Below are 60,948 nucleotides of genomic sequence, written 5' to 3'. Positions count from 1 at the left end.
AGGATCCGGTGATCGGATCACAGAAGCGTTCCCGCCCCCCGGGCGCCCGCGATTCGGGTCCCGCAGCGGGACTGCGCGCGGAGCAACCTGGCGGCCGAGGCGCGCGGAGGGCGGGGCGGGGCGGGGCGGGGCGGGGCGCGGCGCCGCGGGCGGGCGGGGGGCGTGGGAAAGCCGGCGGGCGGGGAGGGGGGCGGGGGCTGGGAGCGCTTTCTCGCGAGCCAGCGCTCGGCGCGGCCGCCGGGGAGCGGAGGGCAGGCTCGGGCAGCTCCCCGGCTCCCCGCGTGATAAAACTTGGGCAATAAGCAGGAGGGGCGGCTCGGCGTCTCCCGGGTCCAATCCCGTCCGGGGAGCGCACACGCTCCCGGGCAGGCGAGCGCGACAGAGGCCCAGGGAGACTTAAAGAGGAGTGGCGGCGAGGCACCCCGCACCCGCGCGCCGCCGCACCCCGTGGGCTCCCGCCTCCCGCCTCCCGCCTCCCGCCTCCCGCGCGGCGCCCCGATGGCCACGGCCGAGCCCCGGGTCCCCGGGCGCCGAGCGCTGCGCGCGCTGCTGCTGACCGTCGCGGTGAGTGGGCGCCCGCGGGGCGGACCCACAGCTGGGGGCCGCGGCTCCGCTCAGTCCTCCGGGCGGGACCAGCCACATTCGGGCCCGGGCGGGTGAGGGCGGAAAACCAGCCTTGGAGGGACGACTCGGGACTGCGGTTTGCGTTTGGGACGCCGCGTCCGAGTGCTGGAGGCACGGGGGGCGCCGCGGCGTGGCTGCGCCCTCTGAGCCTCCGCGGGCGCCCGGGGCCGTGATGGCATCTGGGGCGCGGCGGGGTGGAGGGGGACGAGCTGTACCGGGGCAGGTATTTCGGGATCCCCGAGTGAGAGTGAGCAAAACAGACGTGAGATGAGGTTCTAGAGGCTGCTCCACCCCAGGGTCGCCTGGGATGGGGACCTTACTTAGTGCGTGGAGGGGCTGGAGCGGTGCCCCAGGGTCCCCGCGTGGAATTCACTCTGAAAACCGGCTTCCAGATTTTGCCTCTGCTGAAGGTTATTCAGAGCCCCCCGCGCGAGCCTCCTGGCCCCGGGGCGACGTGGGCCTCGAGCACGAGGGCGTGCGAAGGCTGGATCGGGGCTGGGGTTGGGGTTACCGGTGTGATGCGGCGAGGGGGGCTGCAGGGGTGGGGCACCCTGTGGGTGGAGGGGGGTAGGCGTGGGTTTGGGGGGTAGATTGTCCGGCCCCGGGAAGGACCACGCGAGCCCGGGGCCCAGGGAAACCCGCGATTCAGGACGAGATTCTCCTGGAGAGGAGACTGGGGACAGTTCTCCGAGAATTTGGGGAGACATTCGGCGAAAAATCCGGAACTCTGATGGCGCGATTAGGCGCGGAGCTTCAGACTGCATCAGGGTTGCTCTCGGAAGAGGAGAGGAGCCGCAGACCGCGTGCCCGCAGCCAGGCATGGGCGTGGGGTCGGCCGGGGCCCAGCGGACCCAAGTCGGGAGGAGCTTGGCTCTGGCCGCCCGGGTCCCTGCTCCTCCTCTGCCCCAGCAGGACGAGCCGATCAAAACTTTGCCTTGTCCTTGAATCAGCGAGTTATACGTATTGGGTGGGTATTTATGGACGGTGAATGGTACGGAGGAGCGCGGTGATCTGCAGGGCAGCTGTTCCAATCCAGCTGATGAAACGACTCTTGACTAGTGGGAACTGCCCTCAAAGTGTGCCCTTTTGTGATGAATTTGGAAGAGTTTCCAGTTTTTATGTTTAAAAGCGTGGCTTTCCTGTTTTGTGTCGTCTCTGCGAAAGGGATTGGGGAATGGGGGGAAGAAACTGCAGAGGGCCTGTGTTCCCAAGACTTCCTGTGCATTCGCTGGAGGGGAGGGTGTGGAATTCAAGGAGCTGTCTGGGGGACGGGAATGGTGCAGGTGTTAGGGTGTGGCAAGGCAAGAAAGTGCGTGTTAATCTAAATGGAGATCGCGTCACCTCTACTATTTGACATATTCATTTAGGATTATTTTAAAAAGGAATTGCCTAAAGGTTAGACCAACTGGGATATCTGGAGACTTGAGTACTGGAGAGTGTACGTAGAATAATTACTTTCATCCAAAATCCCCAGTCTACAAATACCTTCAGTTTTCTGCCTCCGTAGACCTCTATTGACCATCTTCTGTTTGCATTTCCTTTTGACTCATAGGGCTCTCGGCTTTCTCAGCATAGTATTAATGGCATAACACTTTAGAGACACTTTTCTCATTTTATAGATACTTTCATGGATCTCTGAAAAACAATTCCTTGTTTGAAGTGAGACCTCTTCAAAGCAGGTCTTTAACACAAAATTGAGGCTTTTAACAGGTTAGCCTTCCCATTCGGATGTCCCATAAGCTGAGGAATCTTCTCATTCGTACCCTCCTCCTGCATCTCCTGCATCCCTCTCTATCCTTACACTCTAAACTACTGCTACAAAATACATTCCTAATGACTGCTCCCACCATACACACAAGAAGAAAAAAAAAAAAAAAAAGGAAGAAAAAAAGAAGAGGTGTGGGGCCAGGACTAGAAAATAAACATGTCAGTCTGTCCCACAACAGTTGAAAATACTGAATATCTCTTAAAATGTTTATCCTCTGAATGTAACAAAAATTGAAATGAATTTCCATTAGCTCAGTTGTTCAGCTGTCCTGCCACACTACAGATACCGAGTTCCTTTCAAATATGTGTCTAATATTGTTCACTGTATCAAATCCACTTTGGGAATTGTTATTTATTATGTATTTTAAATGGTACATTCTTGGGCATAGTGAACCTTTCATTTTGCTATAAGGACTCTTGAAAAAGAATGAAAAATGTTTTCCTTTCTAGCATAGCATAGTTTTCCCTACCTGCCACCTATGCTGACAAATAGGCATCCTATCTTTTCAGATTTTATAGCATTAATTAACAAGAATAACGTGCCTCCTTTAGCAGACTTCTTTGTTGTTGTTCTTGATAACATTTGACATATTCGTCTTCTAAAATAAGAGTACAAGAATTTCTATTAACTTTTGCATTAGTGACAAAAAGGCTAAGGCCAACAAAGGGAATAAATGAGAACTAGTTTATTTTAAAACCACGATTCTAAGAGAGTCAGAGTTTTGATATATATTTGATGGGTGCATTGACACCTAGCTTTTTAAAAGGAAATCGTTGATGTTCATATTGAGATACAGCTAGATCCTGAAACACTTTCTGAATCACTAAATATATGTAAGCCTATGCACATTTTTTGGTCCTATTGTAATCCCCTTGGCAGCTAGCATTCCATATATGGAATCTGTGGTCACCTGCAGTTAATCATGCTTTCTATTTAACTAGAATTCCTGTCTTACAAAGAGGTTAGAAAGAAATTTATTAGTGTGATCTAAGTACTGAGAGTACAGAGAAGTCAATCTTTTGATTTACCTTTGAGCTGGTAAGAATTTTCAATTCTTTGATTAACACAAAAATCAGCCATTAACGATTATCTGTGTTATAGGGGTAGTGGGAAGGAAGAAAATGCACCTGAGGAGAAGTGTATAGAAACTTTGAAAATAGTGGTAATTTTTTATTTCTTAACTTTGAAGGTGAGCATGTTAGTGTTCATTTTATTATTTTTAAAACATGCTTATATGCTATATATATAGCCTTTTGTATTTATATCTTACAAAGAACGTTAAAAGAAACAAGCAACACAGAGGATCAACAAACCAAAAGCTATTCTTTGAAACAATACATAAACTCTGCTGTGGTTGAACAAGTAAAAAATAGAGAAGGCAAAGATAAAGCAATATTAGGAATAAAAGGAGGCATAGTCAGAGAGGGGACAGATGTTTTAGATAAATAATTTAAATGTGTTATTTCAATTAATTTGAACAGACAGAATGAGAAATTTCCTGCAAAAAAGAAATTACTAACTGACTCAAGGAGATATACAAAACCTAAATAGACTCAAAACCGTTAAAGACAATTGAACTGAAAGTTCAATATCTTGAAACACAGACACCTTCATATCCATCAAGCTCAGTACTGTGATAGGTAAATTCTTCCATAATTATATGGAACAGATCATCTCTACCGTATATAAATTGTTTCCAAGAACAGAAAAAAGTAGAATTGTCTTTAACATTTTACAGGGATTGTATGATATTGAAAAGTAGTAGCCTGATTTCACTTATGGACATATATTTGAAATAATAAAATAAATAGCAAACCAAACCAATAGTGTATTTAAAAAGCTATCGTGTCCATGTAAGATTTGTCTCAGGAATGGGAAGATGGTTTCATATTACAAAATCTATTATTGATTTTTTTGTTTTTTGTTTATTTTTGAGAGAGAGAGAGAGAGAGAGAGAGACCAATCATGTGTGTGTGTGCACGTATGAGTGGGAGGAGGGGTAGAGAGGGAGAGAGAGAATCCTAAGCAGGTGACATGCCCAGCATAGAGCCCAGTGCATCTCGATCTCGCCACCCTGAGATCATGAGCTGAGTGGAAATCGAGTCGGTCACTTAACTGACTGATCCACCAGGTGCCTTAGAAAACCATTGTTGTATTTTAACATAACATATTCAGAGAGAAAAACTATGTTTCAAAAAAGTGGGAAACTATATTAATTGCTATAAAATATTCTTAGCAGACTGGGAATGTAAGGGAATGAACTTTTTTTTAACACATTAAAGTATGCCTAACAAAAATTAATTAATGAAAAAAGACAGGAAGAAAGAATGGAAAAGAAGAGGAAAGGGAAGGAAGGTTAGAAGGAAGGAAGTCATAATGAATAGTGAAATGGTAAAAGCATTATCTTTAATGTTAGAAAAAAATCCACAATGCCCATTATAGCGGTTCCTATTCAGTATTCTACTGGAGGTCCTGATAAGCACATATATCAGATAAAATATGTAATAGTAATAATGAAAGAGGTTAAGGATTTAAAGAAAGAAATCTGATTGCCATCTTGCCAGCTATAGGATTGGCTACATGGGAGATTCTACACTATCTTGACAGACTACTGGAATTAGTAAAAGTAAACAAGTTTCCTGGATAAAAAACATAGAAAGATTTTTTATGGAATTAGCTGATCATAAGAAATTTTTTAAAGAGTAGGAGGCTAACAAAAGCAAACATAATTTAAAGGAGATAATAGGGATTGGGGTCACCATAACAAACACTAAAGTTTGTAATAAAGCTATATTAATGAAAACTATATAGATAGTTGATGTAGAGATAAACATATATATTGATGAAATAATTCAGAGGGTACAGAAAAAGATTCTGTAATTGATGTCCATGCATATGATGTATGCAGCATTATTATTGTGAGTTAAGAACGAAAGAATTGCTCAGTGATGGTTCTAGATAGTTGTCTTCCATATGGCAAAAGAGAAGATTAGATATCTACAGTGCATCACACTCTTGATGAGTAAAAGATTAAAATGTTGGAAGTAACTTTAAAAATTTTTAAAGAAAATACTAAAAAAAAAAAAAGAAAATACTAGATAATATATTTATGACAGGGTAGGGGGGAGATATTAATACAAAAAGTATAAGCTAGGAGAAGTGTTTAATAAAATTGACTACTTTAAAAAACTAAAGGAGGGGTGCTGGGTGTCTCAGTGGGTTGAGTGTCCAACTCTTGGTTTTGGCACAGATGATGATCTCATGGGTTTTGAGCTCAAGCTCCAAGTTGGGCTCAGTGGGGCTCAGCAGGGAGGTGGGGATGGGGGGCATGTATGTGTCTGCTTGAAGATTCTCTCCCTCTACCCCTCGTGCTCTCTCTCTTTCTCTGTTTCTCAAATAAATAAATAAAATCTTAAAAAAAACTGAAGGAAATACTTTATAAATTTGACTACCTTAAAAGTGAAGCACTGTTTATCAGAAAGATACCACTAAAAGAATAAAAAAGCAACCTACATATCTTACAAGTAAAGTGTAATAAAAATAGATGAATAATACATGAAATGATTAAATGAGAGGAATGGATAATTTACAGAAGGTAAAAGGCAAATTAACACAGGAAATTATAATCTCACTAGAAATTAAGAAAATGCACATTAAATTGATACCTATAGAATGGGCAAAAAATAGAAAAGCCAAGTATAATTAATTGTAGTGGAGGATGTGAGAAATAGAAGGGTCTAATATTCTGGGGGATAGCAATATAAATTGATGTTAGTGATTTGGACAGCAATTTGGCAATAGTTAATGGAATTGTAGTAATATATTTCTAATTTAATATTCTGTACCTGCAAAGCTGTTTATTGCAGTGTCATTTGTAATAGAGAAAATGGAAAATAAGAATGCAATCTAAATGAGTATCATAGGGGAATGAGCAAAATAAACTGTGGTATAGTCACAGAAAAATCTTAAATACATTGTTGAGTGAGTATTCATTGTTGAGTTAACAAATTCATTGTTGAGTGAAAAATGCAAGTTGCAAAAGGATGCATAAAGACACTTATCAGCTTATATTTTATAAGCACATACATATATAATAATAAGTACAAAAACTTACAGAGGAAGTATAAATGCCAAATTAGAAAAAACTCTTCCTTAAGAGAGAGAAATGGAAATGGAGTAGAACATAGCCATATGTGTACATTTTAATTTAAAAAATGAAGCAAAAAGGCACCTGGATAGCTCTGTTGGAAGAGCATGAAACACTTGATCTCGGGGTCATGAGTTTGAGCCCCATGTTGGATGTAGAGTTTACTAAAAACAACAAACAAAAACAAAAAAAAATGAAGCAAAAGTTGCAAAATATTAATTAAAAAATCTAAATAAATACATGCACATTTATTATAGTATGTTCTATTTGACTTAAATATTTCATATTTAACTTCAAATTCCTTTTTTTAAAAGATTTTATTTTATTTATTCATGAGAGACACAGAGAAGAGAGGCAGAGAGATAGGCAGAGGGAGAAGCAGGCTTCCCATGGGGAGCCTGATGCAGGACTCAATCCCAGGACCCCGGGATCATGACCTGAGCCTAAGGCAGACGCTCAACCACTGAGCCACCCAGGTGTCCCTCAAATACTTTTTAAAGAGTTGTGATTAAAATATATTGAACATGGCTTTCTTTTGATAGTCTGAAATACCAACTATAGAGTTCACACATAGTTGGATCAATAGGTGCATTATTAAATAAAACCATTTTTCACCTATGGTGACAACTATATTCTTAGGGATAATATTCAATTGAACATTTATAATATGTTTGAGTTATTTTTAACAGCATATAACTTACTGCTTTATTTTCCCAGCAATCTGATTATGACTCTGTGAAGGTGACTTTTTTGTTATATTTAAATTAAATGACACTGTTATATGTTGAATCTATTTTTGAGTTGTTTTCCTTAACTAATTCAAGCAGGAATAAGATAGATCTTACATTGCAGTAACATTTAGAGCACATATTAGTAAAGATTTGGTTATGCGTATGTATATGCATATATATTTACAGTTTGTTACCACCATGACTTAAAGTCTTTTAATTTTGAAAAGGAATTTGTTTTATATTTGATTATATCAGAAATGAAATAATTTGTAGTTATTATCCAATTTTGTCTTGCTGAAATTATGCAAATTTGTAAATTTGAAAGTGCTTCTCACTGCCAATTTGTAGAGGTGGGCGTGCAAAGAATGCTTTTTATATCAATGACAATGTAATCCATTTTTTAAAACTGTTTTTGATGCTATACTTTATATTCCAAAGGACTTACCTATATTGTAAACAGTTTAATAGCTTTTCACAAATTTACAAACTGTGCAATCATTACCACAATCTAATTTTAGAATATTTCTATCACCTTAAAAAGAAACTTCATGCTCATGTACAGTCACTTGCCAGTCCTACCCCAGCGCTATGCAACTACTCTAGTCTGTTTCTATATATTTGCTTTTTTTGGACATTTAATATAAACAAAATCATACAATATGTACTCGTTTGTGTCATTTCTTTCAATGAGCACGTTTTTAAGGTTTATTTGTGTTGTAGCATTGCATCAGTTCCTTTTCTCTTTTTATGGCTAAATAATATTGCATTTGAATGTGCACATTCTATCTATTTGTAAAAAGATAGCCCCGTGCATTGTTTTCACTTTTTTGCTACTGTAAATAATGTTACTGTGAATATTCATGTCTTAGTTTTTGTGTAGATGTAGGTTTTCATTTCCTGTGAGTAGGAGTGAAATTTCTGGATTATATGTTAATTATGTGATTAGCTTTTTAAGAAACTGCCCAACTATGTTCCAAATTTGCTGCACCATTTTATGTTTCCACTAGTAGTGCATGAAGGTTCCAGTTTTCTTACATCCTTGGCAACACTTGTTATTTTTCTATCTTGTTTATTTTGGCCATCCTAGTGGGTATCTCATTGTGATTTAAGTTTGCATGACTATAGTGCTTAATGATGTTTGGCATCTTTTCATCCACTTATTGACTATTTATGTATTTTCTTTGGATAACATCTATTCAAATCCTTTGCCCCCTTTTTTTTCTGGTGTTTGTCTTTTTATTATTGAGTTTTAAATGTTTTTAATTTTTTTTGGTATAAGTCCTTATTATGTGATTAGAAAATATTTTCTCTCATTATGTAGGCTGTAATTTCATTTTCTGTATGGTATTTTTTAAAGAGCAAAAGTTTTAAATTTGATTAGTAAGTTATATTAATTTTTCTTTCATCATTTATGCTTTTGGTGTTAGAAGACATCATTGCCTGACCCAAGATCATGAAGATTTATTCTACAGTTTTCCTATAAATAGTTTTAGTTCCTTAGGTCTGTGATCCACTTTGAATTAATCTTATATAATATGAGGTATGAGGTAAGGGTACAAATTCATTTTTTATTGAGGATATTTAATTGTCTCAGTACCCTTGAAAAGACTATTTATTTCTCTTGGAACTTTCTGAAGTCTGCTCAAAATTGGCTAGCCACAAATGTAAAGGCTAATTTATGGGATTTCAGTCCTATATATGTTTATCCTTATGCCAGTCCACTCTGTCTTGATTGTTGTATCTTTGGTAAATTTTGAAATTGGGAAATGTAAGTCCTACAACTTTGTTGCTTTTCAAGTTTATGTGGGTCTTTAGGTCCCTTGCATTTCTATAAGGATTAGTTTTTAATTTCTGAGAAAAAGCTTTTTGGGATTTTAATAGAGATTACATTGACTCTGGTGAATTTTGGAAATTTATCTTCTGATCCATGAAGATGGTACATCTATTATGAATGGAAATAGTTGCTTACTGTTGTTTTCAGATTTTTTTTTTTTATTACTGGTATATAGAGATGCATTTGGCTTTTGTATGTTGATCTTGTATCTTGGAACCTTACTGAATTCATTTATTTTTGATAGTTCTCTTTGTGGATTCCTTAGGATTTTCTATGTACAAGATCAAATCATCTACAAATAGAGACTCTTGCTCCTTCCTTCCCAATCTAGAAACCTTTAGTTTGTGTGTGCACATGTGCAATTGCCCTGTCTAGAAGCCCCTGTATAATGTTGAATTGAACTGGTGAGAGAGGGCATCATTGTTTTGTTCCTGATGTCCAAGGAAAGCATTCAGTCTTTCTCCATTAAGTATGATGTTGCTTGTAAGTTTTTCATAGATGCCCTTTATCATGTTGACCAAGTTCCTTTCTATTCCTAGCTTGTTGATGGCTTTTAATTGTAAATAGAGGTTAGATTTTGTTAATTGCTTGCATCTATTGAGATAATCATGTGTTTTGTTCTTTATTATTATTTTTTTAAAAACCACTTTATTGAAGTAAGATTGACATACAAAAAGCTGTACATATTTAACATATACAACTTGATGAGTATGAGTAAGTATACATCTGTGAAATCATCACCACGATCTATGACAAATCTATCCATCATGTCTAAAAGTTTCCTTTCATCCTTTTTATTTATTTGTATTATTTTCTTATGATAAGAGCACCTAACATAGGATCTACCCTGTTAGCAAAAATTTTAAGTATATAATATAGTATTGTTAACTATAGGCAGTATGCTACATAGATCTCTAGGACTTATTTTTCTTGTTTATTTTATACTATATTAATGTGACTTTTTTTTTTTTTAATTCTAGGTCTTCAGTTTTGCTTGTGATGCCTGCAAAAAGGTGATATTTAATGTACCTCCCAAGCTAGAGGCAGACAAAATAGTTGGCAGAGGTGAGAAATTTCAAAATAAGTGTTTTTAAAACAGAAGTTTAGTTTACTTATGCAGAAGAGTGCATGTTATCCAATTTTTGCCTTTTGGTTTTACCCTTAATCTATTTATTCTTAAATACAATTCAAGATAGTTTTAAATTCTATCCTGTTCTTTATAAGTCCATTGAATCCTGCTCCAAATGTTCTAATCTACATTTTTGTAGTTGTTTATGTTTTAATAGCTTAAGGATTACATAAAGAGTTACATGTAGGGGGCACCTGGGTGGCTCAGGTCGTGATCCTGGGGTCCTGAGATCTAGCCCCACATTGGTCTCTGTGCTGGCTGTAGGATCTGCTTGGGATTCCCTCTCTTCCTCTGCCCCTCCCTCCACTCACCCATGCTGTAAATAAGTAAGTAAATAAATAAATAAATAAATAAAATCTATAAAAAAAAATAAAATGTAGAACATAACCCTTTCATTATCCTAGTATTCTAAGCATTAGAGAAGTAGAGATAAGTTGCTGAGAAAATCAGCAGGTTTTGTTTACTTTTTTTTTTTTATCAGTACTAATGCTGCATTGAGGAATGTCACAAGATGAGCCATTCCATTCAAAACTGAACTTAATCAACCATTTCAACATGGAGAAATTAGAGAACTTTATAAACTTTCCCAACAGCTGGGAAACTCTACCTGGGTGGACTTTACATGTGATGTAGGGAATGTAAGAGGAAAGCATCTTGTTTTGTTTTATTTAAAAGGATATAGCTTATCCCAGACATACCAAATTCACCTTTTCAGCAAAGTGTCCCATTTTCTGGTTAAGTGTCTCATTTGATTTTTATTAAGCAAAGGTCACTTTAATTCCTATGGGAAGGAAGAAAAAAGAGGATGTAAAAAAGAGGACAGGGAGAGACCAAGAGGTTCACATTATGCTAAACATGGGAAGATGAGAGAAATATGTCATCATTCCTAAAGATGTTCACTTCTTTTTGATCCAATGTTTCCATCTGTGACAGATTGGGATTAAAGTGACAAGGCTTTACATGGGTAACCATAATCCCTTGAGAGGTTATTAAGTGAGCATTCATGTATCAGTTTGGTTGTTGTTAAAACTGAATGTTGAAGAATGAGATGAATTTGATACTCTTGATAGGAGTTTTGAACTGCTTAAATTGATATTTATGTTGTATTATTTTTGCTAGGGAAAACTCCAAGGAGAGAAGACACACGCTAGAGTTTGAGTGAGGGGTCCTGGAAGGTCAGGAATAGGAACACACAGAACTGTGGGTGGAAGGGGAGCTGATGACTGGCAGGAGGCCTGTAACAGAAAAGTGCCAGTGGGAAGATTTCAGTGATAGACTTTTCTTATTGGACTATTTGCCAAATTCATACCCTCTGTTCCTCTTTGGGCTCATGTCTGTAACTTCTGGTTGAGTCCTAAAGGACTCAGACTATAGTGTTAAGGAAAACTACCCTGTTTGTTTATTCAGCTGTGCGTGGGGGGTAGCACAGCTTTGTCATGATTGCAACACACACGCCTTTGTGATAGGGACATCATTTCATTAACTTTTAGAAGCATATAAAGGTATAAAAACACCTTACTCAATACTCTTGACTTTGTATAAAGTCAAGAATTATTTTTTAACTGAAAGACAATTATCATTTATTTATTTCTTTATTTTATTTTTTTTAATTTTTATTTATTTATGATAGTCAGAGAGAGAGAGAGAGAGAGAGGCAGAGACATAGGCAGAGGGAGAAGCGGGCTCCATGCACCGGGAGCCTGACGTGGAATTCGATCCCGGGTCTCCAGGATCGCGCCCTGGGCCAAAGGCAGGCGCCAAACTGCTGCCCCACCCAGGGATCTCTATTTTATTATTTTTTAAAGATTTTATTATTTATTCATGAGAAACACACAGAGCGGAGACATAGGCAGAGGGAGAAGCAGGCTCCCCAAAGGGAGCTCAATGTGGGACTCGATCCCAGGACCTTGGAATCACACCCTGAGCCAAAGGCAGATGCTCTCAACCACTGAGCTACTCAGATGTCCCAGTTAATCATTTTTTTATACATGTAAAGAAATGGGTTCAGATATTTGGTGAATGCAGAGGACTTGGTTTATTTTATTCTACTTCATGATTTTGAAGAAAATGTATACATTGTTTTCACACTTCTTTTTTCTTTTTTGCTTGTGTTTCTACTTTACTGCTTGGAAACTTTTGCTTGCAGTGAATTTGAAAGAGTGTCTCAGGTCTGCAGACCTCATCCAGTCGGGTGACCCTGATTTCAGAGTTCTAGATGATGGATCAGTCTACACAGCCAGCCCTGTGGTGTTGTCTGATGAGAAAAGATCCTTCACCATATGGCTTTCTGACACTAAGACACAGACACAGAAAGAGATTAAGGTGCTCCTGGAACATCAGAAGAAGGTATTCAAAATACAGTGATATTTCTAGGCATGTTTTTCTTTTCATTTAAATACTTTTAAAAAAAGATTTTATTTATGTATTCATGAGAGACACACAGAGAGAGGCAGAGACATAGGCAGAGGGAGAAGCAGGCTCCATGCGGGAACCCAATGTGGGACTCGATCCTGGGACCCCAGATCACTACCTGAGCTAAAGGCAGATGCTCAACCACTGAACCATCCAGGTGCCCCTCATTTTAAATACTTTCATTAAAAATTGCCAAGAGGACAGAGGGATAAATCAGTTTTTATCCTCTTCTTTTCCTTCCCGTTCAGTTTGCTTTCCCTTCCTCCGTCTCCCCCATCTACCCCACCAACACTGGCTAAACATTGGCTGTGGGTTTTGCTTTGTTAAATCTAAATGGCACCTTCTTTGGGTCTTCAACCCCCCGAGTCTAACTAATTGCTTTTGTGTGTCATTGTCAGTTTGGTTACCCCTCTTTTATAAGCATTTGGATTTTTTAAATTTGTGCAAACAATTTATCTATTGTTATGTCAGGGCATGAATTGATTGATCCCTTTTGTGCTTATAGCCCCAGTAATACCTAACTCAAGTCAGTAGGTATATGTTAATGTTAAGAACAGGGTTTCCAGTGCCTAAGAGGTTGATTTCAAGTGTCACAGTGACTGTGATGTTAAAATCCTGAAGTGTGGATAAGTATGAATGAACGTATATTTGGCATAGTATTGGCTGTCATTCATGGCAGTTCTAGATTCTACATCTTGAGTCCATAAGGAATGCCATTAGGAAAGTAGTCACAAAAATGATTAAATATTTAGGCTGGATTACAATGAATGGATGCTAAGTGAATTCATGACAAAATTAATTTAAATGACTATTTAGCCCATTAATAAATATTCAAGAAAATTATTTATTGATTAATTGTCAGGAAATAAAGCGGCTTTCTTGCAACACCATGAAATAAGATGGAAATCGCTGAAAAGTCCAATGGGACTTTTTTGTGGGAATGGAAGTGTTCTGTAATCTGCACTACCTGATATGATAGCCTAATATTAATGGTTAATAAGCACTAGACATGCGGCTACTACAAACGAAGGGTGGTACTTTATATTTTATTTAATTATAATCATTTTAAGTTTAAATAGTCACATATGTCTAGAGCTACCATGTTGGAGAGCACAGATGCGAGTGTTAAGGGAATGAAGAACATGCCTTTTCTTGCTCTGGTTCTCCTGAGAGCATGAGGTTTTAGTAGAAAGAACAGGCTGTCTTTAGAGTGTTCTAAAGAGGACGTGTTCCCTATCTCTATGAAGGAAAGAAGAAAATCTAAGAGTGCAGTGATGATTTTCCTCACCTGAAATTTTGGTCAGGTTAGAAAGGTATACAAAATGAAATTCTTCAGTATGAAACCTTTAAAATGTGACTACATTCTTTCTTCCCCATCTAATCAAAAAGACCTTATTATTTGGCCTGTAGCTTCAGTGTGGAAACTCCCCAGACTGAGCCTCCAGGGAGGCATGAGCTTTATGGACTGTCCACTTCTTTTCAGATAAAGTCTGCTGGGGTGCTTTTATTTATTTAATTTTCTTTCTCTAAATTCAGGTGCTGAGGAAAAGACATACTAAAGAAGCTGTTCTCAGGCGTTCCAAGAGGAGATGGGCTCCTATTCCCTGCTCAATGCTAGAGAATTCATTGGGCCCATTCCCATTATTTCTTCAACAAGTAGGTTTTACAATCTTTCTTTTGATTGGGTGTGTTTTAATTCCTAGATTTTGTTTTTGTCCAGGTTTCATAACTCTTTAGACATTTAAAAAGAAAGAGATTTGATTGAAGATATTCAGGAAGTATAATAAAAGTGAGTAAAATGAGAAAATCACTAAAAAACTACTACTAATAATTTGAGAAGGAAATTATCCTTTAAATTATCTTTATGACTTTATTCATTCATTTAGCAGCTGGCTATTGAGCACCTACTATGTCCCATCAGAGGCACTGCTCAAAGTACAACACTAGAAATAAATTTAGCCATACCCTGACTCTCATGTACGTCATCAGCCTAGTAAGGAAGACAGAGGTAGGCACACGGTTCTGATACTGAGAGATAGGTGCTGTATTAGAGATGATTTGGGTGATCTGAGAATTCATGGGATCAGCACCAAGTTCTGGGATGAAGTGTGGTACAAATCAAGAAAAGACTTTGAGGAGGAGACATCTGAGCTAGGACCTAAAGGTTGGCGAAGTGTTGTTCATGTAGATAATTGTAGAAGAAGAAGAGGGAGGTACAGAGGTGAAGGCGAACACCTTAGCAGCCCCCCTGGGTAGCTTAGTCCTCCTGGGTATGATGGGGGTTGGGGCAGGGAGATGAGGCACAAGAGGCAAGTAGAGGTCAAACCATAATGGGCCATGTGTGTCCTGTTAGAGAATTTAACTGTTTCCTAAAAACCAGGAGAAATTTTTAACCAGGTCAGGTTTACTTTGCATAAAGATCTAAATGGAACATAGACACTGAAAGCAGTTGTTGAGGTAGGGCTCTGGTTGCTTGCTTGCCTTTTTCTATCACTGTACTTGAGGTTTCATTCCAGTGATGTGACTGACCCCTTCTTGTTAATGTTTTTAACTATCCTTTCAGTTTCTTTCATATTTCATACTTTCATACTTCAGTGGTATACCTTTTTTCTTCTTTTCAAATTTTGTACTTTAACCACTCTGGAGGCATATTAAGAAACGATTCCCGATTTCCGGAGTTGTATGGATCATAACTAATTTTAGCCTGTGCCTTGCTAAGCCAGTCACTATATCTCAGTCCTTACTTCCTTGACATGTGTACATTTGACATAGCTGACCCTTCCCTCCTTCTCCCAATACTTTCTTCACTGGCTTGTAAGACGCCACTCACCTAGTTTTCTGCTTACCTCACTGGCCACTTGTAGGCTGTTTTGCTGGCTCTTCCTCATTGCTATGTGCCTACCCCCTCCAAACTTTGGACAGAGTTCTGGGCTCAGCCCATGAATCTTTCTCTTGTTTATTTATATTCACTCTAGTGGTAATTGCATCCAGTCTCATAGCTTTAAGTACTGTTGTCTGTTGGAGACTTAAGACCTCATATTTCTGGAACAGACTTCCTAATTAATATTTCTACTTGGAAACTTAATGGACATTTCAAACTTGACATACGCAGCACCAAAAGTTTGTGGATTTTCTCTTAAACACATCCTCCTGTCCCAGTTAATGACACCTCCATTCTTTCAGTTGTGGAGTATTAGAGTTTGTTAGGTAAGGTTTTGCTTGTGGAGAACATACTTGTAAGTAGTTAACAGATGGAGATTTATTACAGTGTATAAGTAGTTTACAGAATTGTTGGAGGGACTGAAGAAACAAACTTTAGTTGAACTTTCAAGAGTGAATCCAGGCTACGCTCCAGAATCCATAACCAAGGGACATGTTTTCTCCATGATGGGGTAGCCACTAATTCATTAGTAACCAAAGTGCCACTGAGTGGCTTAAGCATGACAAGAGATTTATTTATGTTCTGTGAAAGTAGGAGCTGGTAAAGAGATTCTAATTTGAAAAATCACCAAGGACCTAGACTTCTTTCTTTTTTAGCTTAGCCATCTCTGCAGGTTTAAGATGGCTCATTGTTGTGTCCAAATGGAGGAACACATTCCTTCACTTTCCAGGGTACAGTCTAGATCTTGCATATATAATTTTTGCTCATATCCCATTGACCCGGTCTTTTCATGTGCCATACCTAATTGTAAAGGAACCTGAGAAATGTCTTTCTTTTGGGCAATCATGCACTCAGCTATAAATTCTAATACAAAGGAACATGGGAAGAGTAGATATTAGGAGATACTCGCACTCTCTGACATAATGTCATCTTCATAGCACACATCCAACCCATCAGCAAATCCTGTTGGCTGTACCTTCAAATTATATTCAGAATCTAAGCATTTCTCAGCACCTCTACTGCTGCCATGAATTCTTGCAGTAACTAATGGTCTTCTGCATTTTGCTTACCCATCCACCCATTTTTAGTCTTAACAAAACACCAAGTATTATCATTTTAAAATATCAGTTACATATATTACTCTTGTCTCAATTTTCCAATGGATTCCCACCTGACTACAGGGAATAGTCAACACCATTGGAATCACTTACATGATGTGGCCTCATCTCCTACTTCTTGCCTGCTAGCTTTCTCTGCTCCAACCACAGTGGCCTCTTTACTGCTCCTTGAACACTCCAGGCAAAACTTTGTTTCCTAGGCCAGGAAGAGCCTTCCTTGTTTATTCTTCTGTGTCATTCTTTTAATTTTTGCCAGTTTTCCTCCCTAAGGAACATTCAAATTAGTATTTCCTTTACCAGTATATGAGAGTCCCACATGACATGGGTCCTGCTAACAATGGGTATTATTGTTCTTTTGTATCTTTGCCAAATCTCTAGATGGGAAATTATGGTTTATTGTTTTTAATTACATTTCCTTTGGTTACTCTTTCTGTTGAACATATTTTCTTTAAATCTGAGCAGTTTAAAAAAATCTTTTGCCAAATGCTCCTTATTGTTTTGGGTGTTGATGAAGTGATAAATGTGATTGTAATTTTACTAAAGGCTCTTTAGTAAAATTAAAAAAAAACTATAAATGCATAAGCTACATTTTAAAAAAATAGCATTTTAACAGATTTTAACTTAAAATTTTTACATATATATTCTTTTCCTTTTAGGTTCAATCTGATGCAGCACAGAACTATACTATCTTCTACTCAATAAGTGGGCGTGGAGTTGACCAAGAACCTTTAAATTTATTTTTCATAGAAAGAGACACTGGAAATCTGTATTGTACCCGGCCTGTGGACCGTGAAGAATATGATGTTTTTGATGTAGGAGCTTTATTGATATACATGATTTTAAATGATTAAGCTATGTTTCCTTTGCTACTCCATGTACTCTTTCCTATATTCTTACATTCTTTTCTTAGACTCAAAAGAAATAGATTGTGCTATTTTGGAATATTTGATCTGCTCTTTATCTTAACTTCTGTTAGATACGCCTAAAATGAAGCAGAGAGGTTTATTTGCATTTGTATGTAAATTCTAGTACATTTCCAGGAGTTAGTTTTGTTTATGAGGTACTTTCTCTCTCTGGTCATGCTATATTTTTTTCCAGGATGTAGCCACCATTGATTAGATGGGTCTTCTTCCCTCTTCTGCTCTGGGTTTTTTCTTTAATTTTTGTTGTTTTTGTTGTTGTTCTTCCTTCCATTTGTGTGATCCTCTGATCATGTCTGAGAACTAAATAAGGAAACAAAAGTGGGAGACCAAACCCAAACAAGGTCAATAAGCCAGCCTTCTGAAAGGATAAGCTAGCTTATGGTCAATGAGGAGTAACTCAGTTTTCAGTGTAATATGGTAGATTCTCTGGGGTCATGTGGTCATCCCAGTGGTTCAGGGGGGTGATGTTTCTCCATAAGAAAGAGGGATTCTCTTCTTAGAAGAAGGAAAAAATGCTGGTCAGCAAATGTGACTGATGTTTACCACATGACATTTCATTGATTTTGAGTGGAAAATTTTCAACTTGGTGTTGTAATCACATGCTGAATAGAAGTACATTCTATTTGCCATTACATTGCCCTTTGATTAATTGGCAATGCAGAAACTGGTAAACGTGTTTTGTTAGAAAAATCTCTTACAAATATGTGATCTATGAGGTAAAACAATTAAAAGGGCTTGTTAGTTACAGGATGGAGAATCATGGCTCTAAGTAGATGATGTAGTAGGGATCTTTCCAATTGCAGTGAGTTTAATTATTCTCCCCAATATAGCTTTCTGATTATGGAGAGAATAAGTCTATAATCTGAGTCTAATGGACAGAGTTGTCTCTGACTTTACTGTACTCTGGAGTTTTATTTGAAGTGTAGCCATTTCTACCAAATGCTGGATGCCTCTTACTGTGTTTTCAGTATTTTTCAATTTGATGCTTTGATGATTAAAAATAATTGAATAGAAATTTTAAGTGGTCGATTACTGAAAAGATTTTCAAAGAGGGTAGCAGATGAAACACAGAGTTCCCTCTTGCTAAAATCTAATATCAATCGACTACTGGTCTTGCTTTTTCCTGTTTTCCAGTTGATTGCTTATGCCTCAACTGCAGATGGGTATTCAGCAGACTTACCTCTTCCACTGCCCATCAGAGTGGAGGATGAAAATGACAACCACCCTATTTTCACAGAAGCTATTTATAATTTTGAAGTTCCAGAAAGTAGCAAACTTGGTAAGACCATTTTTTTAAATTGAACTTTTTTGCATGTGTTTTCCTTTTTTTTGTTATTTGTATTTTTTTCTTCTAGGAAATGTATATTCATTTCCTTTGTTTTCACTTTCCTTGGTGTTTATCTTGCTCTTAACCGGTTTTTTTAAAATCTACTTAAAAAATGCTTTTTACATATTAAGGATACTAACTTGTTGTCACACTGCAAATATTTTCACAGTGTATTGTCACTTTTCAGTTTTCTTAAAGCTACTTTTTGAGGTAAAGAAGCTCAGAACTTCCATTTAGTTAAATCTATCCTTACTAGACTCATAGAGGCCTTTTCCTTTCATACTTTATGGTAAGGAAACTTTCAAAAATAAAATGTATTATGGTAAGTATGTTTATGTACATTTTTTGAGACATTGGATTTTTTATGCCTAAGACCAGATTATCCTGATGATATTGAACCAGTCAGTATTTATTTACCAGAATACACTTATCCTATCATGTCCAAACAGAATATAACCTACAGATTATTACAGGAATTTGGTGTTGTCAATATGATACCAATTAATTATACAAGCAGGTAACAGGTTTTCAAGCTTTGAATTATATTTAGTTTATATACTCTATCATTTTGTGGGTTTGTCACTGTTCTCATCTCTTAGAGAGGACATACAGAATAGAATTACAATAAAATTAAAATCAATACTGATATTTTTATTAGGTTTTCTTTAGAGAGGTGTTAAACAAAATTACTGAAAACATAATTTTTTTAAAGCTCTTATTTGTATTATTTTTTTTTTCTTAAAACTACCACTTTACTGCTTCCAATTTAGAATGAATACAGGGATAAATTTAGGAACATCACACTTGTTCAGACACTTGGAAAACCAAGTGTTCAGGTTAGTTGGCCCTTAAAATGGTGGCATACATGATGTCTTCTAAGACTTAAAAAAATGGAAAATAACCATTCACATAAAGTTGAAAGAATGTGAACTCATTCATAAAGGATGGTTTTGGTCACTTGCTTATTAAAGTTTCTAGTAGTTACTTAGATCTTCACTAGATTTTAATATCTGCTATTCCCCTTTATATTTGACATTGATGATTTGATGTGAGAGATGTTAGCCTCTTTATTACTCATATGGTACAATTAAAAAAATAAAAGTTGTGCATTTGGAGTTTAAGAAACCTAGTTTTTGATTCGGGGTCTGTTATTAATTCACTGTGGGAAATGGTGGCAGTCCCTTTGAGTTCCCTGGCCTGTAAAAGGAGTTAATTGCATTAGATGACCTATAATATTTTTAGCTTCACAGCGACTATGACTCTTGTACAACTTTTCTTTTTTTCAAAGAGAGATCATTGGTTTTAAAGTCTTTCTTGAGGATTCTGTTCTCTGTGATCGTGACAGACAATAATCCAGGGCAAATACTTTGATGGCCTGACTAACCGGAGGCACGGGAAGCATCCCATGTAAGAAGGTTCAGACCAGTTTGGGCTGTGATACTCTGGACTACTAGGTGTGCTTGAATTTGCCATAACTCACACACAGAAGTTTGGACAAAGGGTGCTCAACTAACATTTAAGTATAGCACTCATAAAAGGTTCTGAAGTCAAGATTTTAGGAAGATTTTCTGTGATAAGTAAAGCCGTTCTTATCCAGAGAATTAAAATAATGTTTGTGTCCTGTTGGTAAAATTTCAGAAAGAAGATACTCTGCCTTACAAAGATCGGTAACTTTTTTTATGCGAACATAGATGAATATCATTTGTTTTCTTACCATTACATGATTACTTCATGTCTTCATATTGATCCACTGCAAAAATCTTGTCATTAGTTATAAATATCTAATTGGACATTCTCTCTTTCTTTTTATATATATGTGTGTACATATATTCATTTATTTACGCACATACATATATACATATATTAAAGACATGTTATGGTGAAAAATTATTTAAAACTAATATTTTCTTGCATTAATTGGTTTTTATTTCCTTTAAATACAGTATTTCAACAAATATATAAACATATGTGTGTGTGAGTTTGTATATGTGTTGCTTCTCAGGCTGGCCTTACAGGGCCATAGGCAAAGTGGATCTATGGATGACATTTTCATGGGCACTGGAACATTGTCCTTACACTATATAATACCACCTATTTGTACTCTTTGATACCTATAATCCTTTACCAGAGCAATGATCTTATATTCCATACAGATGACAAATATTAATAGTTTCACCTGAAGAAACAGCTGACTTAAATTCTCCCTGGAGGGTGAATCGTCTGAAAACTTTTCTTGAGGATTAAGTGGGGCTGAGAGCAGTGGGGTATGGATACTAAGTGGGTGAAAGAGAGACTAGCAAAAACCATTAGAGAGTGGAGACTAGACTACGAAAGGTCAACTTGATCATTTATTCAGTTATACCCCAACTCAGTCTTGATTTACCTATTAATCAGAAATTAAGTTAAAAAATCTGATTTACTTAGGAACCAGCTAGGTTTGTTATTGCAGTTTGTGTCTGGAAATATGTATTGTAATTATTCTTGATTGCCATTTAAATAAGTTTTTAGGATTTACTATCAAACATTTTTTTAAGGACTTATTTATTTGTTTATCTATTTATTTGACAGAGAGATAGAGAGAGAGAGAGAGAGAGAGAGAGTGCTTACATGAGCAGAGAGGGGCAGAGGGAGAGGGAGAAGCAGGCTCCCTGCTAAGCAGGGAGCCTGACAAAGGGCTCCATCCCAGGACCCTAGGATTAGGACCTGAGCTGAAGGCAGATGCTTAGCCAACTAAGCCACCCAGGTGCCCCAGTATCAGACATTCTTAACAGTGAGCAAAGTAAAGGTGTACCTTGATTCCCAGTATCATAGTGTTTTAAATTATAAATTTGAAGTCTTCTTCATTGATGCTATCTAAAGATGGAACACCTCTGAGAAGAAATAACATTTAAAATTATATTGCCACTGTCATTGTTAAAATTTGAAAAATAGGGGTGCCTGGGAGGCTCAGTGGTTGAGTGTCTACCTTTGGCTCAGGTTGTGACCCTGAGGTTCTGGGATCAAGTCTCACATCAGGCTCTCTGCAGGGAGCCTACTTCTCTCTCTGCCTATGTCTCTGCTTCTCTCTATGTGTCTCTCATGAATAAATAAATAAAATCTTTTAAAATTTGTAAAATGTAATACTCCTAACTGTGTTTTGCACTTCTGGAAATTAAAGACTCTTTTTTTTTTTTTTTTTAAACATGTAGGTACTACAGTGGGAGTGGTTTGTGCCACAGACAGAGATGAACCGGACACGATGCATACACGCCTGAAGTACAGCATTTTGGAGCAGACCCCTAGATCCCCTGGGCTCTTCTCTGTGCATCCCAGCACAGGTGTCATCACCACAGTCACTCATTATTTGGACAGAGAGGTAGCTTTCCATTCCATAGAACATCATTTTTCTGGAGCTGAGACCCATACCCCATTTACTGTAGTTTGCTCTCCTTTAATCTTAGGCATTTCTATTTTACTTTATTTTATTTAGATGTAAGACAATAAGACTTCTGGTAATATTACCTATTGTTTTTTTAAAAAAAATTAATTTATTTTTTATTTTATTATTATTTTTTAAAGATTGGTGTTTAGAAGGAATGGGAACAATATATATTTCTTATGAAAGTTGCTATTGTTAAATATTATTCTATTCTTACATGTGGCTAGTTGATTCTAGTTCAGTAAAGGCTTCAGTTCTCATGTAGGACAATTAATTTCCTTGTTTCAGAGTTCAGATCATACACTGATCCCTATTTAGTTATTATTGATATGTGTTTTTTATCAGGAATGAATGAGTTGATGAATTATTACAAAATCTATAACACTGTTTGGATGATAGTACTAGAATATTGTCAGGTATGTTCAAATTCTTTATGCATAATTGTATTTGGTCTATATAATTTCCTCGTTTGACTAGATGGGTATTCCATCCAATCTATAGAGGACAAACATGACAGAAAGATTGATTGACTCACCTAAGTCAAATTAATGCACTGAATCTCCTAATTTTTATTATTGTTGCTCTTTTTTGTCAGCCTATGTTTAACTCAGAGCCCTGAACTATTGACTGAGGCAGATTAATCAATTTCATGTGTACAAAATAGCTCTTTTAGAACACTTCAGTGGTTCCCACTGCAACTAGAATAACACAAATAAAGGGATCAATATGACTTGGAGAAATAATGTACAGAAGAAATCCATGGAATTTGATGCCAAAGAAAAGGAAAAGATGATGAGAACCCATAAAAAGGGATAAAAATTTGTACAAAGGTTTTATTTGTCATTTTTTTTATTTGTGTGGTCAGGATATTTTAGGTGAGAAAGCACATGATGGTAATAATAAATGGCAGAGGTTGAGGGAGGGCCTGTATGAGCATGTTTTTGTATATGTGCAATAGGTAGAGTATGTAGTTAATCAAATGAAAACAAGCATTTTCCCTCATTTTTTACACACTGACAAATGAGGCTTAGAAAAATTAAATACTTTGAGAATACACAACTTGTACAGATTTGTGGTCAGACCCACATCTCTTTTCCTTTTTTTATTATTTTTTTTTAAGATTTTATTCCTTTTATTCATGAGAGATGCAGAGAGAGAGGGGCAGAGACACAAGCAGAGGGAGAAGCTCCCCATCCGCATGGGGAGCACGATATGGGACTTGATCCCAGGACTCCAGGATCATGCCCTGAGCAGAAAGCAGATGCTCAACCACTGAGCCACTCAGGTGTCCCCATGTCTGTTTTCCTGATCAAAAAAAGTCAACAGGATTTTTCAAGGAACAACCACAAAATGTGTTGTGGGGACAACACAGGAAATAAATGAACAAGGGAGATAAAAAAGCAAAACAAAACACTCAGTGTATTTAGAGGAAGAGAAAGAAAGATATCAGTGAGTGAGCCTAAAAGAGGAGCATTTCAGGGTGGGAATATTTGTTGCCAATGTGGAAGGGGGATGGGGAAAATGAACGCTGGAGGAAGAAATAGGAAGTTGAAAATGGAGAAAAGTAAAAAAAGCAAAAACAAAAGGAGTGGCTTAAAAAAATAGAAGAGAAGGGCAACACAGGTAATTGTGTCATAACATAATGAGTTCATTTCATCATCACTCTACCATTTGCAAAAACTCTCTTCACTGAAGTCAATAGTGACCTCTTAATTGCCACATTCACCTGTTGCCTGAAGCCTCTGTCTATTGTTGGCACTTAACTAAAACTCATCTCTTCCTTGGTTCTGTTCCTGTTTCTCTGGTCTTTCTTTTTTTTTGTGTCGTTTCCTAGTCTTACTTCCCCATGCTTGAAATGCTGCTGTTCTTAAATCTTCAGCTCTCCTCATCCTTTAACCTCTTCTAGATAATCTGATTCCTGCTGTAATTTCAACCACCATCTACATACTAATGACCCCCAGATTGGTATTTCTGGCTATGAACTCTCTTGTAGTATGGGGCCAAACATCCAAGTGCCTTCTGAACCTTTCTCCTTAGATTTGCCATGGGCACATACAATCCAGTATATCCAAAACACAAGTCATTCCTTTTGGCCCTGCTTCCTAATTTTGCTAGTGTTCACTTCCTCAGAGAACTAGCTCTCCTTCTGCATTTGCTGCAATGATTGATAATACATCCTCTGCCTATTCAAATAGGATGGCTAAGCATCATTCTCAGCTCTGTCTTTTCTCTTACATTTTATATAGAATCTACCATCATATCTTATTAAATGTTAACGCCCAGGGAACTTGCCTGTTACCCTTTCTCTGTGTCCTCATGGCCATTGTGTCAGATTTGCATCACCTGTCTCACACCATTTCAAGAGTTCTTTAACTGATTTCTTTGACTTTCAGCTCAGTTTACTGCAAATTATGGTAAATCTTCTTTAAGAAACTTCTTTTTAGGGATCCCTGGGTGGCGCAGCGGTTTGGCGCCTGCCTTTGGCCCAGGGCGCGATCCTGGAGACCCGGGATGGAATCCCACGTCGGGCTCCTGGTGCATGGAGCCTGCTTCTCCCTCTGTCTCTCTCTCTCTCTCTCTCTGTGACTATCATAAATAAATAAAATTTAAAAAAAAAAAAAAAAGAAACTTCTTTTTAACACTTAGGTGTTCTTATTTTCTGCCCCCCCCCCCATGACTCCCATAAAACTTTTCCTTATTACCTGCTACTTAACATATAAATCTAAATTCTTAGTATGGTTCTTTGTAACTTAACCTGTTTACCCTTTTGGCTTCTCCCTGTCTACCAAATTCTTAAAATAGTATGCAAATATAGAATCAAATAAAAGCATGGATACACATAAATAGAAGAGGGTACAATTGAAATTTCATTTGTGGAGATCCCTGGGTGGCTCAGCGGTTTAGCGCCTGCCATTGGCTCAGGGCGTGATCCTGGAGTCAAGGATTGAGTCTCGCATCAGGCTCCCTGCATGGAGCCTGCTTCTCTCTCAGCCTGTGTCTGTGCTTCTCTCTCTCTCTCTCTCTCTCTGTGCCTTTCATTAATAGATAAATAAAATCTTAAAAAAATTCATTTGTGAGTCAAAGCAAATGTTTTTGAGACTAATTAAATACTTGTTTTGTTTTCAGACTGTAGATAAGTACTCACTGATAATGAAAGTACAAGACATGGATGGTCAGAATTTTGGATTGGTGGGTACATCAACTTGCATCATAACGGTAAAAGATTCAAATGACAACGCACCTACTTTCAAACAAAATACTGTAAGTGCACAGTTTCAAAATCTATCTCTTGTTAACCAGGATTGGTTATTTAATATGAATTAATAAAATACATCCCATACTTTGAGGTATGTATGTTTATTTTATAAATAAAATTAAATGGCTGACATAGAAATTTCTTTTACTTATTCATTGTAGTATTTATATTATCTCCTTCTTGTTAAAGACAAACAACATTTGCCCTCATTTATAATGAAGTTCTTTAATTTCAAAGATAACCCTTAATGAGACAGTACTTGTGATTTATGGCTTTAAAATAAACTAGATAAAAAGTGTAAGAACCAATACTCTTGGAGTGGAAAAAATATTTTGCTTTCTTTGTAGAGGTTCTCTTTATAAAGTAAGTTTTTAATGAGTTCTTTCTGTTTCAGTATGAAGCATCAGTAGAGGAAAATGCGTACAATGTGGAGATCTTACGAATACCTATAGAAGATAAGGATTTAATTAACACTGCCAATTGGAGAGCCAATTTTACCATTTTGAAGGGCAATGAAAATGAACATTTCAAAATCAGCACAGACAAAGAGACTAATGAAGGTGTCTTGTATGTTGTAAAGGTATAGTAATAATGAATAATTGACAACTTGGCAAGCTAACAAGTTCTGTTCACCTAATGGTTTAATCAACTAAATAGTTTCAGATCAAAGACTCCACAAGTTGGAATAGAGCTTTGTTTAGTCCAATTGTTCCCATCTAATGCAGTCTTTCTTCTATAATTTTGCTGCCAGTCATTAGTCACCTAGCTTATGCTTGAACATTCTTAGTTCTAAGGATCTCTATATCTCCATTGGCAGCTGATTCCATATTTGGAGAGCTCTCATTCTCACAAGTCCTTATTTCTACCGTGCCCAAATTATTCTCCATATATATATATATTCCCCAAATTATTTTCCATATATATATTCCATGGCTGGATTCTGCCTTTAATGGTCTAGGTTCCATCGCTAATGGAAGAACTAGAATTCGTTTGAAAAGATTGCTATTTTCATTTGAAACTTATCTTCTCTAGGATAAATATTCCTAATTCCTTTATTCCTTGCATGACATAATTTAGAAGCCCATAATCTTCTCTCTCTTTCTCTCTCTCTCTTTCTCTGGAATATATGCCTGGTTGTATCTGATCTTTTATAGGTGATAATTGAGGGTGAAATATAGTGTTATATCAGACAGCACTGAAGGAGCTGACTCTTTATCCCGTATATTATATTTTTGGTTGCATTGTTTTATTCTAGGGTCCAGGTTATGAGGGCAGAAAAGGCCCTATTTGGGAAGGACCCTTGGTTTTACTACGTAACCCAGAATAAGAGAGGAAATGTCCTATGGACAGGTGAAGCAGTCATCCATTGAATAAAGGAAGTTTTCCTGCCAACAACAATGTGGAGACTTTGATACATAAATATCTAGTTATAATTATTTGCTCTGTAAAAATTTCCAGAGATTACATAATAAGACTTGGCAAGTTCTACTTGGATGTGAATAGTCAAATGTATTTGTTCCAATTACTCTCAACATTAAACTTCTATTTCAGTTTTCTCTAATATGATATGCTCAAATTGAATACTAAAACCAACTACTTAAGAAAAATGAAACTTTTAACTGATAATAGTAGGAAAAGAAATAAGCAGATGATACTGATCATTGTTCCTCTTCATTGGTACACCTCAATCCAGTCTTATTTGGACTCTCCAGAAAGCAGAACCCAAGACAAGTACCTCAATGAAAGGAATTATTTAGGAAGTGGATTCCAGGAAGCCAGAGTAAAAATGGAAAAGTAAGATAGGAAAGAATGAAAAGCCAATCAAGTCTGCATTATTGACCTAGTCCCCTCTGGTGTTCAGTCATACAATAAACCACGTAGAATGTACTTCGGAATTATCTCCTCCAAAAGTGGTACCTGGAACATTTATCCATCAACTCCATTGATACCCATGCCCCATTGGTGGAAGGCTGCCTTTAGGGAACCTCAGCTCTTCCTGCACTTCTGGGCTTGGCTGTGTCTGCTAGGGGGAGAGCACTCTGGCTTTGGAGAGACTTTGAATGTGGAGAGCTGAATCTTTGTGTGCTTGAGATGTGAGTCTATCAGCATAAATGGGGGAGTGTCCACCAAGCTGCAGCTGAAGTTGGGTAGGCTAAAGGTCTGTGGTGTATAATTCTTATGAAAAGTGCAGCTATGCATCAATTTGCAAAGTTAGGCATACCTATGTAGTCAGGCATCAATTTTGATGTGTTTGGCAACAGATACTCTGTAAAAGATTTCTCCTGGACACCTCTTTTGCCCCCCTCACCGCCATCTTAACTTCTTTCTAGAAGGAAGTCAAAGGAGTAGTTTGAATTCTAAGATGGAAAGATTATGCCAACTGCAGTAGCTCAAGTCAAAGACCCAAGCTCAGACCTTTTAGAGCGTTCTGTATCTGCTGCTTGATTAGAAGACTAATCCTCACTTCTCTCTCATTCAAGTCCATTATTAAAGTCCTATTATTATTATTTTTTAAATCTCAGTGATTTCATCTTGCTTTGGAAGGCAAAATTTAAGTAACACTGGGAATTAAATTTTTTGAGTTTTTTTTTAAAGCAATACAAAATGAATTTTAATAAACTTTCTCAAAAGAATATATTCTAAAAAAATGTAGTACATTCCATTTTTTCATATTCAGAGTGGATTTTTTTCCCTCAAAGAATGTTGATCACATTAAGAAAAATGTTTCCAAATATTTTCAGAAATTATAGCCTATAATATCCTAGAATATTTCCCACTCTGGGTGACTAATAAACATGTTTTATTTTTATTATTATTTTTTAAAGATTTTATTTATTTATTCATGAGAGACACAGAGAGAGGAGAGAGAGGCAGAGACACAGGCAGAGGAAGAAGCAGGCCCCATGCAGGGAACCTGACTTAGGACTCGATCCTGGGTCTCCAGGATCAGGCCCTGGGCCAAAGGTGGCACTAAACTGCTGAGCCACCTGGGCTGCCCCTCCCCCCCGCAATCTGTTTTATTTTTGATGAACAACTTCTGGTTACCATCTCAGGATTCCCCAGTAGGGAGAGCAATTATATGGTGATACTTTACTTTTTTGTCTTTGGTTCAGCTTAAGTTAATTTCACATATGAAGAATAAAGAAAATCCCCACCATAAAATTTATGTACATTTATTCCCATTATCTTTAAACAGAAGATAGTTGCACTTATATTTTATAATTACATCCTAGTTCTTATATCTAGGAAATTTTTTCAGAATTTTAAAAGCAATTATCAAGTACTGATCACCTTTCATGTCAAGGGAATGACATAAGTACCTTATGTAGTTTATAACTAATTGTTGCATCCTCTTTAGGATAAGATATTATTATTATCCCCATTTTACAACTTATAAAGATACTTATAATTTTCTTCTTTTGCACAATTCCTATTAAGTTTTTATATTGGTATTTGACTTGGCTTATAAAAATAATTTATTTTGTTTCTTTTCCCACATTCTGAAATTGTAAACAAAACAAAAAATGCTAGATTCAAAAGATTTATTTTTAACCTTTCTAACAACCCTGTGGTTGTTCCTCTCATTCTTCCCATTTCCAGATGAGGAGGCTAAGTCAAAAGAAGTGAAGTCACCTGCCCCAGTTCACATAGATAGAAATGATAGAACCAAGATGCCAACTCAGACATTCCTGAAGCAGAACCCTTCTTCACAACCACTGTACTGCTCTTCCAGCTGGAGACTCTTGGGTCACATTCCCTTTCTCTCTCCTCTTTTCCATATGTGGGTTACTTAGCTTGATAAAACCATGACTTGCACAAGGGGGTCTTTTTTTTTAAACTTGAATTAATTTCTATTTCTATGTATTTATTTCTTGTTATCTCCTTCCTCTCTTCATCTCTCCTTATTAGCTCCTCTCAGAATTTTACCATCTCTCTTTCTATGAGCCATTCATAATAGTCTCTACCATGTTGGTCAATAAAATGTGCATTTTCCATGGTATACTTTCTTTTCTATATTTTATGCAAACCCTGAGAAAACTTGAATTCATCACATAGCTCCTTTGGTAGCCACACTGGTCTTTAAAGATATCTTAATCCTTTTCCGTGCTCAAGATTTGTGTTTGTGTACCTAAGTTCTATCTTTAAGTACTTTCTAACCTTGATGAGGCATCTTTTATTTTAAAATCAAACACTGTATAATCAAGGCATTTTGAAATCCATCATTCTTTCAGTAGGCTACTTACATAATGATGTCTGGGAATGAACTTTTTTTATTCCTTTATACCAAAAAGAGTTAAAGAATCAGAAGTTAAACCAAAGATTGCTTATATGTACTTCTTTTATCTGAACAAAGCTTCCAAACATTGCCTTGCTAGTTGATGTCTCCTATTATTGCATTAAATTGGCTGTTAACAAAAAATGTCACTGTTTTCTTTCAATTGTTTATGTGGCAGCCTGAGAGATTATTATATCCTATAGTATAAAACACTCACTATGGGCTTACAATATTAAATCTTGTTCTTGTAACAGTTGTGCAGAAGACAAAACTGAATTTCAGAGAGATTAAGACACTTACCCAAAGTGATGCAGCTAGGATGCAGTAGGACAGGATCTGAACCTAGATCTCTTTTATTCCAAGTACCACGCTCTTAAGCACCATGTTAAATTGCTTTGCATAGTTATGTGATGGAAAGTTAGCCTCTGTATTATCTATAAATCATAAATACTTCTCTCTGTCTCCCTAATAGCTATTCAATTATAACAATGAAAATGAAAACACTTGGTAAACTATAGGATATTATTATTATATTTTTAGAAGTCTTACATGTGTGTGGGGCTAGTGTTACACCTTTCTATATTGGATAGATTTTCTGGAACTGTAGAGCATGAGCTGATACAGTCTTTAGTAGCTCAATCCTGAGTGATCTTTCCATCCCTACATTTCATTTCCATTTGAGCAGCAGCAGTAGTGCACATTGGTTTGAGTGAAGAAGATATTGTTGTTGATCATTCTCAATGTAGAAGGTCCACCACAAAGCAGCACTTCATCTTCTAGGGAGTTCATAGCATCTCAGTGCAGATATAGGATATTTTTGCACTTTTAAAAAAAATAATTAAAACATAAAGCTTACCCTATGGTGGAAGAGAATTCTTGTTTTTTCATTAATCATTCATTTCACATCCCACCAGATTTTCAGTCTTGTGGAGTTTTAAGCCTCTAAAACAATATCCAGTATAAGCCTTGAAAAATTACATAAAGAAATTCTAAGGCTTTTTAGCAAGTGGTCCTGGATGGAATAACTGCACCTCCTCCAGAGCAGCAGCTGTTTTGTGAATTTCCATCCATGGCTCATTGCCAGTGGATACTCTCATTCTCTACATGTTCATACCAACACATGTAATTTGTGAGGTAGTGTTCATTAGCAATAGATAAACAGATATTAATTCATTTACCCCCTTGACCCTCCATTTTCAGGAATATTTATATAAACTAAAAAAGAATTTCACAGACATTTTGTGGATTCTATGATTCACTCCTTAATGGACTCATGATACTATATCTCAGCTTGATAATAGCTAGGTATGGGGAAAGGTTTAAAGTAAAAATTTTACTCATCTGTTTTCATTTCGTTCAATGGTCAGCCAATGATGATTTTGATAAGCAGGAAGAGAATCAAGGAAAAAAATGCTTCCAATTTGCAGTACAGTGTGAAATAATGTCTTTATGGGTTTTGCTTGATTTGTTGTCTGAAAATCAATTACAATCAAAGGATTCACTTAAATATTTTTGGAGGCTGATGAATCATTTAAGTAGAATTGTGTAGCAGAGGGATTATAGTACAGTGGTTGAGGAAATGGACATAGTCAATAGGAAGTAGTAAGTCAAACAAAGTTGGATTCATTTGGAGTTAGATGCCCCTCAGGCTGGTCCTTCAGTGCTATAAGACAGGGCCGTAAAAACACTGTTATCTTTTTGCATTATCTCCAGATTCAGAATAATTTTCCTCAGTAAGAATGAACTATAGAAATATTTTAGGAATTGTTTTCTGCAACTCCATAAAACCACCTGCAGAAACTTTCAGATCACTCTTGCTAAAGGCTTAGTGAAGAATCATCTCTCTGTTGAAGTCAGTACTGATTGAAAAGGAAGAGAGAACTCATGAAGCACTGTTCTTATTTAAAGAAGGTCCCCCCCCCCATAAAAAAGAAGGTCCCTTGCTATTTGAAATGCCAAATGTATTTTACACTGATACTGTTATACATGTGCTTCTTTAAAAAGCCACTGAATTATGAAGAAAACCATCAGGTGATTCTGGAAATTGGAGTAGGCAACGAAGCTCCATTTACCAGAGATGTCGCACTCAGAATGACAACCATGAATAGAGCCTTGGTGACAGTTCACGTGAGAGATCAGGATGAAGGACCTGAATGCAGCCCTGCAGCCCAATACATACGGATTACAGAAAATGCAGCAGTGGGGTCAAAGATCAATGGCTATAAGGCGTATGACCCTGAAACTAAAAGTAGCAACCACTTAAGGTACGGAGAAGTCTGTAACCACATACAGATAATGTATTTGTGATAGTTGAGATAGTAATTTATTTTTATACATTTTGTATCGCTAAAGACTTTTCATTTTATATTAATAGGTACAAAAAATTGAATGATCCTAAAGGATGGATCACCATTGATGAGATTTCAGGGTCGATCATAACTTCCAAAATCCTGGACCGGGAGGCCATGGCTCCAAGAAATGAGTTATATAATATTACAGTCCTAGCAATAGACCAAGGTAAAAAGAAAAAAACAACTTTTTTTTTAAGTTTTAATATGATATTTTAGAAAGGAATTGGAAAATAAACTGCATTTATTATTGTGAAGAATTTTTTATGATAAGTATTTGGAATTGTTAGGAATTATTTTGGAGACTACCTATTTCTCTTGATTGTCTAACAAGGTGAACTTTCACAGCAACAAGAAGCCATGTCATATTTATCTTTATATCCGCAGTATGGGGGAACGTCAAATGCCTATAGATGCCTATGTTAGAGGGCAAAGATGAAACTTAAGTTTGGGATCAGATGAAATGTTCTCACCAGGCTCTTCTACATCTCTTTATTACACTTAAAATAGAATCTTTAAATAACTCAGCTGATTATTAGGGCAAAGTGGTCCTTTCCTTGAATTCTGTTCCTTAAAACAACCCAGGGGTTCTACTCAGGCTTCATATTATTATTAGAATAATTAATGATTAGAATAATAATAATTAATTTGGGGCACTTAAAAAATCATTTTGTAGATGTGACTTAGACACACTGAATCAGAATCCTAGATTGGGGACTTGAGCATCATATATTTTGAAAATCTCCCTAAGTGTATCCATCATACCCCTAAATACTCCCTAAATATGTATCGGGATTGGAATAACTCTTTGTAGCCTCTTTACTGCTCATTAACATCTGCACCAGAAGGAACTCCCCCAAAATACAGAGCTTGAAATTCACACATTGATTTTTATTATTTGATAATAATCCTGGCGTAAGGTTTATTGGGTTTATTGGCAGTTGTAGCTGATATTGTCCATGACGTACTCATTTTAGATGATCTGCAGGTTTCACTTATCCTTCTACATTCTTACATCCTATTTTCTGTAGTAATCAGCTTATTTAAGAAAACATATATCTTATGTAGAATGTAGTTAATTTTATTGGAAAACTGTAAGAGAATGCAAAAAACTATGCTAAGCTTTTTTTCCTTCTTTCATAGATGGTAAATCATGTACTGGAACACTTGCTGTTAGCATTGAAGATATGAATGATAATCCACCAGAAGTACTTCAAAGTTATGTAACAGTTTGCAAACCCAAGATGAAGTATACAGACATTTCAGCTGTTGATCCTGATGAACCTATCCATGGTGCTCCATTTTATTTCAGCTTGGCAAACACTTCTCCAGAAACGAACAAAATATGGACCCTCACCAAAGTTAATGGTATTTATTTATTTTTAAAGATTTCTTTCTTTCTATTTCTTTCTTTCTTTCTTTCTTTCTTTCTTTCTTTCTTTCTTTCTTTCTTTCAGAGAGAGCTGAGAGGGAGAGAGCACACATGTGTGTAGGTGAGGGGAGGGTCAGAGGGAGAGAATCTTTAAGCAGATTCCCCACTGAGCACAGAGCCCTCACATAGAGCTGGATCTCACGACCCGTGAGATCATGACGTGAGCTGAAACCAAGAGTCGGATACTTAACTGAGCCACCCAGGCACACTGAAGTATTTAATAAAAAGTAATGCTTTATATGCTCTAAAATAACTGAGAGTAGATTTTGTTGTTTAGTGTAATAGTCTCATTAATATATTTTAGAAGACTAGCTCAGTCTTTTACAAATACTGTATGTGGTCTGTGTTATTTATTGCATATAAAATGAAAAAAAAATAATTTTTATTAAGGCAAACTTCCATTTACAACAAAGACAAAGCTTTGTTAAAATATTGGGCAGCTTATCATTAAGATAAATTGTTTTTGGTGTATTATTATTATTTTTTTTAAGAGAAAGAGGATGGGGTAGGGGTAGAGGGAAGGAGAGAATCTTAAGCAGACTCCATGCCCAGTGTGTAGCCCAGCATGGAGCCCAATGTGGGCCTCTCATGACCCAGAGATCATGACCTGAGCTAAAATCCAGAGTCCAATGTAATTCACTAAGCCACCCAGGTTCCCCTGATGTATTTTTAAAGTGACTCCAGTGAGGTGAGGGGAGAACAGAGATGGACAGTTTAAATTCTAGTATAAATTTTAGTTTAAATTTTAGTATAAGAAAACTGGAAATGAGGAATCTGGTTGTATGAGACAAGGACTCAATAGTATTCTGGAAGGAAACATATTGGAGTATGGACAGGGATATAGCATTGGAGCAATCAGGACAGCCTCCTATGATAGTGGTTCCTGGGGAAATAGAATATTCTATATTTTAGCCACCATTCACTGCTGTTTTGTTACTGTATTATGCTCTTTCATGTAAGTGGAATTTTGTGTATGCTGACCCTTCTGCTCTGAATACTTTTCCCATTTCATAGTTCGATACTAATTCATGATACTTGGGGAGCACCTGCCATCTATCATGCATTGTTCTAACCCTGGGTATGTATGTAGAGATTAACAAGACAGACATGACTGCAGCTCTGTTGCTCACGTCAATGAAGCCTTTTTCAAAATAGAAGGAGTAGCACCATGACCTTTTCTACCTTTATTATAGCTCCTTTCATGTTGTATTATCATCTGTTTACCTTTCTCCTCCAATATATGAGTTTCTCAGTATATTTGTGATTCTTCTGTGTATTTCCAGCACATAGCCTAGAGCTTAGTTGATACTAACTGCTTAATAAGTGTTTGTTTAATCAGTAATCGATTAGTATATTTGCACAAAGAAGGAAAATTCTAGAGGAATAAGTAAACTGGTGCTGTTAGAGTTCAGGTTTTAGCAGAACTGCTGAGAGACTGGGTGGGACAATGGGTGGAGTTTGGGGATGCAGGGCCTATCTATGACTGAAGAGACTGACTTATATTCAGTAGGTGACAGCAGGTGTGCACTGGGAGTGTGCCAGTAAGGGATGCTGTGCCCAGATTTGTGTCTTAACAAGGTGACACTGGTGACAGGATTGAGGAGGGCAAGAGTTGAGTGGCAGGGTCATCAGAGGCTGCTGCACTTGTATGAACAAACAAGATGTGACCAGAGCTGAGCATGTCTTGAGGGAAGAGAGGAATTTGAAGGATTTTACCTTAACCACAATATGATCTGGGAGGGTTCCATCTAAACCTTAGAAGTAATCCACATTCCTCCAGGGAGCTTTGCATTTGAAGTGCAGCCAAAAGTCTTTGAAGTTCTCATCAGTTGTAACAGTACATTTAAGAAAGGCTTAAAAGTTACAGAGGACTTCCAGGGTATGCAATGTGCTACTTTGTCATTTCACTTACTGCAAAACTCAGAAGGCTGTAATTGGCATTAAAAGTGGGCAGAGCTTTTGGTCAGTTGATAATCAAGTCATTAAAATAGGTATCAAGACTATTGGGGAAATATAGTTGATAAAAATGTTTTTTTTTATGATACAGATACATTTGTTTTTATGTAAACCTTATACCTAGCCTGGGTGACATTAATTAGCTTTCTGGTATTGAGATCACTTCTGTAGGGAAGGCATAATAACAAAGGGTCTATTGTATTTTGAAAATTTACTTTATATGTAAAGATAATGGGGGGATCCCTGGATGGCTCAGCAGTTTAGCACCTGCCTTCGGCCCAGGGTGTGATCCTGGAGTCCCGGGATCGAGTCCCACGTCGGGCTCCCTGCATGGAGCTTGCTTCTCCCTCTGCCTGTGTCTCTGCCTCTCTCTGTGTGTATCTCTCATGAATAAATAAATAAAATTGTTAAAAAAAAATAATGGACAGATACCAGAAAGTAAATAGATAAGAGAAGGTCAACTGAAGACATACTTTGTGCCTAACAATTGGCATTAATTCTTTATGAATACCAAAAACTGGTACTGTAGAAAAATGTTTGAAGTGCATGTCAGGGGCCAATCTAGCATCATTGGTTTGCAGATAAGGGAAAAGTAAAGGAATATTAAATATTACTGAAATGCTACTGGGTCACTCCAATGTCGAATTATGTCTTTAATCCTTTCGTGCAAAAAGTTACAATGGACAACACATACATGGTAGTGTTCTTGCTGAAAAGGTTGTAGGCAGTTGTCCATTTTTATTCATTTTCATGTGGCAGGTGGTTCCTTGAGAATAATATGTTTAGAAGCAAGTGTGGCAAAACAAATGGTAAGAGAGAAATACATGTCCATTAAAGATATAATTCTTTCATTTTCTTTCAGATACAGCTGCCCGTCTTTCATATTGGAAAAATGCTGAATCTCAGGAATATAGTGTTCCTATTACTGTAAAGGATAGAGAAGGTCAATCTACAACAAAAATCCTGACAGTTAATCTGTGTGATTGTACTCATCCAAGTCAATGTCGGGCAGCTCGAAGGAGTGCAGGAGTAATACTCGGAAAATGGGCGATCCTAGCAATACTGCTGGGTATAGCATTACTATTTTGTAAGTCCTTTTACTTACTGAAAGTTAAAATGGATCATAAATATGTGAGTGCAGGAAAAGTTCTTTAAAAAGTAATCTTGTCCAACTATCCATCAGGAGTGTCCTCTTTATAAATTGCTTTTGTGTTACCTGAGTTCTGATGGAATATTTTTGGGGAGAGGGAGAAGCTAGATCCTTTTTAAGATATGATTTCATACTTGGACAGAGCTGGTTAAAATTCCTTAGACCGTACCAAATCTGTCAATATATAGTTTTCATTTCTTGGTCCTGGTACTACCCCTATTAGGGCTAAATAAAACAATCAAAACTTTTGCAATATAAAAGTCCACTATGAGCCACTGTGACCTCTTCTCGCCATTCAGCCCAGGGCTTCTGGGAATCACCCAGATCACAGCAATATCCCATCTTGCGTGTATCTTGTCTGTTTTGAATTCTTTTAACCCTCTCCTTGCCAGTTGTGTAGTTCCCAATGGCACCATATTTTCCCCTCTATTTCCATCTACTCCTACAGTCTAGATGAGCCATGGTTTCTTTGTTCTGTGATAGCCCTAGGGTTAAGAGCAAGACTCTGGAACCAAATTATCTGGATTTGTAACCCTGCTCTACCATTTGCAACCCATGCACCCTGGGGCGAGTTACTTAATTAATGGTGCTTCAGTTTCCTCAACTATAAGAGGGAATAATTGGAGTAGCCTACGTTAGGGGGCAGCACTGAGCATTAATTGCTTTAACGCATGTAAAGAGCTTAGAATAGTACAGTGTTCAATATTTTTCTGCAAGTCAACAAAATAAATATGCCACTATATGCCAGAAACTGGCTAGGTGTTGGGAGTCATCAGAGAACAAAACAGACAAAACCAAACACAAACAGTGTGCCTTGTGACAGTGAACTAATAAATAAATGAAATGCCGTGGAGGGAAAAATAGAGCAAAAGAATTAGGAGCTGTAGTGCTGTGGAGCACGTGTGAGTGAGTATGAGGGATCAGTGCAAGTGACAGCAGCTGTCTGCGGATGGTTTGGTCAGGGCTAACTGACAAGGCTGTCTGACGATTTGGGGGAAAGGTGAAAGAGCCAAGTACAGTACTTGGGGGAAAGGTTTTCATTCAGAGGGGAAAATCAGCTCGAAGGCTCTTAGGTGAAAGGGAGGCTGGAGAAGTCAAGGCATGGCAGGGATGCCAGTGTGGCTGGACTGGAGTGGATCAGGAGAGTGGGGTTGGACATGGAACCAGAAAGGTAACAAGGGACCACATAGAGGAGGCGGGGATTGGCACTCTTTTTCTGTCAAGCGCTAGTTAGTATATATTTTATATTTTGCAGACCCTGTGATTTCACTTGTAACCAATGAAATCTACCCTTCTAGTAGGAAAGTAGCCATAGAAAACATTTCAGTGATGGGCATGGCTGGGCTCCGGTAGAATGTTATGGAGGCTAAAATTTGAATGACGTATTATTTCCACATGCACTGAACTTCTATTCTTTTGATTTTAAAAACCATAACTCATGAATGATACAAAAACATGTGGTGGGCTGGATTTGGGGCTGTAGTTTGGCCACCCTTGATAGAGGGGCTTGTAGGACATTGTGAGAACTGTCGTTATTATTACTGCTAATTTAATTATCACATATTTAAAACTCCCACAGGTATGCTGAATTTTCTTTTTAGAAAGAAAATTTTGAATAGACAAAATACAGAGTAGTTTTAATGAAGATACTTGGAGATAAATCTGTTCTGGGGAGAAAAGTCTGTCATGTTTTCATATAGGCAAATCAGTGTTTTGGGAATCAGTAAATCTCTTTAAAGTCTCTGTCTTAAATAAATGTCATTGAATTTTTTGAAAATGTATGACTTAACTTACAATTGTAAATATTTTAAAATTACGGATTGAATTCAAACTCTTAAAAAGAGCTATAATTAAAATATACATATAATTCAGATTTGAAAGTCTAAGCTAAATCACAGCCTATTAATTTAGAAAGGCCAAGGTAATTCACAGGACCATGTTTACTGGCTTGGTTTTCCTCCTGTGTAGCTGAGGTAATAAAAAATAAGAGATGATTATTTTGTTAAACTTTTTTTTCAATGCAGCTGTATTGCTAACTTTGGTATGTGGAGTTGTTGGTGCCAAAAAAAGAAAAGGTTTTCCTGAAGATTTAGCACAGCAAAACTTAATTATATCAAACACAGAAGCTCCTGGAGATGATAAGGTGGTAAGTAATTTTTTAAAATAAGTATTTATCTCTGAGTATCTCCCTTAATTTCTTTTACTGATTCTCATGAAGTTATTTTGTAATTTAGGAGTTAATATTTATATTTTTAGTTTGGTCAGATTTTGTAGGCATAAGTATTTTATCTGTCAATATTCAAATATTTATGTAGGTGGCCTTTATTGAACTTCTTAAATCAGATGCGTTGTTTTCATTCTTATTCTTCCACTCTCTAGTGTTATGATTTAAAACTTGCTCTTTGATGTTGTGAAATTATTATAATACCAATCTTCTAGCTGTTCTCCACAATGTACATTTCCAGATATTATTTGTTTTTCTGACTCTTGACCACTGATAATAGGGGAAAAAAAACTTACTAAAAGTTTTCAAGATCAACTAAGAAAATACCAAAGAGATACATATTTTTAATAAAAGTATGTGGGGGGAGGATAGATTACTTGGAAGATTATTGCCACTTTCTTTCCGTATAGATTTCTTGAGACCGCTGAGGTGTTTTGTACTAGGCTTCTTGTCTGGGGAGATGTATATTTAAAAAGTTCTTACAAGGCATGTTCTTCCCTCAAAAAGATTTCAAAGTATTGATGAGAAATGGAATCTATTTTTATGGGAAAAATAAGTAGGAACATGCCAGTAAACTATTAGCACCAATATGATAGAAAACTGTTGTCTTTCAAAGGTGCTTGTGATACTTAGGTGCATTCGTGTTGTCTGGATCAACTGGAAAGGCTTGGTGAAAGCCTTGGTAACTTAAAGAATAGGAAGGGTTTGAAAGTAGAAAGATGGTGGGAATAGCTATAGAGGTGGAAAACAGCCTTATGAATAAAAAAGGAGATGACAAAGTTTAGGGATTCTTCAACAAATAGTAAAGAAATCGATTTGAAATGGAAGAAATGCTGTTTTGCAGTAGAAGCTTGAAACTCGTTAGGCATTTGGAAGAGAGGAGTAGGAGATGGGGCTGTTGTTAAGGACTTGGGATTTATTCTCTTGGTAAGGAAGAGCAGGTGATGGTTTTTCTGCACAGAAGTGGCATAATGGGAGCAGTGTGATGCTGAGTCAGTAGGATGATCAGTGAGAATAGGAAGATATTAGGGATAGGGAAGAGAAAGGATTAGAATCTTTCAGTAGTTGAAGCAGGAGGTAACTCTACGAGAATGGATAATGGTCACTGGAAAATTAAAATAAGGATAATAAATATTTTAAATGTGTAAATGATAAGGTTGTTAGCTTTTGAGTAACAAAATAAAAAATGAAGTCAAAGCAACAGAGGCCATAACCAAGGACAGGACTTTACATTAAGCCTTTCAAGCCTTTTCTGTATCTCTGTGTTAGGATACCTTTCTTAACGACTTTGCCTCTTTCACCTCATTCCACCATCACGTAAAATCATAGCCCACTATGCTTGACATGCCTCCATGTGGAACCTTGTAATTATTTCTCCATTCAGAAAATACATTGAGTCCCTTGATAGTCTTTAACTCCTAGTAAATTCTTATCTTATACCTGAGAAGGGAATGATGGAGATATTTGTAATACTTGTTCTTTGCCAATCGATACTAGAGCTGCTGGCATTAATTGGCAATTTCACCATAACATACTCAGACCTACCTTTGCCTGTTCTCTGTTAGGAACACTTTTCAAAATTCTCAGAATTATTAATTTATACTGCAGTTTAATTTAGGTATATTTTTACAAAATGTAACAGAATTTCATAGTGAATGTGTAAACTCATTTTAGTACAGTGAGTACAGGTGATGACTTTAGTTCTGGACTTAAGTTGAAGTCAAAGGGGTTCAGAAGAGGTTAGGCGCTGTTTGAAAAGTCAGGACTAGAGAAGTTAAATCTGGAAATCATGGGTGTGAAAAAGGAGTATATGATACCCTGTGAGAATGTACATGGTGACAGGAAGGAACAGAAAATAGAATGTGAAACATGGCATTGTGGGCTAGGCCTTGGTTTTAGTTTAGTTTGAATTCTCCTGGTATTAGCTTGCATGATCTCTGAGCATGTATGTATAATGACAAAAACTATACCATCAAGGAGATTTGATAATCAGGATTATTTTTTTTTCTTGTGTAATAGAATTTCACTGTAGGAGCAATCCAAGCAAAAAATATGGGGTAGCAGTGCCACCAAATGGCTACTTTCAGTTCTCTTCTCTGGTATAATTTTCTAAGGCAGTGAGACACTATGTATGACATTTATAGGGACATTTCAGGTTCTGAAATATCCAAAACTCCAAATCATCTGAACTTGAAAATCTTCCAGTTTAGTTAGAGACTCTGCATATTAAATAGAAGAAAAGCAAATTGGTAAGAAGATGGCACAATGGAGCCTGATTTTAATGGAGGTCTTGTCTGAAAGTAACAGTTTATAATTAAAATTGACATGCTTGAGGTTACCGCTCTAACTAGACTTCCCACCTACAGCCCAGAGTTCCATATAAGGTTCCGGCCTTCGTCAATGCTTAGCCAAGTCTTTTTATCTTCAAACATTCCCTTGACTCTGTTCTCCTCTAGTTCCCTCCTTATCTCTTTTTCTTTGAAACAGCTTTTTGAGAGATTATACTTGATTTGTCCATGGCATTACTTCCTGTTCATTCAGCACTTCTTGGAAATTCTTTTGACAGAGGTCACCAATGGCCACCTTTTTACTTGAATCTAATAGGTGGATTACTTTATTTGAACCAGTTCTTAAACTACTTTGATGTTTTCTCCTTACACTAATCCTCTCGGCATGACTTCAGAGTTGTGCCTCTTGGGTTCCTCTGTTCTCTCAATAGCTATTTCAGATCAGTTCTGTCCTCTAATTCCCTTATCCACCCTTAAAACATGTTTTTTTTTTGTTTGTTTTGTTTTGTTTTGTTTTCCTTGTGGTTCTATTCTTTTTAAAAAAATTTTTATTAGAGTTCAATTTGCCAACATACCGCGTAACACCCAGTGCTCATCCTGCCAAGTGCCTCCCTCAGTGCCCATCACCCAGTCACCCCAACCCCCTGCCGACCTCCCCTTCTACTATCCCTTGTTCATTTCCCAGAGTTAGGAGTCTCTCATGTTTTGTCACCCTTTCTGATATTTTCACTCATTTTCTCTCATTTCCCTTTATTCCCTTTCACTAATTTTTATATTCCCCAAATGAATGAGACCATATAATGTTTGTCCTTTTCTGATTGACTTACTTCACTCACCATAATACCCTCCAGGTCCATCCACCTCGAAGCAAATGGTGGGTATTTGTCGTTTCTAATGGCTGAGTAATATTCTATTGTATACATAGACCACAGCTTCTTTATCCATTCAACTTTTGATGGACACCGAGGCTCCTTCCACAGTTTGGCTATTGTGGACATTGCTGCTAGAAACATTGGGGTGCAGGTGTCCTGGTGTTTCGCTGCATCTGTAGCTTTGGGGTAAATCCCCAGCAGTGCAATTGCTGGGTCGTAGGGCAGATCTATTTTTAACTCTTTGAGGAACCTCCACACAGTTTTCCAGAGTGGCACCAGGTCACATTCCCACCAGCAGTGCATGAGGGTTCCCCTTTCTCCACATCCTCTCCAACATTTGTGATTTCCTGTCTTGTTAATTTTCCCAATTCTCACTGGTGTGAGGTGGTATCTCAGTGTGGTTTTGTTTGTGTTTCCCTGATGGCCAGTGAAGTGGAGCATTTCCTCATGTGCTTGTTGGCCATGTCTATGTCTTCCTCTGTGAAATTTCTGTTCATGTCTTTTGCCCATTTCATGATTGTGGTTCTATTCTTAGCCTTCTTTTTGTTTAGTCTACCATTTTCTCTGGGAGTTATAATTTATTCCCATGGCTTCAACTACCTCTTAAATGGTGATGACTTCCAGTGTTATAGCTCCAGCTCAGCTCCCCCACCTGAACTCCAGGCTCACATATTCATCAATTCATATCCATGTAGTTATTTTGGGCATCCATAGGTTTCTCAAATTTCTTAAAGTAATTATGTATAAAACTGAATTGTTCACCCTCCTCTCACCCATGAGTGCATCCTTCATCACTAGATGGTATAGTGATTTATACCATCTATCTAGTTGCACAAGCAAGCAGAGCACTCAGGAATAACTCCTGACTCTTCCCTTTGCTGTTTCATCCATCTGACCACCAGTAAACTTTGTATGGGATCCAACTACTTTGAATCATCATTGCTTCTACTTTGGCTTAGGTCCTTATCATGTTTCACCTAGTGAAACCTCTCTGGTATCCATGATATTCAACTTGTCTTCTTATTTGTCTTTTAAATTATTGCCCAGAATTATTGTAAAAAATATGTCCCTTACCTGTTATTAAAATCCTTCTTTGAGTCCCCATGATCTTCATGATAATCTAAGTTTTTTTTGCATGGCATATGGATCTTTATGTTCTCTGGCCTTTTGTGACCTCTCCACTTTCTCTCTCACTGTGAACTCTATGTGGTAGCCATTCTCAACAGGCTGAAAGTTGAAGGCCCCCAAAGTACTCCATTGCCTTTACGTGTAGGCCTTCCTGCAGGTAGTGCTTTCTTTTTCCCATTTCTCAAGTAGGAGTCCAGAAGTCCCTCAGTGTAGTATTTTCTAGTCTTCTCCACTTATTCTCTCTGGGCTTGGATTTTTTTTTTTAAAGATTTTATTTATTTGTTCATGAGAGACCAGAGAGAGACACAGAGAGAGAGAGAGGCAGAGACACAGGCAGAGGGAGAACCAGGCTCCATGCAGGGAGCCCAATGTGGGACTCAATCCCCGGTCTCCAGGATCACACCCTGAGCTGAAGGTAGCACTAAACTGCTGAGCCACCTGGGCTGCCCGGGGCTTGGATTTTAAGGCTCTTCTTCTATGTTCCTATAGCACTCTGTGTTTGTGTGTGTGTGTGTGTATATTTAAAGTAATTATCTGTTTTTCTGCCTCATTGGAATAAGAACTTCTTGGAGCCACTGAGGTATCATGTCCATCTTTGCATCCTACACTGGGCACATAATTAGAAAACAAAAATGTCTGTTAATGAATGGATGAATCAATAAAAGGCTAAATAAACATCCTCTCTCCCTTGTCTTCTTACAACTTTATTTGGAATCTGTTTCCTCGATACAAATGGTCTTATTTTATTTCATTTCAGTGTTCTGCCAATGGGTTTATGACCCAGACAGTCAACAACTCTGGCCAAGGCTTTTGCGGTACTATGGGATCAGGAGTGAAAAATGGAGGTCAGGAGACCATTGAAATGGTGAAAGGCGGACACCAGACACTGGAATCGTGCCGGGGGACCGGGCATCATCACACCCTGGATTCCTGCAGAGGAGGACCCACAGAGGTGGACAACTGCAGATACACCTACTCCGAGTGGCATAGTTTCACTCAGCCCCGTCTTGGTGAAGTGAGTTTTCCTGAATGTTTTGCATCTGCAATTTAAATGAACAATAGGAAATTGAAGTTAACATAGAGTTTCCACAGATGTTTTTGCATATTTTTCAATGTATCCTTTCTCTTCCACTCTCTGGTCATTCCCTGCATGGCCCCCACCAACCGTGCTTCGATGTTGTCACATTGTTTAACATAAGAGAGATCTAATCCCATCTGTCCCATTTCTTTTAATTTCTAAAATCTCATGAGAATTGGAAATTTCTAATATCCCCACTAAAGTTGCATGCTGTTTATAGATGTTGTTTACCTCCTGAACTATTTTAATATAGAGAAATGTGAAAAAAAATCTCATTCCCTCTAATCACAAAACTCCCCCAATCAACTCTGCATTTCTCTCTGAAAACAAAACATCTGTACACAATTCTAGGGGGTATGTTAAGTAATATGAGTTATAGGAACTATACTTAATGTAAAAAGCACTATTCAAATATAAAGTGTTTTTATTCAGAGGAAAGCAAGGATATAAAAGAAAAGAGGGATTAAATCATGGATTTTGTCCTGGCAACACATCAAAATCCCCTGGGAAGCTTTTAAATGCTCCACCTTGAAAGATTTGCATTTAATTGGTTTGGTTTTTTATTATTATTATTATTTTTAAAGCTCCTCAGGTGATGCACATGTACCACCTGGGTAGAGAAAGCACTGGATTAAATATTCTATCTGGGACTAAATTTTCTTTTTATCAGAGTTTACTGATACTATTGTAACACCTACAGTGGACCAGAACCCTTAATCCTTTAATGGACTGCAGATAGCATCATTCTGTGCTGCAGCTGTAGCTTATCACATGTCCATAGCATTTTTTTTTCCCGTCAAATTCAAGTGTTCATCTCTTTTCTAAAAGTTTCTATTCAATATTCATGTAAGGTCAGGTTGGGAAATAGTGGAGCCTAAGAAGTGCTCTTAAGGGTGTCCTTTAATGTGCACAGCAGATAATGGGATATGAGGCTGGAATGGTTGTGAAGAAAAGCACTTGGTAACATAAGCCAAAGAAAGAAACTGTAGTTAGGGAGGGAGTGAGGAGGAAGGAGCCAAAGGAGTTCAATAGGGCAGAGAGGCAGGTAGCAGCCAGTGAGGATGGCTGTAGCTGAATGCTTGTCTGCTCCATTCCCAAGGCCTGGTTTTTGCAATGTGGGTGATGTTGATTCTTTGTAATTTCACTAAAATGCTTTGTGCATCTCTCTACTTTTGTCACGTTTGGGCTGTCTTGGAAACTTGATTCTGAACCCAATGTGGTAATTCTTGCCTACTTTATTAATTGCACGTTTATTGAATATTTACTATGTGCTGGGCAAAATTCTATTTCATCCGTATTGTGAGATAGTCACTGTGTATATTCCTGTTTTAGACATAAGGAGAGTTAGAAGTAAGACTTCAAGATGTGTAGTAACTTGCCCAAAGTCATATACATAGTGATTAAGCAGAGATATGACTCAGAGTCAGGACTGTTAAAATATCCAGAATCAAATTCTTAACTGCCTGCCATGCATACTGTCACCATTTTGTGGGTTAGCCTCCCCTCTCGGTACAAAATTTAGATTAAGCATTTAATGGTGATTTAAATGTACTTAAATATAACATTTGTATATATGTAATTTTTAAAATTTATATTGATTACTAGAAATGTAAAATATACTGACTTTATGGTACGGTTGTGATATCAACCAATCATGTGCATTTTTTGTATGTAGGACTCCATTAGAGGACACACTGGTTAGAAATTAAACATAAAAGGTAAATAAAAAAATAAATTTTATGTTCATATGTTTAAGAGTGTTTAAAACAATAATAGAATCCTTTTTTTTTTATTTTATAGAAATTGCATCTGTGTAACCAGAATGAAGACCACGTGCCATCTCAAGATTATGTCCTTACATATAACTATGAAGGAAGAGGATCTCCAGCTGGTTCTGTGGGTTGCTGCAGTGAAAAACAGGAAGAAGATGGCCTTGACTTTTTAAATAATTTGGGAGCCAAATTTACTACATTAGCAGAGACATGCACAAAGAGATAATGTTAAAGTGCTACAATTAGACGTGTATTTGCCAAATATTCTGGAGGTTTCCAAAAGCAAAGGGATATTGTAAAGTTCAATTTCAATTTCTAATATATATAAAGATACATATAGATATATTTCTAATATATCTATACATTAGAAAAGAATATATAACTTTCTAAATTTTGGATTGTACTATTTACCAAGTTGTATTTTTATAGCAATTTGTTGCTAATGTTTTCCAAGGAATTTGAAATGTTAAAATGTCTCTTGTCTTCTTTACTGCCAAGTAAATAGACAGCTAGTAGATCTCATGCTGTAGCATTTGAATTAAGGTCTATAAAGGACCTGCCATTCTTCATAGACACTTTACCAATAAATGTGTTAGGTTAATATTAGTCCAATGATAGCTAAGCTGTACTTGATTGAATATAGAATAGCTATGTGGGCTAGAAATTCTGTTCTTTTTCCAGATTTAGATTTAAGTCGAATAGGATTATATCAAACATTTTGTTAAATTATATTGCATTTTTTAGCTCTTTAAAGAATCAGTACCACCAAGCTGGTAGCTCCAGAGAGTGCTAGAATTTCATTTTCCTTCTGGCTAGCAACTAGATCATGAAGAGCAGGTCTATCTACTTGACTGCCCCAATAAGGTCTTAAAAAATATGATGTTAGACTACACTGTAATCATATTTTTAAAGAAAAATACCAAAGGCCTATTGAGATTGTAATCACAAGTCTTAACATCTTTTTCCCTGAGATTCAGGACTACTATTGGTAATGTGCAGTGATGAACATTATGCTGAGAAAAAAGTTGTTTTTCTTCTTTTTAATATCGTACTTTCATGATTTTATTTGCAAGTTTAGCACATCTGGCTTTTTATTTTCTTTCAATAGTAGTTATTTGCAATTAGAATATGTTCTCCTTAGACAGAGTATGCCGCACCACACATTCTGAAGAAACAGACCTTGTCATAGTTATGCGTAGCAATGAGGGCTGAGTGTGCATTTCCTTTCACTATCATTTTCACATAAATTGTTCCTTATTAAAGCAGATAAATATTTTAAAATGCTATAAACAATCAAAAGAACCCCTCGGAGCATTTTAATATCTTTCAAACTGTTGCTTAAAATTTTGTGCTGCTCAGCTTTGTTCATGTGATAGAGCCCCTGCAAAGGACTTGCAAAAAAACTCTAAAGAGAGGGTGTTTAAACTTAAAATAATTAACACCTAATCTTTTGCAGAATCTCATATCACATTGTTGTATACTCACTTCATGCGTTAGCTTAAAAAATAGAGAAGAAATATTATGTGTCACCAATTGAAGAAAATTTTGGAAGAGAAACAAAACTAAATTAACTTAAAAATTTTGCAGCTGTGACGAATTGGTACATTGCCACTACATGGGCTAACTCACAAAGTGAGCCTCACAGTCAAATAAAGAATGGGGGGCAATGTTCAATATGAATATAGGCTTACCTGACTTTTTCTTTTTCTTTTTCTTTTTCTTTTTCTTTTTCTTTTTCTTTTTCTTTTTCTTTTTCTTTTTCTTTTTCTTTTTTTTTCTTTCTCTTTCTCTCTCTCTCTCTCTATATATATATAGAGAGAGAGAGAGAGGAGAGACAGTGGTATCCCCTGCTTTTCAAAAGTTTGTGTTTCACAAAGACCTACATTAGCAACTGTTTTTGCTAACCTAATGATACCTGAAGAAGATTTGCACTTATATGAATAAAGGCAAAAAGTGAAAATAGCATTTAGGGCTTGTCTTGCAGTGAGCCTTAGGGAGGCAAGCGTGCACCCAGAGCAGAGAGCCGCCTTGCCAAGCGCCTTCCCCAGGAACTGTACTGTTTCTCAGCATCCACTGCCAGGGCTTTGAATGGCATCTGCAAGCGTCTGTGCTTGATCTCCATTTATTTTGTGCATCCCTTAGTAAAATGTGTCCTAAGGTATCAGAAAAGCCGAAGAACGGTTAATTTTTGGATCTGACAACACTAAAAAGATTTCCATATAAATGAATGGTGATTGTTTCTTTGCTCTCTGCCATTTTGGCTTAGAAAGTTTTCATAGAAATGCTATAAGGGTAAACACACACACACATGCACACAAATAGATAAATATATATTTATATAAAACTATTAGTGCAACGTTTAAAATAAAATGAAAACCAAAGGGGAATCTGATAAAATAAGGTAGGTGTGTCCTACAGTAGGAATCCAGGATTTTAAAAAGAGAGCCTCTTAGCCTTTGGTCTGTGCTGCAGAGCTGAGCATATCAGAAGATAGTTCACGTACATTTGCATAATTTCTTTAAAATCGTATACAGCTAATTAACCTTCTCTGGTTTCAGTGGAAAGGAAGGAGGCAAGTAGGTGGAACAGTAGCTTTGCTTTGCAGTTTGGTTCTGCATGCACAAACTGGCAAAAGCTGTTAGAGCTAGGGCTGCCTGACTTCCAGTGGCAAAGTTCCAGAGATGCAGTGCTTTTCTTGGAGCTAATACTGAAAGCTTTTTAAAAACCAATTCTGGAAAAAGGATTCTATCACCATTTTCTTTTTCTCTCTTTTCTACCAACATTTTAAAACTTCAGAGCCAAATAGCCATATTCCGCTGGTCAGATTTTAGGGGATAAAGGGAACAGGGTGAGAGCACAAATCTTACTGAAGGGACCAAGAGGGGCATGACCATCCTAAGACTCCTTGCCATTTGCTGTGTTCTAATTTGAGCCTGGAAATTGTAAAATGCCATTTCCCCACTCACTTCCCTGTTTTAAACTGGCGTAGTGAATCAGACATCTAGCCCTCCCATCAGTCCCCATTCTTTAACCTCTCTCCCAGTGTTGCCAGTAACACTTAGGTGGCAAATGCTCCAGGCTGTCAATCACCCTATAGTTTGACTTAATTTTTATGCAATTTCTTTCTTACAAGGATTTTTCAAGTTAATAGAAGAAACAAGCATTTTGAATACAGGAAAGAAAAAACTTAGTCATCATTTGAGAACACAGGGAGCTTAGGGAGAGTGCAAGCCCAAGTAGGATATTTGGACAGTCAGCAACATGAAAACCCAGGCCTTGAAGGGCAAGTAGAGAGCCAACAAAGGGACACTGATAGTAAAGACAACACTGCTACTTAAGTTTTCTTAGGCCAGACCCTCCCTTTTGCTGCTTTTCTCAGGCCAAAGGCAGCTCCCATTTGAATTTAGGGGAATATCACCAACCCTTTCTCCATACCTCACCTTATTTGGAGTGTGGAATCAAGGGAAGGGCTTACATGACTGCGTGATGCATCTGCAGGCATTTACAGGATGGGCCCGAACTGGCTGTGCAGAACAATCAAGGCATTCATGGGGAATACTTTTTTCTTTATGCAGTCCTCTGGGCACTGAGATAGAAGGTGTTCAGTTAAGTGTGTATCTAAATTGTTTACCTGATGCCACATTTCCTGTTTTCTAATTTTCCCCCTGAAATCTAGATTTTCAGACCTAGGCTTTTAAAAGGGTGCTTTTCCTTTTAAAGTCTTATGTTTAATGTAAACATTTTTAACATGTGGTATTCTTTCCTTTTATGTGTAAGGGGGAAATTATGTTATTTCAGTGTGAAAATAGCTTTCATTTTTTTCCAGTGAATATTCTTGAATTTTTAATGTAAATGTACAGATTGTTTTTTCATATTTTTATAAGGAAGCAGTTAAATGTCTAAAATGCAGTGAGGTTTGGTTTGCAGCATTTTTAATAGAACTTTAAGTATGCTATTAAGAGAAGTTACTTTGCTTTTAAAGAAACCTGGCAGGTTAAAATAAGTAAAAAGGGGATGTGTAAAGTAATAGATGCAGATGCAGGATGTAATAAAACTGTTAACTCCGTATCTTGTCTTTGCTATCTTTAATGATTAAATGATTCCAAGATGAACTGTTATAAAATTGTGCTTAAGACTGGCAGGAAAATAGATCCTTGATAATGTCTTCCTTATATTCCTGGGGAATATTTTAGAGAATGAATCATTACCAAGTTGTCAGCATTATCTGTATATTAAACTATGTGTGGGGGGATATCACTATTTGGGGCACAGCTTTCCAAATTATATCAAAAATCTGTACCTCTCTCTCTGTCTGATTTTTATTGGGTAAAGAAGTATTGGAAGGTAGTTGTAATTGTAGAGTGTTCCAGAAATAAAATGCTGTCATAGCATTCTTACTTGGAGCAGCATATTCAAGGGGAAACATTAGGAGTTAACAACAACAAAAAAAAGGGCAAGAGGTATTCAAGTCTTTGTTCTGTCACTTACAGAATATATGACCTTTTAACTGTGTTCACAACCAAATTATGGTGCTGTGTATTTCACAGTGAATCTTTTCCCTGGGTGTGTGAGTGCTTTCCCACAAAGGTAAGGCTGCTGACCCATTTAAAAATAGACGCGTATCAAAAGCTTTACATTGTAGTGTAACTTGAACAACAATCTCAATTTCAGGACCTTTTATTGTGATTATTATTTTTATGTGTAAATATTTGTTTTAAAAAATGTTTATTGACATTTTGTTTCTGATATCAAACAATTCAGAAAATTCCAAGCATCCAGGAGAATTGACTTGGTTAAATATTGGCTCATAGCGGTTGAGAAGGGAAACGGTCTAGTCTAGAGTCAGACTGTTTGCGTTTGAATCCTGGCTCGGCCACTTACTGTCTGTGTGACTTTAGAAAGGCTACTTATTACCCTTCTTAGTCTGAATTTTTCCATCTTTAAAATTAAATAACAGTACCAACCTCAAGGGATAGTTGGCATGATTAAGTGAGTTACTATATTTATAGCACATAGAATACTGCCTGTACATAGTAAAAGATATGTTTCAGGTATATAGGCAATAAAATCATGTAGTTGAATATACTGTAACATCTAATCTGTCTTTAGGGAAGAGTTTATGCACATATATATATATATATATATATATATATATAAGTATATATATATATAAAGATCTGAACAGATTCTTTTCAGATAATGGAATTATGGTAGATTTGTATTTTGTATTCATTTTCTATGATGAGCAGTGATAACATTTTTAAAAATTTTTAAGGGTTAATCCAGGCTCCAGACAATTTCTTTATGGCTCTTGTATTAGGATTAAGGTTGGCTGCGTGGACAGAAAACAAGATGGCCAGTGACTTAAATGAATAGGATCCAGATTAAGTTTGCAGGTCTCGCTATTCCGATTGCTTATTTTGATGCCATCAATTTGAGCCTCAGAATTTTTGTTTCCTCTTTCCTGCTGTTTTCCCTTCAATTATGGTAAAATTCACATAGCATAAAATTCACCTGCTCAAGCCATTTTAACAATTCGATTTTTAAGTAATCTCTACCCAACGTGGGGCTCAAATATACAACCCTGAGATCAAGAGTCACATTGCTGCGGGGACCCAGCCAGCCAGGTGCCTCTACTTGAACCATTTGAAAGTGTACAGTTCAGTGACATTCATTCGGAATGCTGTGCAAGCAGAACATTTTTATCCTTCAGTTTCCAAAAAGCAAACCTTTTAAGCTGCCTTTCCCCTTTCCCCACTCCCTTCGCTCTTGGCAACCACTAATCAGCAGGCAGGAGAATGGTGGTTGCCAGGGGCTGGGTGGGGGGAACCGGGGAGTCACTGTTCCATATGGATAGTTTGTCATGTACGATGAGAAGGCGACGCCGTGCTTATGGTTAACAACACCGTCCTGGACGCGCCAACCTTGGTTAAGAGCAGGTCTCAGGTTAAGTGTGTTTCACCACAATGGAAAATAACACCAATAAAAGGAAAATAGTTCCCTTCAAGATAAACTGGTTTTGCAGTGTTCTTTGGGCGTTGCCAGAAGTCCTCGAGGTGGGAGGGGCTGGGTGCCCTTGCCTGCACCTCCCCAGCTCCCAGTGCCTTGCTGCCTTCGCGTGGAGGAGCGTGGAGGACGCGCCCTTAAGCTGTGCTTGAGCGTGAGCAGGTAGAGACACCGGCGCTGCACAAACATGTGGCCAGTGCCAGGCTCTGGCACTGCCGTTGTTCATGTGACTCCAAGAGCAGAAGGATCTTTGGAAGCCAGTTTGAAAAAAGCCCAACATTGGCAGAAATACCTGCAGCCTATCTCGTCCACAATCGTTCTCTGTCTCCTGTGTACTGTGCAGCCTCCCACAGTGGGAGGTTAATCTGCACTGTGAGCACGATGAGCCAGTAGTTCACATCCCTGGAAGCGAACAGATACAATATGATGCCCGCAGACACCTGAATAAATTACTAAACTGTTAAATTCCCACATAATTTGTATTGAGTTCCTTGTTTTCTTTTCAATGTACATTAAGGGAAATATATGCTGCGTGATGTTAGTGTATTTACATTTCATTTATTAAAAGATCGATTTAAAAATAAAATAAAATAAAAGATCGATTTACATTTGAACTTTAATAGATTCACTTCCTGTGTAGAAGTAAACCTGAATCTGTGGAGTTAAAGTGCATACTGGCTGTAGAGTTCTGCTGAGACTGGCATTCTGGCTCATAGACTATGCAAGTTTTCTCTGACAGGATGTGACAGGTTCCAAGCTAAAGGGCATTTCACAGAAATTCCTAATTTCAATTTCTCACTGAAATTTGTTGTTTTTTTTTTTTTTTCTCAATATGGATCATCACAGACAAGTTAAAGCAAATATATAATCATATAAGGTTACTTGGGGAGAGGCAAGTATGGCCTCAAGTATGTTAGGCAAAGGGAGAGCAAAAAGTAGAAAAAAAAAAAGTGATGTGAATTTTATTGGAATCAAACCAGGTTAGTCACATTTCTGTTCTGTGATTCTAACTTGGTGAGGCTGGATGCATCTGATCCACCAGGGCAATGTGTCTCAGAGTGAAGCAAAAATACCATTTCTAGTCCAGTTTTCAAAACACTGTATTCTTTACAAGAGGCCCTCACTTCCTCACACTCTCTTGATTCAGAAAGATTATATATCATTTCTGAGGAATTCTGTTATATATGTGTTTACTTAGGCTATAAATTATATCCATGATCACAAAATCAGATGAAGAAAATGTCAATATTTTTTTCATAACTTAATTTGTCTTTGTCTTGACATCCTCAATCACCCCCCATTCAGCTGGGTGGCAAAAATGAAATAAGAAAGTAAATTTCTGGGGCACCTGGGTGGCTCAGTGGTTGAGCATCTGCCTTTGGCTCAGGTTGTGATTCCAGGATCCTGGGATCGATTCCTGCATCAGGCTCCCTGTAGGGAGCCTGCTTCTCCCTCTGCCTATGTCTCTGCTTTTTTCTCTCTGTCTTTCATGAATAAATAAATAAGATATTTTTAAAAATCTAAATTAAATCAGTCAGCTTAAACTTAAGGTTTTCCCTCAGTCTCTATTCTTGGATTATGTCTGAGTTTCAGAGAGTTTATACCACTTATAGTAATTGGGGATCAGAGTGCAGGGTTTCTATTCCTGAGATCTTGAGAACCAAGGTCCCCCCCCCCCTCAACTTTTTTCACGGTATTTGCTGACTCTTGAAAAACTTGTATGCTCCTCAAGCCCATCTTTCTGACCAGATTTACCAAGTAATCTAAGAATTTGAATCAATTCAAATTATTGAATCAGAGTATTATCTCAGCCAATTAGTCTAATTTCGTATCTCCAGTCTACACACCAACACACATACCAAGCATATAATAATAGAATAAGACTATTATCTTGATAGATGGGGCTAAGACAACATAAGAACAATGCTTTAAAGAGAAGAACAATGAAACAAACCAAAACAGAAAAAACCCACGGATAACACAACCAGAACTTTCAAATTTGAATGGAATTTCTGTTCTAAAGAGGCACAAGATTTGTTGGGCTTGGCAGGGAAAAGTATTTAACCTGCCAAGTAACCTGGAGAAGCTCGGTAGTCTTTCTGTGCTTCAATTTATTGTCTAAAGCAAGGCTCTTCAGTGAGTTGGCCAGTCAGTGAGTTAATCAGTCGTGGACAATTATTTCTTGGTCACTTAAGCACATGATGAGCCTATTTCTTGATGCTGAAGACACAGCAGTGGGGGGTGCTTGGGTGGCTCGATCAGTTAAGCATCCAACTCTTGATTTTGGCTCAGGTCATGATCTCAGGATTATGGGATTGAACCCCACGTTTGGCTCTGCTCTGGGCATGGAGACTTCCTGAGATTCTCTCCCTCTCCCTTTACCCCTCCCACCACTTGAAAGAAAAAGAAAGAAAGAAAGAAAGAAAGAAAGAAAGAAAGAAAGAAGAAAGAAAGAAGGAAGGAAGGAAGGAAGGAAGGAAGGAAGGAAGGAAGGAAGAAAGAAAGAGAAAGAAAGAAAGAAAGAAAGAAAGAAAGAAAGAAAGAAAGAAAGAAAAAGAAAGTTGACTTATTATTGTGTGTGTACTTAATTGGTTCTCCAACTGTATCATACATTTCTTGGGATCAAACACTCATACTGTTTTCTTTAAAGACTAAGTTCTGATCCCAAAGTGTATTAGGTATTCATTAATGGAGTATCACAAGAAAAAGATTGAGAGAAAGGAAGGGAGATAAAGAAGAAAGAAAGAAAGAAAGAAAGAAAGAAAGAAAGAAAGAAAGAAAGAAAGAAAGAGAAAGAAAGAAAAGGAAAGAAAGAAAGAAGAAGAAAGAAAGAAAGAAAGAAAGAAAGAAAGAAAGAAAGAAAGAAAGGAAGGAAGAAAAAAGAAGGAAAGAAAGAAAGAAAGAAAGAAAGAAGAAAGAAAGAAAGAAAGAAAGAAAGAAAGAAAGAAAGAAAGAAAGAAAGAAAGAAAGAAAGATGCAGCAGTGAATAAAATAGCCAAAGTCTGTCTTTTTGCAACAATTGCATCCCAGGAAAGGAGGAAAGGCAGACAATAAATGTACAAATATGTGTATAATGTCATGCTGTAGTAAATGATACTAAGAAAAAACAGAATAAGAGAATTATGGGAGGTTTTTATTTTATTAAGAGTAGTTACAGAAAGTCCTGGTGAGGTGGCATTTGAGCAAAAAACCTGAAGGAAGAGAAGCAAATCATGTTGTCATGAGGGGAGAGAACATTCTGGAGAAAGGAAAAAGCTCACACAAAGGCCCTGAAGTAGTACTTTGCTCGGTATATTCGTAGAGCTAGTACAGCTGAACTGGGGAGGAGGAGAGGAAGAATGAGAGGAGGTGAGGCAGGGAGGGCAGTGGGGAGCCCCGTTGCCTAGGGTTCTGTGGTTGTGAGGGTGGTCTGGGACCTTACTTTGAATAAGGGAAGAGCCTGTTAGAGGGCATGAGTTATAACAATCTCTGTGCTACAGGTGAAATGAGTTAGTTTGTATAAAAGACTTTCTTTGTCCTCTTCCTCCTCCTCTTTTCCGCCACCTTGTTCTCTTTTTAAAATTTTCTTTTCTTCTTCAGTTTCTTTTATTCATTTCTTCTTCTCCTCCTATTCCACCACCTTCCCCTCCTTTTCCTTTTTTTTTTCCCACTCCTTTTTGTCTTATAGTTACTGCCTCCCAGAATTAGAACTGAGTTTGCATCCTAGCTTCCCTGCTTGGCAGATTCCCTTATTTGTGTGTCACGGGGGTGGTGCCCATGTGAGTGACTTTGGAATATTGCAGAGGAGAAATAGATAGGCATGAACTAGCAAGTCTTTTTGAGAACCTAAACAGCTAGTATCAGCATTTGGCCTCTTGTTCTTCTTCTGACAATGGGAATCTGACTTGCCTTCTGACATGTCTTTACAGCTAGGAGCCTGGTCGGATTTCAGATCTGGTGTTTGCCTTCTGGCTAATTTACATTACCCTTGATGTTTTGTCTCCACCTCAAGTCAATCCACTCTGGCTTTGGTGCTTGAAAAATGCCCCTTTAAACAGAGCCTTCCTGTCCTTCCTAATCTTACATCATGACATGGGCCCTTTATATTCCACTGTTGATTTCTGTTCATCTCTGCAGCAGCAGCTCTGTAATTTTAAGTGCTGGTAAGAAGGGTAAAAGATGTAAATATTCATGCTCCCAGGAGCCTACCAAATAAATATACAGAACAGTCTTCATGATTAAACAGATTTTAATCTGCAAAGATCTCAAGGAGATAAAATTTGGCAATATATCTAAATTTATTATAAATTAAAAATCATCTCCATTGTGTTTACTGACATTCCCTTTATATAAGAAGAAATGATACTTGTCAAATTGTTTTACTAGAGAGCTAATTTTCCTTTTGGATTTATTTATATGTCCAAATAATATGTTTTGGATATTTTAGGAAAGCATCAATGTGACTAGTGTCTGATCCAATGATTATTAATGCATTTTATCTATTAATGATTACATCAGTGGTACCCAAGCTCACAGTTAATTTGGTTTTCTTTTCTTTTTCTTTTTTTCTTCTTTCTTTAAAATCAAATGGTTTATTTCACACACCGTAAAAGCTCAGTGCAATTCATGTGTGGTGGATAAATATTTGTAAGTGCTTTTTTCCTGTTGCTGCTGCTTATACCAAAAATGAATCAAATAAATGTACTTGAGGTGGTTTCAGTGAGAAAATAATTTATTTTTCATACCTTGCCAACATTAGATGAAAATCCCAGTTTTGGATTATTGGCTATTTTTCTAAAATTATATTTTAAAATTAATGTGTTAAAAATTCAGGATAGAGATCAATATATTGGTATTATTTAGTGAGTATTATTTTCCACTTAAAAATATGTATAAAAATATGTATACATACATATATAAATATGTATATATTGTCCACTTATACCTCTATTGGTAAGATGACTTTGAAAATTATTTTTTCAATATCAGAGAAGTTTCAGAATCCTTGTATTTTGAGTTTTTTCCCCAAGCAGAGTTGTGTATTTCACTAATTTCACTATGACCTTTAAGACAGAGATAATGGACAATGGTACCAAATATATTACTTTATTCTTTATGTGAGGCAGTTTTAACTGGCAGGTCTCTTTCTATTCTTTAATAACAACACTACACATAAAGTTGGCATAATTTCCAGACTTTGAAATTTCTCAAGAATTTTTGTAAAGTAGTTTTTTGGAAGTGACATACAACTCTTACATTTCTTGTCAGATTTCACTCTGAGTCTGCTGGTGGCTTTGAATCAGAGGATAGAAGTCAGTTGTGATCCCAGTACCCACCTCATTGGATTGCTCTGAAGATTAACCCAGCCATACATAAACTCTACTTAGCACATTGCCTAGCCTGGAGTGAGCATTCAGTAAATGTGAGGATTTGTTTGGCTATTTAGTATTCCCAGGTGTAGGGGCAGAATTGGGTTTGAATTCCCAGCTTCATCACTTATTAGACTCCTTCATCTATGATACTGTGAAGGTCCTCACAGTAAACTGAGTATCTGGACCCTATGAAAAACATATTGATGGTCGGGATGCCTGGATGGTGAAGTCAGTTAAGTGTCCTATTCTTGATTTCAGCTCAGGTCATGATCTCAAGGTCACGAGATCAAGTCCTGCATCAGGCTCCATGCTCAGCATGGAGTCTGCTTGAGTTTCTCTCTCCCTCTGTCCCTCCTGTGCTCTCTTAAAAACAAAAAAAAAATACTTTGAGGGTTATAAACTAACAGGTTACATTTAGAAGCTTAACCTTCATCACTATTTGGCATCATATCCATAGTGGTCCAAGAGCCTAAACAAACAAAAAGCCTATTTGATGATTAATCACCTGAATGGCTTGGCACAAGGGTTAAGACGCTATATGTTAAATAGTAATGTTATACTCTTCATCATATAGTTTACACCCTGCAGTGATCCTTGATCAAGTTCCTTCTATTAACCTAAAATATCCCTGCCCCTTTCAATGCAATTCATGATGTTTTTTCCACTCTTGGAAGAGTAAATTCCACTAGGATTAGAGAAGACATGATTTATTAAGCCAGCTAGTTGAGGAGCTTAACTGGAAGGAGAGGGCACAGTCACATCCTCAATTGAAGACCCTCTCTATTTCTTCAGCTTCTTGCAGTTATAATCCTGCATTCTTTGCACTTATCTATAAACTAACCTAGGTCCTCAATGGTAACTACTTACTCCAGATCCTACACAATATTTGAGAACAAGTTCTAAAGCTCTTTTTTTTTTGTACCTTAGCATGAGCTCTCGTTTTTTTTTTTTTTTTTTTTTTTTTTTTTAGCTCTTACTTTCAAAGAATGTGTTATTATTGGCACTTTCTGAGGTTCTCACCACCCTCACTTTTCAAAACACTACTTCTTTATTCCTCAGGAGATTTCTACTTGATTCCACTAGTCCTAATTCACTGATCCACTGATTTTACTAGTCCAGGTATATATTTTGTTGTCTGAGAATTATTTTTGTATATTCATTTTCTGATGTCATGTAACAAATTACCACAAATTTAGCAGCTTAACACAGCACACATTTGTTTTCTTGAACCCATGGGGGCAGGAGTGTGAGCCCAGCATAGGTAGGTCCTGTGTTTCAGGGTCTCATGAAGTTGAAATCAAGATATTAGCTGGGTGATGGGCTCTTCTGGAGGCTTACTATGGAAGAATTGCTTCCAAGCTCCTTCAGGTGTTTGGTGGAATTCATTTCCTTGTAGCTGTAGAATTGAGGGTCTCCACTTTTGACTCACTACTGTCTTTATAGGTTGCCCTCAGATTCTTCAGGCCATGCAAGTGCTCAAAGCCACTCCATTTCCTTGCCTTGGGGGCTTCCTCCACACAGCTGCTTGCTTGTCTCTCCCTCCAGTCTAAGTAGGAGACTTACATAAAACCACCTACTCATGGCAGTGACATGCCTTGATCTTTGCCATACTCTATGGGCTAGATGCAAATCACAAGTCTAATCTGCATGCAGAGAGGGGGAATGACACAAAGGCGTAGACACTAGCAAATCACAGGGGGTTACTTCCGGGTCTGTCACCACATCCTGTCTCCTGGTCTCAATGAAAATGGAGCTTTAAGGTTTTATGTCTATTCTGCTTTGTTTTCAGTGTTTCTTACTGCTGTCTTATGAATTCCGAAAGGAAAGGTAGAAAACCACTGACAGATCTTTATGTTTAGGGAGGTGAGTGGGGGATGGGCTAGATGGTTGATGAGTATTAAGGAGGGCACTTGTTATGATGAACACTGGGGCTTATACATAAGTGATGAATCATTAAATTCCGCTCTTGAAGCCAATATTAGACTATACGCTAACTAGGATTTAAATGAAAATATGAAAAAAAGAAAAAATAATCAAGTCAAAATAAAGATGCATTGACACAATTAAAAAACAGATCTCTTATGTTTATACCGAAAGCCCATTGATATTACTCAGCCATTAGAAATGACAAATACCCACCATTTGCTTCAATGTGGTTGGCACTGGAGGGTATTATGCTGAGCGAAGTAAGTCAATTGGAGAAGGACAAACATTTTATGGTCTCATTCATACAGGGAATATAAAAGGTAGTAAAAGGGATTAAAGGGAAAGGAGAGAAAATGAATGGGAAAAATCAGAGAGGGAGACAGAACATGAGAGACTCCTAACTCTGGGAAATGAACAAGAGGTAGTGGAAGGGCAGGTGGGCGGGGGGATGGGGTGACTGGGTAATGGGCACTGAGGGGGGCAGTTAATGGGATGAGCATTGGGTGCTATACTATATGTTGGCATATCGAGCTCTAGGAAAAAAAATATACAAAAAAAAAAAAAACCCAAAACCCATTGCTAGAAGTTTTAATGATTTACTGAGGGATACAATTTCTTTAGCCATATTTCTATAGGACATATTTTGGGTATGTAACATCTTACATCTATGTACCAAACACATGGCATTTTTCTGTTGTAGCTGTTCCTTCTAGATGCATAAGATTATAATTTGCATCCATCATGTTTAGGATGATTGGGAAGAGGTAAGGAAGGAAGAAAACTAGTATCATTGAATACATGTTGGATAGCTTAGAATTTAATTCAGACATGTTGTTATATTTATTTTCTAGATGAAGAAGCCTAAGGTCAGAGGTTAAGGAACTGGCCCCAAGCCAGAGAAATAGTTGAGGAAGAGCATGGGACTGGAGTAGCTCAAGTTCAAACCTCCATCTCTCTCCCTAGGATGCTTCTTCAGTTTCTACCCTGTTTTTCGTTCCTAAGTGGTTACGATGCTGTAAGTCATACTGGAAACTTCTCAGATCAGTACAGTCAGCATTTCATTATTTGACATTGTTCAAAAATGGGGTATTCTACTGCTTCTCAGAATTGGAAAACATGCACATCCTGAGGTTGCCATAGCTGGCTTTTTGTTAATGTCATTTAGGTCCATATGGGTAATCAAGTTGTTCAAATATTGTATTTTCTTTCCACATATTTTGTCTGCCCACTCTATCACATGTGTGTACTGGGGGAGGTAAGGATGTTAAAACCTCCTGCTGTCATTATGGATTTGTCTTTTTCATGTCTTTGATGGTTTCATATGAATTTGGAATTTTTATATCTTCCTGTTGAATTGATCATTTGGCCATTATGAAATGTTTCTTTTTATCCTTGTAATATTTTCCTGCCTTAAATTCTAATTTGTGTAGTAGCAATGTAGCTATACCAACTTTCTTTTGCTAACTGTATGGCATTTCTCCTTTATTTTCATCACACCTGTGTCTCTATTTAAAGTGTATTTCTTACATATAACATGTAGTTTGATCTCATATTAAATGAAAATTCTTATATT

The 60,948-nt window shown here is 37.4% G+C and overlaps 1 protein-coding gene across 2 annotated transcripts; it reads left to right on the top strand.

The window, feature by feature from the left end:
* Positions 1–217: 217 nt before the first annotated feature.
* Positions 218–50,160, top strand: DSC3 (desmocollin 3). 2 transcript variants are annotated; one of them, XM_077900340.1, is made up of 17 exons: positions 218–564; positions 10,085–10,169; positions 12,380–12,579; positions 14,182–14,301; positions 17,301–17,456; positions 18,702–18,846; positions 22,083–22,249; positions 25,439–25,573; positions 25,963–26,148; positions 31,849–32,108; positions 32,219–32,361; positions 33,336–33,560; positions 36,443–36,667; positions 38,755–38,876; positions 44,000–44,257; positions 45,996–46,038; positions 46,121–46,258. In XM_077900340.1, the coding sequence occupies exons 1-16, from the start codon at positions 499–501 to the stop codon at positions 46,020–46,022; spliced, it is 2,520 nt and encodes an 839-aa protein (XP_077756466.1). In that variant the 5' UTR covers positions 218–498; the 3' UTR covers positions 46,023–46,038; positions 46,121–46,258. The 2 variants fall into 2 exon arrangements, with proteins under 2 accessions (XP_077756466.1, XP_077756465.1); XM_077900339.1 differs by lacking the exon at positions 45,996–46,038 and having other exon boundaries at positions 46,121–50,160.
* The last annotated feature ends 10,788 nt before the right edge of the window (positions 50,161–60,948 follow it).

The sequence above is a fragment of the Canis aureus genome, chromosome 6 (assembly GCF_053574225.1).
Source record: "Canis aureus isolate CA01 chromosome 6, VMU_Caureus_v.1.0, whole genome shotgun sequence".
Classification (NCBI taxonomy): Eukaryota; Metazoa; Chordata; class Mammalia; order Carnivora; family Canidae; genus Canis; species Canis aureus.
Note: the sequence above shows the minus strand (reverse complement) of the source record. Positions and strands in the feature narration are given on the sequence as shown.

What these genes read in the sequence shown, in the direction of transcription:
- DSC3 (XM_077900339.1), top strand. Translation starts at nt 499, where the DNA reads ATGGCCACGGCCGAGCCCCGGGTCCCCGGGCGCCGAGCGCTGCGCGCG. An exon ending in CTACTTTCAAACAAAATACT is followed by an intron (nt 25,574 to 25,962) that starts GTAAGTGCACAG and finishes TTTCTGTTTCAG; the next exon opens with TATGAAGCATCAGTAGAGGA. An exon ending in CTCCTGGAGATGATAAGGTG is followed by an intron (nt 38,877 to 43,999) that starts GTAAGTAATTTT and finishes ATTTCATTTCAG; the next exon opens with TGTTCTGCCAATGGGTTTAT.